This window comes from Cibotium barometz, chromosome 11, assembly GCF_041138505.1.
Source record: "Cibotium barometz isolate CiBa-2024 chromosome 11, ASM4113850v1, whole genome shotgun sequence".
Lineage (NCBI taxonomy): Eukaryota > Viridiplantae > Streptophyta > Polypodiopsida > Cyatheales > Cibotiaceae > Cibotium > Cibotium barometz.
This window is the reverse complement of record NC_141056.1, coordinates 60,546,247-60,618,335: the sequence shown is the minus strand read 5'-3', so window position 1 is coordinate 60,618,335 and position 72,089 is coordinate 60,546,247. Positions and strand designations below refer to the sequence as shown.

Sequence of the window (72,089 nt, the reverse complement as noted above, 5' to 3'; positions counted from 1 at the left end):
TTATCCATTTAGGTTTTCATGAATGCCCTTACGAAGAGGGTTCATCAATACAAAAAAAACAATGTGTGGAGGAGAAGATTGCAATGTGTGTACAATTGTAGCAACTCCTAAATAATTAGGGAGGAGAAGATTGCAATGTGTGTACAATTGTAGCAACTCCTAAATAATTAGGGAGGAGAAGATTGCAATGTTTTATCCATTTAGGTTTTCATGAATGCCCTTACGAAGAGGGTTCATCAATACAAAAAAAACAATGTGTGGAGGAGAAGATTGCAATGTGTGTACAATTGTAGCAACTCCTAAATAATTAGGGGTTGTTGTGGCCTAGGACATTGTTATGAAAATGTTGTTAGGTAATGGGTGACAAATAATGTAGAGTTTGGAGATAGATACCTTAAAGATCTCTTGGATGTAGTGATTCCACTTTTTGGTAAGAGAAGGATTCAAAAGTGTGTAGAGGATGCAAAGAGGGTAAGTTCGATTTTTTGTGCAAAGGGATTAGATGCAGTGTTGGATGTAAATAATAGACGTAGATATCCATTTATTCACAGCATTCTATTCCCTAATCAACTAGACACCAAACAACAATCGCATGTATTCGAATTGTCCACTATTGAACCAGGGATTGGCTTGGACTTTGTGAATTGAATATGCCCTTCTGGCAATCTGCACAAGAGATGTGGATTCACTTTGACCATGTGCATCGAGTTTAGGGCTGGTCTACAATGGGTGCCCATGTGTGTGTGACCCTTTCATTTGTGAGTTGCTGACAATAGCCACATGTGAGTTAAACGCGGAGGATAGGTATGCCCATAGCTTTTTGGGATGTGGGGGGGTATTTTTGGAGGTTTGTCTTAGGCTTTTAGCTAAGATACAAACTTTTTGGGCTAAAGTTTAGTCAAAATAATTTGAATGAACATAAAAATATTTACAATCCTTTGAACAATTAGAATAAGCGCTTGGAAGATGGGTAGATATAGGAAATCAAGATCATGGGGGAAATGGTGATGCTAGATGGCTAATAATAGAATCAAAACATAGAACCAATGGAGGGACACACAGCAGATCAAGATCATGGGGAAATGGTGATGCTAGATGCCCAATACTAGAGGCAAAACATAGAATCTATGCCTTCCTTCACATTTAGATATATCATCAAAAGATAACTAGATATATCTATCTACATGCATCCTATATATAACTAATTAACTAGATAGCTGCATGCAGAATGTACCGTTAGTATGCTAGGTTTTCAAGAATAAAGAATATGTCTTAGTCAAAGTAGGACTCTATGTAAATGCATGGGATCTAGCTTTGGAAGTTTTTTAAGATGGCCTAAGTATCACCACAGTAGCTACACTTACACACCGCCTTGGCCACTGTAAATATTTACTTCACTATAAGTAGGTCACCCGTGTGTTGCTATGGCATGAAGTTTTTTCTTGTATGCATATGTGCATAAATATGTATGTGCACACGTATGAAAGTGTGCGACCACATGTGTGTGTATGCATCTATGCATTTGTATATGTGTGAAATCGTGTGTGTGTGTGTGTGTGTGTGTGTGTGTGTGTGTGTGTGTGTACACCTATGTGTATTTGTGTGTGTGTGTGTATGCATGTGTCTATGTGTGACTCTCTCACATAGACACATATATGTATGTGTCTCTCTCACATGCATTCTCTCTATGTCTCTATCACGTGCACATACACAACCCTCTCACACACACATACATGTGCACATGCACTGTCTCTCTTCTCACACCTATCTTGCATACACTCTCTCACACATATAGAAACTCTCTCTCTCTCTCTCATACACACACACACACACACACACACACACACACACATGTGACTATGTGAACACGTACTTGTATGTGTGTGAATGTGTTTATATATAATATTATTTATATATTGTATTAATAGTATTAACATGTTATATTATATTACTATATATTTACTATATCTATTTTTAATTTCCTTATGTTATATATTTTTATCTATTACTTATCTATTTATATTATATTATTATGTATATTTATTTGTATATATTATATTATATTATTTATAATATATTATATATATATGTGTGTGTCTTTAATTTTTTATTTTTGCTTCTATATATATGTATATACACATACATACATACATACATACATACATACATACATACATACATACATATATATATATATATATATATATATATATATATATATGTGTGTATGTATGTATGTATGTATGTATATGTATATGTATATGTGTATTATATATATGTAACATTGTATTATAATATAATAGTATGGATTTAATATATATATATATATTTATTTAATATCCTTACTTATTATATATTTATATATTGTTATTATATATATTTATATTCTATACTTATTTATTATATATCTTTATTTAAATTTTCTTCTCTTAACATACCCCTACACTCCTCTCTCTCTCTCTCTCTCTCTCTCTCTCTCTCTCTCTCTCTCTCTCTCTCTCTCTCTCTCTCTCTCAATAAATGGCCTCTACTTTTCCCCTTCCTCCCTCTTTGTCTCTCCTTTCTCTACCCCAACACGTGGCTCTTTGTCTCTCCTTTCTCTAGTCCAACACGTGGCTCCTCCCCTCCCTCATCGCCCCCTTCTCTCAGCCCTCTTCCAATTGCCATGTGTCCCTTCCCCTCCCAAAAAACTTGTGTATAATAAATAGTATAGATAGATATATTACACACACGCACACATATATAACATATATATTGGTATTTAAAAATGTAAATAAAAACACACACACATGCATGTATATATTTTATTTATATTTATATTTTATTAAAATTTACTTCTCTCTCTCTCTCTCTCTCTCTCTCTCTCTCTCTCTCTCTCTCTCTCTCTCTCTCTCTCTCTCTCTCTCTCACACACACACACACACACATATACACACATGCAAATATGTATTATGTATAATATTTTATTTGATTATATTTAAACACATATACCTATACATACATATGTATGTATATTTATAAATATAAATAAATTTATATACACACACACACATATAATTTTAATTAATTAAATTTTAATGAGTGAGGATATGTGGTGAGGTGTGATCACTCTTAAATAAATGCATCTTACATGTAGTCTCTCTCTCTCTCTCTCTCTCTCTCTCTCTCTCTCTCTCTCTCTCTCTCTCTCTCTCTCTCAAACACACACACACACACACGCACACACACACACACAAACACATGCATGCACGTTGTTTACCACAGTGGTTAACATTACTCCCACCATTTTTTATCAAAGAGTGGTTACACTTCATGTAATTTATTTTTGTGTAAAATCGCACTAAGCGCTTCATGTAAAAAGATATAGAGGGATGACCAAGCTTATGATATGTGTAATGTGTAATGCCGTCCATGAGCTACAAAGCCTAGGTGTACATAGAGCTAGAGAACCAATTTTGGCCCCCCAATGGTCAATTGTCAGCTGGCCATCGTAAAAAAGGAGCTCATGTATATAAGTAACTTAATGGAATATGAAAAGGATACAATCCCATTACCACAATTGAGTCTTCTTCTTCTTCCCTCTTGCTCTCTTGTGGCTATGGTGGTAATCCTTGTGTGTGGATGCATGCTTGCTTGCTTAATTATAAGTGTGTGCTTGTTGTAGGTGATGCTCTCTATCTTCTCTCCATCTTCTTCTTCTCCCTTATCTCTCTCTCCCCCCTTTTGTGCACACATGAAGGCATTGAGATATGAGTTGAGATTTACATAGCTCCTTCTCTCATTTCTCTACACCTAGCTCAAGGAAATAACCACTTGGGTGACAAGTGGTGGTGGAATGAGCCCCTAGTGGCTTCACATTGAAGACTTAACCCTCTTAGGGTTGGTAAGTGCATGTTCCTAAACCGACCCTTTCATCTTCTCTGTTCTCTTCTCTTCTTCCTCCCTCATGTAATGAGAATGCTCATTTAGGTGATCATCTTTGGTGCCGCTGCCATGGAAAGCACTTAGCTTACGGCCCTTCACAATATCTTCCTAAGCTAGAGACTTATCTTTCCTGGATGGAATGAAAATCCACCGGTTGTAGGAGTTTGGTATGAGTTTCTTGTTTAATTTGTGTTATTTTTATTTTTCTTAGAACAATGGAGTTTTAATGAAGCATTAGGAGCAATAGGAACTTTGAAGGCTACATCAAAGGTGGAAGCTCAAGTAAGCCCTAAGTTTTTCCATTAATTCCATTGATTTTTGGTTTTTCCTTCAAGTAGATAGACAATCTGCATGTTAGCTTAATTACACCATTAATCCTAGGATATTAGGTTAAACTAGGCATTCCTTGTATCATTAGGTAGCCTAGGACTAGCTTAAGCTATGCATAAAAGAAACACCTCAAAAAATCATCACTTAGAGGAGAAAATCAAGGAAGAACCAGAAGAAAATTGGGCACAACTCACTCTTGGGTCACATTTCTAATAAGAAGTGAATGCCAGTTCACTTCACAGAAGTACGGCCGTACCTTCTTTAGCCATGCATGTTCACTTATAATCGGAGAATCTCTCCAAATCTATTTCATAAATGAGAGTAATGGGTATTAAAAGAGCATATATGTTTTGCATCCGACTTTGTCACAAGAATATTTAGAGATGACTATCAGAGATATGGCATTTTGGTGTAGTTAAGACACCTTCCTGCCAGCCTATAAGTGAAAATCCATACTATCAGAGATGACTATCAGAGATATGGCATTTTGGTGTAGTTAAGACACCTTCCTGCCAGCCTATAAGTGAAAATCCATACCTTCACATACAAACATCTGTTTCTCGATGAGTGAATGTTTGTACCTTAACAAGCCCATGACCATTCCCCCACGAGTGAACATCCTTTCCCCAACACCCATTCTTCTATCAATCCACATCTGCATCCTTCTTGAAGTACGAACGCCCATTCCTATTTCCACTCCATGATCGTACCTAAGACGATGAACGGTCACAGCTCAAGTTAAGCCACACCCGTACTTACAACAAACCAACGTCCATTCCTCTGAGAGAATGAACTTCCATTCCTAACTTCCAAAGGGCAAAAATCTCCCTATTCCAAAATGTGATTCTACACCTTCACTCAACACATTCATGCACCTATGCTCAGGGAAATTGGTGCAAAATAACCCTTATTTGACGATATTGAACCCTCGTACATATAATCACTTGCTAGATCTGACCCTTCTATCAACACCGTGTGGAGTCAAATAGTATTTGTCTTTGATAGCACCAGTGGAAGTGAAAAGCACCCAAGTAAACCACCCTTGACTTGGAGGCAAGAGGATTGGCTACCAAGTGTATGGATAGATCATTTTGTCTCAAGAGAAATCCCCAAGATCCCCTGCGCATTCACAGAGGAGTCTTGCCTCGAGACTAAGAAACTTTATCCTAGGAAACATACAATCAAAAAACTCATCCCAGAGAAACTACAAGGTTCCTCCTCAGCCCTAAAAGATGCATAAGCTCTCCTCTCAGTTCCCTGTAATCATCCCCTATTTCAAAATGCAAGAAAACATTGTTTTCCTTGTTTTTTGGTCTAGAGAGAGGTAATACAGTTTTGAGATATAAAGTTATCCCTTTTATTTAAGAAGAATTCCCCTAAAACAAAAATTCAAAAAGAATTTTTCAATGTGCATTAGAAATTAATTGAATATGTATATATTAGAGACCTTAGCCTAAGGGTCCACATTTTCAGAAATTTTTGATTAAGGTCCAAAGAGTGTTCAAAAGGGTCAATAGGATTAATCCAAGTGTTTCAATAAGAAAAATACAAAGAATAAAAGAAAATCCCCCAAAAATGAGTAAATTCTTACATAAGATGAAGAGTTGACTAAGTATTGGGTTTATTAGTTTAAAAAATAAGGCTTATTAGCTTAAAAAATGAATTTTTGACACCTCAATAAGAAAGGAGGGGGCTCATCAAGGAGGCACCTATTTCACATCATTACTCCATATTTTTAATTTAAAAAATTGAGATATTTATCTCTCCTCTTTCAAACTGGATCAAAAAGTGAGCCAAACTGGTCCAACACTTGTCCAAAATGGATCAGACTAAAGCTGGAAGCCTCTAGATCCCAGTTGGACTTGGTTGGTGGCCTCCCTCACTTTTAAATAGACCCTCATTCCTTTGTATTTTCATCTTTTTGTATTCACATGCCAATATAATCTTCAAATTAGTGTAAATTTATTATCCCTCTATTTTGCCTCTTCTTGGAAAGCTTTGGAGCTTCATTAATCTTCATCCTCTCTTGGAGATTAGCCTCTACATCTTGGTGGCCAAGCTTTCTCATGGGGGCTTCACTTCTCTCTAAAGAATCAAGCCCAAACCCAAGGGTAAGCCTAAATCAATGGTTTTTTTCTATCTTTCTCAATGGTAATCTTCTTCCCAACCTCTCTAATGCTTGGGAAGCATTTTAATCAATGGTTTTTTCTTAAAACCAAGCTTCTAGTGATTCATATTATTTAAATGATTTAATGCTGATCTTTTATGCTTAAATATAATATTTTTTATTAGTAAATCTCTCTTTTATTCATATTGTTTAAATGGTTTAATGCTGATCTTTTATGCTTAAATATAATATTTTTTATTAGTAAATCTCTCTTTTAGAAAGATTACTCATCTTTATGGTTGAATCCTTCTTGGAAGGATGGATCTTAGTGTTAATCTCATTTTCTTAAACAAAACTCTAGGCTTGACAAGCTAGAGAAGAAGATTAAGCATATTTATGATTTTTAATCCAGTTAAAAAAGAGGATTAATTTCTTTAAGCTTGTTTATGATTAAAAAATTTCATATTAATTCATTTTAAGTTGAAAGAGAGTTATGCTAACATTTTGGTAAGTATTTTCATATAGGAATGATAAATTGATATTTTTAAGAATAATAAAGAGGTTTAAATGTAATTATGCTTAGGTATGCATAATAAATTTTTAGTTTAAAAAGAGTAAGTATCACCATATTTCATAATTATGAATAAATATTTAGAAGTAGAATTTTGAGAATTCTCTAAAAATGTAGCGAAGCTATGGTTTTAAAAAAAATGAATTTGATTCTATGCATAAATTTGATAAAAAGAGAAATTCTCATCATATTCTCTGCATCAGCATTTCAATGCTAAAAGAAGGATTTTGTTACATTTTTTGAAAATACTTATATAGTATTTATGCATAAATGTTTAAATGGAGAAAAGAAAATTTTTTGCTATATTTATTTTTATATGTGCATGCATAAAAATCTAGATACAAAAAGAAGAATTTTCACGATATTCTATGTACAAACATTTTAAATATCAAAAGAGAAATAATTATCATATTTCAAACTAAGTATATTCATGGTATGTATATACATGGGTATTTTTATTTATTTATAAAAAAGATGATTTTTTATCGTACTTTTAATTAAGAAAATGCATAAATTAAAATTGGTAACAAAAGAGAAGGTTTCACCATATTTTACGTAGATAATTTAGGGCATGTCAATGCCGAGGTTCAAATAGAGAAAAGAAAATTTTAGTATAATTCTATGTGAACATTTTAAATAAATGATGTATACATATTCACAAAAAGGATCATTGAAGAAAGAAATATTCTTGTTAAATTCTATTATTTATGAATAGAATTATTTATAATTCTATTATGTCCAAGAAAAAATATTTTTTCATAATTTTGGATTTTTACCATTACGATTAGAAATCACAGTTATTTTATCAGGTAAATAGGAGAAATATCTTTAGGAAACAAATCTAGGATTAAATCCGAGTAATTCATGATTAGACCATGACCGCGTGAGAAAGGTGGGTTAGTAGATGCCTGCCCATCTCTTGAATCAAAATTGAAACCAAGTCTTGTGACCATTCCCATTTCTTTAGTACGAAGAATGGATAACCGGCTGACTTAGAGAAGTTTTCCCTAAGACCCAAAATCGTCAAGAAATAGGTTAAAAATTCATTGTAATTGATGGATGGGTTGATGGATGGATCACCGAGATATGTGATTCGTGATTTTCATTGAGAAATCTTGGGTTGAAAATAAGGGAGTCTCGTGAAACCAAACTCAATGGGAAATTCTTACTTGCATAGAAACTCTGTTTTTTTTAGGACTATCTTACGCGCCAGAATGCTAGAGGAAGTATTTGGCTTATGGTTTAATCTAAGGAGAGTTACGTTGCAATAGCCGGGCAAGGAGTCATCGAAGGACGTCTCTCGCGGGCAAAGCCTGCTAAGGTCTTGACCAACCTTGGTATGGTTGAAAATGGTGCGCTTCCGGTACGATGGCCGAGGGCCGCCGACGAAGCGGTCCCTGAGTGAAGTACTAGGACACCTAAGGAGGATCCTACAGGGTTTTGACCAGGCGGCGATAAACGAGCTCGCGCGCTGCTAGGACACCCATGCGTATGTCGAGGAAGATATTCATGGATTGGCGAGAAATTATCTAAGTGAACCGGAAACTTGAAATTGGATCTTGCTGGTTGACTTGCTGGTCTTCAACGGAGAGTCCAGATGACAATTTGATTGTAAAATAATGGAATTAGAATTTTGAGGATTATGATGGAAACACTGTGGTTTCATTCCAATTATGTTTGAAGATAGCTGAATATGAGAAAAGATAATTTCATGTTGGGTGCATAAGTGGTGTGTCTATTTTGTATTTTGCATGAGTGCCGGCTAGGGGGCCTGGGAACTCTTTTCCCTGGTACCCGAGACAAAACGGGCTGGTTTGGATCGGTAGATTCCTACAACTAAGTTCAGTTAAGATTAAGTTACGGTAGTTAAAGTACATCCCAAGAAGATTCTTGTTCTATGGGAAAGAATCAACGGCTATGCCTTGCTTAAGGGGAAAAAAGCGATGATTTCTATGAACCAAGTGCAAGTTTCTCCTTGATTCGGCCATGTGATCCACGGGTTCGGTCGGAATACAAAGGATAGATAAGGCCCTTGACTACGTTAGAAGATTTTCCTGGAGGAATCACCTATGCTTTCTGGGCAAGGGAAGTTTTTTCCAAGTTCAGTTTTGGAAGAACCGCCGGATTAGTCTCTTGTTTGGACATTCGTGGGTGAGGCCCCGAGTGGGAAGCTCTGCCCTACACACAAGATTGCTACTTCCGCCACTAGCACTCCAGAATTCGATGCGTAGAAGAGGGAGCAGGGATCTCACAGCTGGTATCAGAGCTTTGTTGAAAGCTCAAGGAATCAAAGATGAATTTTGTCTAAATTTTATAATAAAATCCTAGAAAGATGCATTCACATTCTGTATTTTCATTCAAATTAAGCTTCATTGATGAAGACTTTTGATTGATGAATTGGATTTTATAGATGGACGCCTTGTATCTATCTGGTATCCTCGATCTTACTCAAACTCAGGATATGATTACTTTCACTTTTGAGCATATCCTCTCTTTCGCTTACTATACGACTCGAATGAGCAGGGCAAGGCTTACTAATCATTTTGAGGAGCTATATTTTCTAGACCCAGCTAAGAGATGATAGCATAAGTGGTTTATAGCACAATATATTCACACCTCTTGCAAACCAGCACGCCAGATGCTGACGACGCAAAACGTCTCATTAGCCATGGTCTTGTTAAGATTAAAGGTGGTTCGTGGTGTTATCCTTTATCACCCCACACCTTGAGATTTTAGGGTCTTATCAACTTTTCAAACTTCTTAGCCGTTTTATCTCGAGAACTAAGATTGTGGCACCAATAGAGTGGTAAGGGAGCAATTGTAGCGCGGCATGTCCATAGCCCAGTCACCATCTCATGCGTATACATTGAGGCATTGATTTTATGGATCCATGTTGCTCTATGTATATATTGCAAACCTTATGTAAATAAAGAATGTTTTGTGAAAAATTTCAAGTTGTGTAAGTGATTTTGACTATCAGATATCAAGTTTAAAGAAATAAGATCTGTTTTCTCGGACGTATGTCATAGATCTCTAGTAAGAACGATTACCTTGTTTGAAGTAATTAATTTTGAACTTCTTAGGTCTTAAGATCTCTAGTAAGAACGATTACCTTGTTTGAAGTAATTAATTTTGAACTTCTTAGGTCTTAAGATCTCGAGACGAAGTCAAATAGAAATTTAACAATGTATCGTTTTGGTAGAATCATGAGACGTGCGAATCGTGGCGGGCAGATAGCTAGATCCTCTCATGGATGAGGAAGAGCTTGACCCTGATGCTCGCAAAGCTCTTCACAGATCCCATCCAGGTCCCTTAAAAGGTGAAGGGAAACACTTAGGCAAGGCTGTGGAAAAGTGGATCGAAGCCCTGGAAGAATACTTCAATGTCACTGGATACAATGAAGCCTTTGTTGTCAAGGTCCCGCCAAAGCCAGCTCCCTCGTCCTATGCTATCACCCATCTTTCCCTCTTCTTACAGAACTCCGCAGTAGCCAAAACCTTCCATGGCTAGCAGGCAGTAAGCAAGTCGAGTTGAATCCCTGCAACGCCATCACTCTCCCTGAATCATTTGCATTTGCAAATAACTCTCTCACTCTTGTCTTGCCATCTCAAGCTCTCTCGCTGTCACCCATCTTTCCCTCTTCTTACAGAACTCCGCAACCAAAACCTTCCATGGCTAGCAGGCAGTAAGCAAGTGGAGTTAAATCCCTGCAATGCCATGATGGACCCCGTGTTTCAGCAAGAAGGCTGCAGAAGGTCACACTTCGGCTTCGCAACAAAAAACTAGCTAAGTCTGCAAGAAAACATTGAAGCCGAAGTGCAGCTAGTAGAGTTGTCCTAGGACTGTTAGTAAAAATGGAACGGTGTAAGGCTGTGCCTGTCACACGCCAGAAAACATAGCCAAAGCATTCAATCTTCCCATTGAAGGCATCACCCAATGCCAACTCCTATGATGTAGACATCGAGGAGAGGAGCTCTCCAAAGTTGGTAAGGAATACTCTGTCTCGCCATATGTTATGATCTAGACACAAACAAAAGCAATTCAGATTTTACCTAAACATGATCTGTCTGCTCACCAACAAGAACACCAACATAAGCAGAACCAACTACAGATTGTTGGCAGTGGCAAAACATGGCCAAAAGGTGAATTGGGCAGCAGTGGTGGCCAAAAACAGACAGCACAGCAAGCTCAGAAGCTTCGGCTATCAAGAGGTCACACAAAGATGGCAGGTCACTTAAAAGCCATGGCACAACTTGGGTAGTCGGAGAAGGATGACTCCGCTGCAAACCAGGAAGAAGAAGCGGCGAGGAAGAGACTAGAGGAGTAGTCTCAGAGGCCAAGGCTGGAAGAAGAAGCAGCCATGAAGAGACTAGAGGAGTCATCTCAGAGGCAAAGGTTGGGGAAGAAGCAGCAGCTAGGAAGAGACAAGTGGAGGAAGTCGATAGGCAAAAGCTGAAACAAAAATGCCTTGCAGCTAAATTTGCAACCATGCTGGTAGTAGAGGCAGAACAAAAACGCCTTGTAGCCAAATCTGAAACCAAGAACAGAGCAGCCAAAGCCTCAAAAGAAGAGACCTCCAAAGTAGAATCTCTCAAAAGGAAGTTTGAATGGTCTTAGCACATCACCACTCTCAAGCCAAAAAAGCAAAAGGAGGCCCAAGCAACAAAGGAGTAGCAAAAGCAGCACTAGAAGGCATCAGCAAGCATCTAGTGAAGAGTGGACTACCCCCCAGCAGTGAACAAGTAGCAGAAGAAGCTGCACAGGGAAAAATCCAAAAAGCACCAACCAAATTAAGTGACAGGCTGAGGCAGATAACTGACCCAACCACTCAGGGCATTCTCTCAGCACTAGAAAACATAGCAAATTGTATCATGGTGGACAAGCTGGAGAATGAAGAAAGACTTGCCAAAATAGATCAAGTGGAAGCACAGGTGCAACTGCTATCCACTCAAGACCAGCAACAGAATCAACAATCCGTTGCTCAGAACTTGCTCAGGCAAAAGCAGCAAGACACCATTACAAGACTGGAGGAGGAAGCAACAACACTGCAGAGGAGAGGGTGGAGCTCCGAACAACAAATCATGGCATCCAAAGCAAGCTGCAGCAAGCGAGGGAGGCAGCTTAGTCAGCATGCGAAAAAAGCAGCCCGCATTGTGGATCATGCCACTCAGATGATCCGCAATGTGGAGCTAGCAACAGGAAAAGATCGCAAGGAGCTACTCCTTGTGAAAGGGAAGTTGCGGATACTGGAGACCATGGAGGCTGAAGAAGAGCTCCCCATAGTCCAAATGCGTGTGGAACTAATGGAGTAGTGGGAAGAGGAATAGACAACGTCACAGAAAGCATGTTCGGAGGATAATCTGCAGCTACTTCTTAAAGAATATACGATACTGCCACCTCCCACATGCCACCTCCTACTAGCCCACCAATTCCACCACAGGACAAAGATAGAGCTGGAGGCAAAACTGGAGTCTCATCCTCTGTACAACCACAAGGAACCTCAGCTACAGCAGCAACCACCACCACCTCCATAGCCACCACCTTCAGAGGAAACACAATCAGATCAGTAGGTGAAAGAGCTCCGAAGTAGAATACACAGACTGACAGAGCAGCTAGAGGGAAAAAAAGAACTGGAGATCCAACTAGAGCTGCTCCAGAAACAAGTGTGAGCCAAAGGTGCCACAAGAGAAAGCTCCAAAGGTCAACAGCTGCTTGTAGACCAACAAAAGCCGATCGAAACGCTTAAAAAATAGCTAGAACACGAACAACAAAAACCAAAGCTGGTGCTAGCCAAGGGAAAAGAACTGATACAATAGCCAGAGAACACAAAGAAAGTAACAGTTGGCAGTATGCATGCCATTGACCAGATGACACCAACTCAGTTAAAAGAACAAATCGTCATCTTGGAGAAGCAGGTGTTTGTGCAACAAGATGAATACACAACCCAAGATGACAACACCGCCAAACCTTGATAGAACTGGAGAGGAATTCAAGAAAACAAACAAGACACTTGCTCAACCATATGCAAAGTTGAATAGGCAAAAGACAAAGCTCATATAGCTAGAAGAGCAGGTCATAGAGAAGAAAGGCTCCCCCAGAACAAGGCCCGGACAGAAGATTGATGCAACAACAAAGCAACAGGAGACCATCACTGCCAAAAAGTTACAACAGCTACGCAGTCTGCAAGAAGAAAACTCCAAGTTGACCTCCCAACTGCAAAAAACTCAACAGGAGTTGAAGCTGTCAAGGAAGAAGCCAACAAAACCGAAAGAGCTGACAGAGGTAGTAAAGAAACAACTGGTAGATCTGCACAGAGAAATCCAAATAAAGGACAATAGGTTGGACAAAGCTACCAAGGTGGCACTGGAGTTGCAAAAGGTCCGAACGTAGCTCATGCAAGAATAAAGCAAACACAGGAAGCTACACGAGAAGTTGTTGACAGCCAAGCAACAATTGAGACCAACAACTCCACCAGCTGCTACAAACAATCAAGTGAACATCCTCCATCAACAACAGCTGGTCAACTTTCAGGAGGCACATCAAGGCAAGCACAGGCAACAGAACAACTAAAAGCGAGAGCACAGAATCTCTAATATGTTGCCTACTTGCTCGCCAAATTCAAACAATATAAAGATGAAGATTGGGACCTGCCTCTCAACCCATACAAGCTGGATGAATTCCTCCACAAATACAAACTAGAGGAGAGGTCCACATCCCAAGACCTAAGATCTTTAACAACGGATCCCAAATGATGGTGCCTAGCTACTACAAGGCATGACAAAGAAGAACCAGATATATGTGATGAAGACAGAGAGGCCCTGTAGCAGTTGGACTCCAACCCACAAATACAAATATCTACTAAACTATTCTTTCATTCTTTAAACTACCAAGCAGTACATGCTGATGCAGAAAGAATTTTTGATATGATTCAACCCCAGGATAATAGGGGAGATTGAGGATGTGATCCACAAGAAGCGGACAAATATTGGTGACAAAATAAAGGGTCATCCCAATCAACCCAACATCAACCACCTCCACCCATTCATCAAACCTTCCAATCCACCTCAGGCAACTACTGATGCAGTGCCACCGAACGTGCCAAGTGTTGAGCGCCCGACAAGAGCTGATTGGTGGGACCTGAGGAACTGGCTAGAGGACACAAGGCAAAGATAAAAGGCCAGTACACTAAGAGTCGTGCACAAACGACAACACACATGCGCACCTGTTGTAATCATATGTACCTTATTGTAACTGTTTGATAACAAAATGAATCTTGTAATAGTAGGACGACGACTGGAAGGGACAAGAAGAAGGTCTGTCCTAGATAGCAAAGAAAGAAGTACTTAGCAGTTAGAAGATAGATATATAGAGGAATAGAAGAAAACAGTAGATATAGTCTAGAACAGAATAGCATTGTACAAGTTTAGCAGTAATATGAAGCTATCTGAGTGAGTGAGTGAGTGAGAGAGTAAGCTTTGTAGTTATGTGCATTCTCTGTTTAGGTTGATGACTCGTGAGTTCTAAAACCATTGGGTTTAGGCATTGACAAAATTACTTCTGACCAATGGTATTGTCTTGCCTGTCGGATTGACCACCAACAAGAGCTAGAGCCCATGCATGAACGTACCAAATTCAATGGATGTGACTTGGAGCAAGAGAATCCCCACCTACGGCTTTCCACACTTGACAGAGTTTTTTAAGTTATATTTTTCTTTGGAACAATCACAAAAGGACGAAGAAGGGGGATACGATTCAAGATTTTCAGCATGGTTTATAACATCCTTTTTTCCCTCTAGTGGCATAGTTGAAGCTTATTATATGTACGGGCATGTGCTTTTAATTTGATCCTCTGTTGGTAGAGCTATGGCTACCCAACTATTCCTTGTTATTTTAAGTGGATTTATCTATTTCTTGTGTATAATACCTTCCATTTCCCCTTAATTTCTATTTTTAGTCTTCTAATGAATCTGAGGATATTTTGCTCTTCTATGGAAGCTGAGTAAAACTCAACTCTATGATCTTGACATTCCTGGCGCCTCATCTAGCTACACTACAATCCAGTGGAACTTCACCCAAGAAACACAACAATCCAAAGACCATTGCATCCCAAACAGAAAGCTGGTCAGGAAAAAACAAAACAAAAACAGGATAAGAGAGGTTTGGCATTCGAGGAGTGAAATTAAAGAAGATAAGCGTTCAAGAAAAGTGAGAATCTAGACAACCTAGAAAATAATAATCTGTTTCTGAAACATGAAGTACTAGTTACTGTGAGGTTCTCTTAAAACAATTTCAAATATCTTTCCAATGTTTCCTCACATATAAGATGGAAAATGCAATAGCCTATATAAGAGGATGCATTGAAGATAAATGTTTGTTGGCATGCATAACTCAAATGTGTAACTCGCGTTCCTGCCAAGACAGGACGGCAAAAGCATATAACCGTACATATTCAGCGACACAACATCAAAGCATAGTGCATACGGGGAAAAAATTGTTTGGCACAATCACCAATATGATACAATGCCTATGTCAAAACAAAGCATGACTTCATAGACTGCCTATTTTTGTCTTGGAAAAAGGAAGAGAAGCTTGAAACTTCACCAAGTTGTCATAGCTTCATTGTAAAGCTCTTATGAATGCAAGAAGGGAAGAAACATCCCTCTGCTCAGAGGGATATTTTATCGGTTTTATGCAATTCTTGGAGAAGAACAGTATCGTAGGAAAGCTGCTCAACTGAAGTTCTGACTTAGCAAATGCTTTATTTTCTCCATCAGCATTGAACTTCCCAACCTGTTCAACCAAATTATATTATTAATCAATAGGTCAACTTCACGCAGTCCAAAACAGTAGTGAGGGAGAGAGAGAGAGAGAGAGAGAGAGAGAGAGAGAGAGAGAGAGTACCGAGACTTTTGTACCAGAAAGCTCTTCTGCAAGTGCATCGAATGATGCCTCCATAGCCTATCAATAATGGACTAGACATAAGTGCAAGCCTTCAACAAATAAGACACCATCTACTTAGTGAGCTCAATCAGCCAAATGCTAGTAAATCAAAGGCAGCGATGTTAGAAATATATACAACAGGCGCTCAGTGAGCCAATTTGTACCCTTCTGCAGCCCCAAACTGTCCAACAAGGCTAGTCAACCAACTCCAAGGGGCCATGGAACCATGACCAGCCAAACTACATACACAAGTGTGAAGTTGGGACCTATAAGAAAGATTCTGACCAATGTGGCCTTTTCCGACTTGCCAACCAAAGCTTTCCAAAGTTGTAGTTGACCGAGAAAGTTGGGATGGAAATCTCTCAACAGGTTTGGCTACAGCTCCTTCTAGGTAAAAACGTGAGAACCTTGTCGCCTGGACATGACTAATCTCCTGGATAATTCCTGATTTGGGAGCAAGTATAGGATAAGCTTAGAGTAAATAACAAGCTCTGGCAGGCACAGAAGAAGCCCCCAAGGTCAAACTACCAGTCAGCCAAGTCTTCTGTATCAGATAAGGTACAGTCAGAAGCATTAAATGAGTGGTGTTTGTCCTCTGCTGGCCAAGCAGTCGGGTGGCTGCAGGAGTAATCCCATGAGCCTATAAATAGCAAGTTAAGTCAGTCATTAGATTATCTGATCCTCCATATAGGGCAGGTCAATAATCAGTCCAGTAGGTTAGAAGTCAGTCCTTTTGGAAGGCCTAAGGCCACAGCAATTGTACAGCTAAAGACATCTTTTTGTATCATATCAATAAACTGAAAACCTCTCCTCTCTCTGTTGTCTAATCATTGCTTTTGCATTAGTTTTCTGAATCAGTAGACTTCGGGCTTGATCAAGTAAGTCAAGGTCCACATGTTACATTGGTATCAAAGCATCTAGGATCATCCTAGGTAGAGTTTTTGCATGTTGAATTAGGGTTTCTGAAGTTAGGGTTTGTGCTTATAGGATTTCAGCCCAAAAATAGGGTTTCAGTGTTTTCCCTAAAACCAGCCCCTACATCAGCGTTTTCAGCTCTATTTTCAGTTTGCATCAAACTTAGGGTTTTGCATTTTGCATGTAGAAGAGTGCGTGTGCGTGTGTCAAGTCTAGCTCTAGTAGGTAAAATCTGTGTTTTCTTCATGGCCGAGGAGCCACCCTACGAGACAGGCAATGCAAGAGATCGACTTACTCGCCAAGAAAAGAACGTGAAGCTTGCAATCTTCAAGAATGGAAAGAAAGTACGGCCAGATTTAAAGAAGAACATGAAGCTCAAAGGCGTCAAGAATACAACAACAGCAAGCTCGATGGCATCAACAAGTTAAGGAATGTCAAGCCTGCTTGGAAGCCAAAGGACCGAAAGTCGAGAATTCACCATAGGTTAAAGCTCAGCAGGAAGGAGTTTCAAAGGAACCACAGAGCTTCCAGGACCCGAAGTACATCAGGAGAAAATTTCCTCGAGGAGTGTAGACCAATGGAAGCTCCTAAGGAGGTACCAATGTCGGTGGTGGAAGAGTCAAAGCAGGAGTCGACGCAAGTAATGGATTTCATTTCAGATGATCAGTAGATTCCCAAGGAGGCAATAATACCTACTGAAACCGGCCTTCAGAAATCTGACGGGTGGTGAAACAAACACTCGCACACAAAACACTTCATCACCCATGGGGACCTCGAAAAGGAAACAAACAGGGGGAGCTAGAGTGCTCCTGCAAATAGTACAAGGACACCAATTGGCCCCAAAACGCAGTGGCACCCCTTGCGGTATTTCTTTACTTCATCAAAAATTTGAGTACAAAGTACAACTTGTCGAACCCTCTATTAGAAGTCATCTCCTGTCTTAATCAGACACCAGGGCCTCTGTTGTGGGTGTGCCCGCCCTGTATAGGTGTTTTTATCATTTTTCCTCACTCCCCGTATTTTTTCCCCATTTTTCCATGGTGAGGATGGATGCCACATGTTGGCAGGAGCCCATGGTGCTGGCCGACTGCACCTCGTGCTCCTGGTGGCTGGCCGACTGCCTATGCTGTAGTCGTGGAGGTGCTGATGCTGGCCGACCTGCTTCCTACAGTCGTGGAGACACTTACTGCTGGCCGACTGCTTTATGCAGTCGTGGAGAGCCTCTAGCGCTGGCCGACTACATCCATGGGGCATATAAATAGGCCCCATGCTCCTCACCATTCATACATTCAGTTTTGTACGGGATCTTGTGTATAGAGAAGAGTTTACACGCCTATCTCTCAGTGTCTCTTGTGCTGTCTATTTTCTGCACTCTACTTGCTCTTGTGGACCCAAGTTTGGTTATCATTTCCGCTGCATATTTTGGCATGGTATCAGAGCCCTAGGCTCTTGATAGATCTTGGGAGTTTTCTGAGCAAGAGGGGGATAGTTAGTTTGCTGATTGGTAGACTGTTTTGGACTGTTCGGGAAGAGAAGTTGCAAGAGGAAGGCGGGCATGGAGTCTGTGCTGCAGTCATATGACCTTGCTGATTTCATCGTCATCGGGGTTCCACGGCCGGAAGCAGAGGAAGGGGAGTTACTGTCGATGAAGAAGGACCGGGAGGCACAGGCACAGGCACAGATGTGGGATCGTGTCAACGCCAGGGTCCGGTTATTTATTTTCCTCAACTGCACACCACAAGTGTCAAATCCCCACCGATCTCCTCGTGATCGTACTTGGTACGAGACTTGAAACTTGCAAACAAACGAACAAACAAACAACAAGGGGGTGCAGGCCTGACTCACCTCCCAACCATGACAGCCGTGGGCAAGCCCACAGTCTTGGCTGTCCCCACTGAGCCACGAGCTGAGCTAACTAGGATGACGTACCGACCAATCTCCTCCTCGCGACGTCCCATACCGCCACGAAGCTGCCCTCGCGGGCCTCGAGATTGCTGTCGGCCTCGGCTGCATAAAGCAGGTGAACGTCTGCACTAGATCCAGGCTCCAAACCCATAGAGCTCTCACAAACTCGTGAGACTCTCTATATCCCAATAACATACCTTGGCCACCCTTTTATAGGCTCTTGGCCGATCAAAGAACTTTCTTTTATGCTTGTTCCCTTGCTCGGTAATGGGTTTCGACTTGGAAGAGACCATTGTATCATCATAGATACGAGCTGAATGAATGGCCTCGTCCAAAGTTTTACATTTGTTATTTTTAACCTATAATCGGTATGAGTCTGGTAAACCAGCTACGAAAAACCCCAAAAGAGTAGTGGGATCCATCTTTGTAGCTTTCATCTGCAAGTCTCGAAACTTCTGGAGGTAGACCTCATAAGTGAGGTGCTGCGAGGTCATGGTCAAAGCTGAAAACCGGACAACAACATCATAATTATCCTCTTTCTTGAGGAATTCTTTCTTGAAGACGTCTTCGAATTGTGCCCAAGTTATTGGCTTAGGGTTGAGTTCCTTCCACCAAAGCAAAGCTTTGCCGGACAGGAAACCTGCTGCTAATTGTATCTTCTTTCCGTCATCATATGGATGAAACTGAAAGTGAACTGCCACTTATGTAGCCAAGTGTCCACGATCTCCTTGGTGCGGCCACTTAAATGTGGATGCACTTCGGCGAGCTTTCCGAGACCAGATGGTGGTTGGCTTGCCAGATGTTGGCAGTAGGCAAGGGCGTTGCAGTTCTTGCATACGTGGTAAGCAGCACAAGGATCCTTTCCGAAGCAGGCTTCTAGGCAGGCTTCGAAACCATTGGAGTTGATTCACACTGACTTGTGTGGACCTCAGCAGACACCATCTTTGGGAGGATCTCTCTACTTTATGCTGCTGCTTGATGATTGTACCAGATTCACGTGGGTCTACTTTCTTTCCCAGAAGGACCAAGCTTTTGCACGGTTCAAGGATTGGCACGTGATGGTGGAGAAAGAGTCTCGATTTCAAGTAAAGACTCTCAGGGCTGACAAAGGAGGTGAATTCTCCTCGACTGTATTTCTCAGATTTTGTGCAGATCATGGCATCAAAAGGGAACTGGCCAATACAGGATCGCCTTCGGAGAATGGAGTTGTAGAACGTAAAAACAGGACTGTGGTGGAGATGGCGAGGACCATGCTGGAGCATCGTGATCTTCCTCGTCCACTTTGGAGAGAGGTTGTGGCAACGGCTGTCCATACCCTCGACTGATCTCCGACAACTTCAGTACCTAATATGACTCCATTTGAGGCATACTTTGGCAGGAAACCTGATGTCTCGCACTTCCGTGTTTTTGGGAGTGATGCGTATCTACATATTCCAAAGAAGCAGAGGGAGAAGCTTGACTCCAAGTCCCGCAAGCTTGTATTTGTGGGGTATAATTCTCTTTCCAAGGGATACAGATTGTACGATCCAGACAGGAACGAGATTGTTGTCAGCCGGGATGTGGTCTTTGACGAGCATGTTCCAGTATCCACTGTCGAGGAGCCACCACTTCTTGTAGATCCAGAGGAGTCTGATGATGATTCCCAGACCATTCTTCCAGTTAATCAACCTCAATCAGTACAGGAGGTTGAGCCCGCAGCTAGAGTAGAGCCCCGGTGAAGACCACAGGAGGCTCCACGATCCGTTCGAGTACCTAGGTGGTTGTTAGACACCCTTCCGGAGTCAGGTGTCACGGAGTTACCCTCCGAGTGGACCACAGAGGACGGCCCTCGAAGATCACACAGAGTCCGAGATAAAAGCAATACAGCGGAGCTTCTTCAGGTAAACTATGCTCTGATGTCTCGTATTATGCGGGACAGAGCCCACTTCCGTCAAGGAAGCTCTTTCACAGGATACTTGGAGGAAAGCCATACAGGTGGAACTTGATGCCATCGAGAAGAACAAAACATGGGAGTTGGTACCGAGGCCGTCGAAACGGTCAGTCATTGGTGTCAAATGGGTCTTTAAGACCAAATATGCGTCTGATGGGTCGGTGGACAAACACAAAGCCAGACTTGTGGCTAAAGGTTATGCTTAGTGGCCAGGCATCGACTACGAGGATACCTTTGCACCGACAGCACGGATGTCCACGATTCGGACCGTTCTTGCCCTTGCTTCTTCTCAGAGGTGGCCCGTGTATCAAATGGATGTAAAATCTGCGTTCCTTAATGGTGACCTGCAGGAGGAGGTATATGTTGAGCAGCCTCCAGGCTTTATTGTTCCAGGATCAGAAGGGATGGTTTACAGGTTACGTAAGGCCTTGTATGGTCTTAAGCAGGCTCCCAAGGCTTGGAATCAGAAGATTGATTCCTTCTTTGTTCGGACTCGATTTCAGAGATCGATTGCAGATCCAAACCTGTATCTCTTTCGGGAACGCGGCATGGTCACGATTATCATCCTTTATGTGGATGATCTCATTCTCACCGACGGTCATGTGGAGCACATTGGAGTGACGAAGGCTGCCTTGTCAAAGGAGTTTGAGATGACCGACTTAGGCTTACTCCACTTCCTTTTGGGATTGGAGATCTGGTAGACCCAGAGGGGGATTTTCGTCTCTCAGCAGCGGTATGTTCATGAGTTGCTTGAGGCCTTTGGGATGGAGAACTGCAAGCCTATTACTTCGCCGATGGACCCGAACACAAAGTTAACCGTTACTGATCCTTGTGAGCCAGTTGATGCCTCGCAATACCAAAAGTTAGTTGGTTCATTGATCTGGACACTGAACACCAGATTGGACTTGAGCTTCTCCGTGGGGCCGTTGAGCTCTTTTATGCAGACGCTGCATATTTTGACATCCTCTACCAATAGGATCCCTCGAAGCTTTCACCCAAGACATCCAAATAAGAACTCTCGTTATTACAGCAAAGCATTCCATAGAGAAGGCACACCTGTACAACACCTCCCTGCTTGAAAAGGTCTTCTCCATCTCTACCATGGATCTCTCAAACCTTTTCCCAAACAGCAGTAGGGCTGAACCAAACCATATGTCCTTCCCTATAGTCACAGCTTGCATGTAACCTCGAGAAAACTACAACCTGTTCACATGAATCCAGAGACATGCTTTACACATGAAACCAAAGACCTGTATCCGATAAACCAAAGACATGTATCCCATAAACCATAGACCTGTTTCCTCGATACCAAAGTCCTGTTTCCTCTCGAAAACCAATGTCCTGTTTCCATGACAGATAAGCCCACATATGCACCATCCAATCACGGTGCCAAAAACCTAGAGAGAGAAAGATAGAGGACGTGTCAAGCAATCCCTGAATACAAATAAGTCCAAGACGAAAAGCAACAACACATCTCTTCCAAGAACATCATCCTGTGCATCTTAACTTGATCCTCTGTATCCCAATCTCGTAAAACAAAGCCTGCAATCCATGAAGAGAGAGAGAGAGAGAAAAAGGTCTCTCGGCTGTGTATTTCCTGCAACCCCACCTGCTGGCGAAGAGAGAGAGAGAGAGAGAGAGAGAGAGAGAGAGAGAGAGAGAGAGAGAGAGAAAATGAAATGAAATGAAATGATATATTAACGTCTTCAAAAGGCCAAAATGACCTATGAGACCAAAAAGGTTACAACAATTGGTGGATCTGATACAATGTCTGTGTAAGAAAAGCTAAAAACAACTAACTGAAACTGAAATAACTGTGAGAAAAAGTACGGTACTAGGAGCTCCTAATGGATAACATCTGGGAGGAAAACTCCAGCAACAAAGGTAAGCATCATACACATCACTATCCAAAGATGTCTCTCATCGGTCGATGGCGGATATCCTCAATGTCCTCCATGGTGAGTACTCTAACTGGACGTCTCCCATGCCGTGCTAGTATGGTCCTGATCCTCTGATGTAGTCTCCGCCGGTGTTGAGATGGGCCTCTCATCTTGGGGCGCCTGGACCGCCCCAGCTCTATAGCCCGATCAATCAGTGTACCTCTAGTGCGGCTATACTCTGGGGCTAGCCGCAATGCCTGCTGGCCTGACTGCTCAATCTCTGGTCGAAAGAAGTCTGTAATCTGCCTCTGTAGGTGTCTCTCCCTCTCTGATCCCGTCCCTCTCAAGAGACCCTCTCTATGTCTACGAAGCTCCAGCAAGTATAATCCGAGGCATCTCTGATCCTGGTATCTCATGACTCTAGAAAGTGGTCCGAAACCCTCTCTAAACAGGCAGTGAAAACGGCCTCGTATCTCATAATATACTGGATAGTGACATATGTAATGTAACTCTGTCTCTGGCTCCATCTGGCACAGCTGACAAATCCTGGCCTCAGCTGGTACTCCTCTGAATCTACCAGTCTCAATCTCTAGCTGGTGTGAGGATGTGCACATCTGACCAATAGCACACCGTACCCCATGAGAAAGATGAGTATCCATGTAGCTGGGTCTAATCACAAACCCATCCTGCGTGAGCTGGAGAAGATGATCTCTATAGAAAGCCATCTTCGTACCAAGCTCCTGTGTCGGCTGTATCCATGTCCTCCTAGTGTCCAGCTGAATCAAGTCCTGCCTGATAAGTCTGGTAATCTCTGCCCGTGTCAGAGAGAGGGAGGGTGCATCCAGGGAGTACTGAAATGGAGGTAGCCTTTCCATACTAAAGCCATGCAACTGGAACCAAGCTGTCATCTGTGCATACCAACATGATCCGTCTCCCTGTGATGCCAACTGTCGTGAAGACTCCAGGGCTGAGCGAGCATATCTGTCTCTAGGGAGAGCCCAAGTGCTATGTATAAAGGAGACTGATCGAGTGAGTGCCTCTACCACCAATGGGGGGGCAGCCATCTCTGCACGGATAATATCATGTGGTACGGAGGCCTTGGCCCTAATCATCCGGGAAATCATAGAAACCAAGGGCCTCTCCATATGTCTCCATCCATCAGTGCTACCAGCTGGGCTGTGGTGATCCACTGAGGGTCCCCATATCTCCACTCCATACAGCATGGCTGAAGTGACCAAAGTGTCAAAGAGCCAGAGCTTTGTTCGAGGTTCCTGAAACTGAACCTGCGAACACATCCTCTCTAGTCTCCCCAATGCTGCATAAGCTCTGGTCAATCTGGTCTCCGCTGCTCTCCTCAAGGAAAATAGTGGGCCACTGAAAACCACACCAAGGTAAAGTATATGCATCTGTATACTCCACTGTCTCCTGACCATATGTAAAGGTGGGTACTGACCTCCTAACCCATTGTGCTGTGGTGTTAAACACCATCACCTTGGTTTTACCAAGGTTAACATACAATCCACTGTCCTGTGCAAATGTGTGCAATGCATCCAAATGACGCTGCATCCCCTCTGGAGAATCTGAGATCAGCACAATATCATCAGCATACAATAACAGCGGAATCCATGTCCCTGCTAGCTGTGCTCCTCTGTCACCCTCCCGCTCTACATAGTCTGAAACCTCATCCACGTACATCCCAAATAAGGTGGGAGAAAGGGGGCAGCCCTGTTTCACTCCAATAGTGGAGTGAACCATCTCAGATATACCGGGAGTAGTACGTACCTGTCCCACAACTGTCCTGTATAAAGCCATGATTCCCCAAATCAGCTCTGTGGGCACTCCCATCTCCTGTAGTCTGTGCATCAGTCTGGCTCTCGGTACTGTGTCAAAAGCTTTGCGGAAATCCACAAAGCAACAATAAATCCTCCTGCCATATAATCTGCCCTCCTCAATAATAGCTCTGAGTGTCAAGATATGGTCAAGAGTGGAGAAACCTCTCCTGAACCCTGCCTGCCCTGATGCACGTATGCCCTCTCTCTCTGCCCATTGCAAGCGCTTATGTGGTTGAAATGCTTCTTGAGGGACACTTTCATACTCTGCTGCTACATTTTCTATAGCAACAAGAGCATTGGAAACAGTTTCCTCAATTGTACGTTCTGTATCATAACCTTGGAATGCTAGCGCTTTGGTAAGATCATGGTCATCAAAATCAATCTGTACACCTGCAGTCTGTTGCTCAAGTGTGTCTTCTTTGCAAAAACCAGACCCAATTGCTAATATGGTTAGGGCCTCATCCTCCCTTAACCCCAAGGATTTACAAATGTCATCAAGGAAAAGAAATTCCTTGTTATCCATGATGATGGGATTCAAAGTGGTTACATCCAACTCAGGGATCTCTTCCACAAACCAAACCATCATGATCATATGCTCTCCCAGTCCTCATCCTGTCAATAGCTTTCCTTACCATCTCAGCAGTAAAGAAAGCACATGTCTCTGGGCATGGCTCCGATGGGTCTAGCAGGGGCGGCTGTCCTGCTGCTGTGTACAGGGATGCTGCATACTCACCCCAAATCTCTGTGGAGGTAATGGCTGGTGATGGTGAATGCTCATGGAATAATCTCCATGCCTCGCCTGAGTCCTGACTCATAAATAGCTGATACAAATCCCCCTCTAACTGAGCAAGATAAGCCCTCTTCTTCCGTCGCACTAGGTGCCGGAAGGTAATCCGTGACTGTCTGTGAGTGGTAACACCCATGAGCACCTCTCTCTATAATTTGATCCTCATCTCTTTGCACTCCTCATCATACCAACTGTTCTGGGGCATGTTCCCAGATCGTCTCCGTGTAGGCTGACTATGGGGATATGCCTCTGATGCTGCAGCATGAAGCGTATCTATCAATATCTGAGTGAGCTCATCTAATGGCCGTCCCGGCTCCTCGGCACATAAGCGTCTGTATATCTCATCCGTGTACACGGTGTCAGTCTCCCTCGTAAAGGTATAACGAGTGTGTGTGGAGACTTGTCCCAATGGAGCGGTGCTGAACTGAAATGTGAGAGTGAAGGACAAGATAGCATGATCCACTGCTATTCCAACCGGCCTAGTGCCTACCATAAAATCCTGAAAAGAGGGAATGAGACTGGGCTGAGCCATAACATAGTCCACTGTACTAGCACCATGCCTATGTGGAAAGCAAGTGAAACCGCCCGATGTCGGGAATCTCTGTAGGCCATTCAGGATGGCCAATCCATGTGCAGTCCCCATGTCTATCAAATACCGCCCATACACTGTATGTTCCTCATCCTGTGAGAGTCTAGATAGGCCCATATCCCTAACATCAAGCTCCCTCAACATCTCCTCTGAGGTATCATAAAATACTGTCTGGTTATGGGCGGTCCTGGCATTGAAGTCCCCCAAGAGAATGATGTCACCATCCCTGGAGAACTCCCAAATGTCATCATCCCAAAATAGAAAAGGGAGACTGCCCGCTAGGTGATGCATACACTAATGTACTAGGAGCAAAATAGCATATAGCAATGTAGAGATATCTGCCCGTCTCTGCCCTCAGTCTAACCCACATGTACCTAGCCTGCTCATCTCTGCGGACTATATGTATCAGTGGTTGTAGCTCCTCTCTAAACAATACTGCCACTCCTCCTGAGCCCCGTCCTCTATGCTCTGAACGAGTCTCCTGTCTACAAGCTGTCTCCCATCGGTATCCACTAACATGTGGCATGGACTGTCCAGGAGCCTGATGCGTCTCACAGTAGAAGATGATGTCCCTCCCAGTGAAACTATCCTCAAAAGCCCCTACATCAAGACGTAGAGATCCATTACAATTCCAAGTAGCAACTTTGAGTGTAGTCCCATAGGTCTCGCGCCGTCATGAAGAGCGCCTCTCCATAATCACCACTCTACCATCTCTATAGAAGGCCACTTTCCCTTTCTCTCGGGCTGCCCTTATCTCTGGCATAACTTCTTTCATGTGGGCAAGTTGCGAGAGCGTGAGGTCATCTCCAAGGAATATTCCCGTCTTCTTGAGTGTAGGACGTCTCTTCAAGAAGTCCTTCTTCGCTTCCACGGAGGGGAAACGAATGATAAGTGCTCTCTCCTTAGAAGATTCGCCACCACTACCTTCTCTCTTCTTTCCCACTCTCCATGCCTTTGTGTGCGTGGCTTCAATGCCCATCATAGAGAAGAGCTCCTTGGTTTCCCCTTCCGCATCATCACGGTCTTTTAGACCGGACACTCGTACATGTAAGGCCCGGGTCTTCCTCCTTTGCTCCTCTTCAAGGGTCATGTTGATGATGGTGGGAGTGGGGATGGGTGGCGATTCTTTACCTTTCCCTTTCTTGGCGACCTCGATCCATTTCTCCGCCTCGTCCATCTTCTTTTGTGTCTTTGTGATCACCTCCACCCATGAAGATGTCTTCTCTTTATGTTGCTCCTCCTCCTCTCGAATGATCCTCATTTGCTCCTTGATGGTATTCAGCTCTTCAAGAAAGGAGGGCTGAAATTTTCCATCCTCAAGATTGCTTTTTGAAGTGGCTGCCAACTCCTTTTTGAGGGCTGAGATTTCAGCCGCTTGACTCTTAGAGAGAGAGAGAGAGAAACCCCTTGGCTGTTAGCCCCTCGACGCCTCCTCCAGCTCGCCTCCTTCCAAGAGAGAGATAGAGGTGCTGTTCATCCCAACAGTCGCCTTGAGATGTCTCTGCTGGCTGCTTCCACACATGCAGCCCGCCTGGCTCCCGTTGATGGCTGCAGCCCATATGCGCACCCACCTGGTCTTCCACACGTGCAGCCTCCACCTGAAAGCCCGCCTGGCTGCCCGACTGGCAGCAGCCCTACGCACAGCCACTTGGTCGCCTTTGCTGGCTGTATCCCATGCGCAGCCGTCTGGCGCCCTCTGCTGGCTGCAGCCCGCCTGGCTGTAGCCCATGCGCAGCCTGCCTGTAGCCCATGCGCGCAACAGCCCTGCCTGTAGCCCATGCGCAGCAGCGCCCTGTAACCCATGTGTGCAGCAGCCGAACTACACTCCCTGTAGCCCACACGGCGACCTGCTCAAGGGGATGTGCCATGCTCCATGCGCCACCCTTCGCCCTTTTTAAAAAGAGGTGATTCGCTTTTCTCAAAAACGCCAAAAGCAACATAAAAACGCATGCTTAAAAATAATATTATTATTTTAAGCCTTCAAAGGTTTAAAAACCTTATAACCTTTAAAATCCTTTTTGTCCCCTTTCACACTTGGGCTGGCCACACTTATGAATTTCCTTTTTATATCCAAATTGATGCCTGTTCACACTGTCCATCCCGTGCCCGTGCCCACCTGCTTGTTGTCCAGAGAGAAAAACTCAGGGTCGTAACATACCCCCCTCTTGAAAAATAGCAAGCGTCCTCGATTGCACTCAATCACACAGTAAGCATCCAATGAAGAAAGATTCCCCATATGACCAAAGCAATGCCCCTCCAGTGCATCTGGGTGATGAAACAATCATCCTGAACAATAAGGCCATACCGTCACATCACAACTCTTGCTTGTTCCTTCAGAACCTGCAGCAAAAGTCTAAAACCAAGTGGAAACACGTTACCTGTGTTAGCCAAAAACAAAACCATGCATCATTCTACATATGACAAACATATGCATGACACGTATATGCATTCGCAAACAATATGCTCCTCAAGATGCTCTACCTACTCTAAAATAAGAGTCTCAAGGCTGCTCGCAAGCCTTATGCCCATGGGCATCCCATAGGACCCACTGAAGGTACAACATGAGCATATGAAAGCACTCAATGCATCTAAACTATACATCCACGAAGTACTTTCCACATATGTCCCTCTTGATGCTTTACCCACTCTGCTCATGGCCATCCCGCAGGAGCCACACTCAGTGATGCATCCATGAACATAATAAAGTACTTGATGTATCATACCAACATACATGCATCACACCACTCCCTCCAAAGTATTGCCCATGTATTCTCAAGGGTACCAGGATCCAACGGCACTAGAATCCAATAATACCTCAAAAAGTTGTCAAAAGGCGGAATACTCTTCTCTATACACAATATCTCGAAGAAAAAACTGAATGAATACATTGTGGGGCAATGGGGCCTATTTATATGGCCCCATCATGCAGTCGGCCAACACTAGCATGCGCTGCGAGCCCTCACGACTGGGCACATCCAGTCGGCCACCAGCAGCAAAAAACTCCACGACACCTTCTGATCAGGTCGGCCAGCTCCACGTGTACAAGAGTGCAGTCGGCCAGTATCAAAAGTCTCCTGCTAGCCTGCGGCGGCAGCCACCCACACCATGGAAAAATGGGGAAAAATGGAGAAAAAATACGGGAAGTGAGGAAAAATGATAAAACGCGTATACAGGGTGGGCACACCCACAACAGAGGACCCCGTGTCTGATAAAGACAGGAGATGACTTCTAACAAAAGTGTATGCACAAATAGAGTTGGATCCATATATCTATGACCCAAACCAACTCTAGGACTGCTCGCAAGACTTATGCCCTTCATAGAGTCTCGAAGTGTTAACTCAGGAGTCAGGTTGCTGCAAACTTTGAGCTAAACCAAACCATGTCAGAGTCTCGAGTCTTCCATGCCCCGACCAAGCACATAGAGATACAGTATCACTTTGTACGTGAGAAGATCTTGGCTGGTGACATCTTGCTACTTTATTGTTCGACGGAGGACAATGCGGCGGACCTCTTCACGAAGTCTCTACCTCAAGCTACGCTCAGGCGGCACTCCAGCTCCCTAGGGTTGATTTCAATGCCAGGAGCTGAGAGGGGATATTAGAAGTCATCTCCTATCTTTATCAGACACCAAGGCCTCTGTTGTGGGTGTGCCCGCCTTGTATAGGTGTTTTATCATTTTTCCTCACTCCCCGTATTTTTTCCCCATTTTTCCATGGTGTGGGTGGCTGCCACAGGCTGGCAGGAGACTTCTGATACTGGCCGACTACACTCTTGTACACGTGGTGCTGGCCGACTTGATCAGAACGTGTCGTGGAGTTTTTTGCTGCTGACCGACTGGATGTGCCCAATCGTGAGGGCCGGCGACGCATGCTAGCGCTGGCCAACTGCATGATGGGGCCATATAAATAGGCCCCATTGCCCCACATTGTATTCATTCACTTTTTTCCTCGGGATCTTGTGTATAGAGAAGAGTTATACGCCTATCTCTCTCCTTCTCTTGTGCTGTCTATTTTCTGCACTCTACTTGCTCTTGTGGTCTCAGATTTGGTTGTCATTTCCGCCGCGTATTTTGACAACTTTTTGAGGTATTATTGTATTCTGGTGCCATTGGATCCTGGTACCCTTGAGAATACATGGGTAATACTCTGGAGGGAGTGGTGTGATGCATGTATGTTGGTATGATACATCAAGTACTTTATTATGTTCATGGATGCATCACTGAGTGTGGCTCCTGCGGGATGGCCATGAGCAAAGTGGGTAAAGCATCAAGAGGGACATATGTGGAAAGTACTTCGTGGATGTATAGTTTAGATGCATTGAGTGCTTTCATATGCTCATGTTGTACCTTCAGTCGTGGAACCTGCGGGATGCCCATGGGCATAAGGCTTGCGAGCAACCCTCAGACTCTTATTTTAGAGTAGGTAGAGCATCTTGAGGAGCATATTGTTTGCGAATGCATATATGTGTCATGCATATTGTCATATGTAGAACGATGCATGGTTTTGTTTTTGGCTAGCACAGGTAACGTGTTTCCACTTGGTTTTAGACTTTTGCTGCAGGTTCCGAAGGAACAAGCAAGAGTTGCTTGTCACTTTGATGTGACGGTATGGCCTTATTGTTCAAGATGATTGTTTCATCACCCAGATGCACTAGAGGGACATTGCTTTGGTCATATGGGGGGAATCTTTCTTTATTAGATGCTTACTGTGTTATTAAGTGCAATCGAGGACGCTTGCTATTTTTCAAGAGGGCGGTATGTTACGACCCTGAGTTTTTCCCTCTGGACTACAAGTAGGTGAGCACGGGCACGGGATGGACAGTGCGAACATGCATCAGTTTGGATATAAAAAGGCAATTCATAAGTGTGGCCAGCCCAAGTGTGAAAGGGGACAAAAAGGATTTTAAAGGTTATAAGGTTTTTAAACCTTTGAAGGCTTAAAATAATATTATTATTTTTAAGCATGCATTTTTAATGTTGCTTTTGGCGTTTTTGAGAAAAGCGAATCACCTCTTTTTAAAAAGGGCGAAGGGTGGCGCATGGAGCATGGCACATCCCCTTGAGCAGGTCGTCGTGTGGGCTACAAGGAGTGTAGGGCGGCTGCTGCACACATGGGCTACAGGGCACTCCTGCGCATGGGCTACAGGCAGGGCTATTGCGCACATGGGCTACAGGCAGGGCTATTGCGCACATGGGCTACAGCCAGGCGGGCTGCAGCCAGCAGAGGGCGCCAGATGGTTGCGCCTAGGATACAGCCAGCAAAGGCAACCAGGTGGCTGTGCGTAGGGGCTGCTGCCAGTCGGGCAGCCAGGCGGGCTTCAGGTGGAGGCTGCACGTGTGGAAGACCAGGTGGCTGCGCATATGGGCTGCAGCCAGCAACAGGAGCCAGGCGGGCTGCATGTGTGGAAGTGTCATGTGCACAGTGTGTATCTACCGTGTGCTACACGCACACAAGACTAGCTTCGAGGTTTGGGGAAGTTTGGAGCTAGGCAGGCTGATTGGCGAGCTGAGTTAGGGATAGACTAACGGGCGGGCACCCAAGTATGGACGGACGGGCGCCCAAGTGTGCACGCCCGATGACGGGCCAAGAGCCTATAAAAGGGTGGCCAAAGTTAGTCATTGAGAGGAAGGAAAGCTCGTTGGGCTGAATTAATGCAAGATTTTGATTTTGAGATTCGTTATAGAAAAGGGTCCATGAATAGTGTTGCAAATGCGCTTAGTCGAATTAGAGAGGTGAATACTTTGTCGTTCACCGAGATTTCTACTGACTTATTTCAGTTATTGAGAGGGCTTTGCAGGACTGATAGTTATTTTGGTCCATTTTGGCAGAAGATCCAGGACGGGAGCTCATTGATTAACCAAGACTTGATGACTAAACAGCCTACCATTCAGGCTGCAGGAGGCCAGTGGATGATTCGGAATGGTTTACTATTCCGTAATGACAAAATTTGTGTACCACAGATCCCGGACATTAGGTCCAAGATTCTTAAGGAGTGTCACGACGCCCCTTCTGCTGGACATCCTGGGGTACACAGGACACTATCGTTAGTGAAACACACTTTTTATTGGCCAAGGATGAAAGGGTATGTAGAAGATTATGTTCTCAAGTGTCAAGTTTGTCAAGCTAATAAAGCTGAACGCTTTAGACAGGCTGGGTTGTTGCATCCTTTGCAAATCCCAGGTAATAAATGGGAAAGTATTTCCATGGATTCTATTACCAGATTGCCAAGAACACATCAAGGCCACGATTCTATTTGGGTTGTGGTAGATCGCTTGACAAAAATGGCTAGATTTTTACCGACCCCGAAGACCATTACAGCTATGCAATTAGCAAGACAGTTTATCGAACAATTGTTTAGACTCTACGGAATACCGCAGGACATTGTTAGTGATAGGAGTTTACGAGTGATTTTTGGAAACTTGTTTTTGAGAAGTTGGAAACAACTTTGAATTTGAGTTCCTTAGATCATCCTCAATCTGATGGCTAGACTGAAAGAGTGAATCAGATTTTGGAGGAAATGCTTCGGGCATATGTATCCAAAAGACAGAGTTCATGGGAGGATTATCTTCCTATGTTAGAATTTGCATATAACAGTACTAAGCATACGAGTACATGTTTTAGTCCTTTCATGCTTATGTATGGTTTTCAACCTAGATCACCTGTTACAGTGGGATTCTCAGGACTTCAGCATGATGCAGCACGTAATTTTTTGCAAGATATGCAAGAAATGTTACAAGTTACGAAGGAATCTATTAGAAGTGCCCAAGACTGAGACAGATTTTATTCTAATAGACATCGTTCACCCACAGAGTTCTCTGAAGGAACGATGGTGTATTTGCGAGTTCCAAAAGATTTTGAGACTTTACAGACATGTCGATCTCCGAAATTATCCCCTAGATACTGTGGACCATTTCGTATTACACGACGGATTGGTTCAGTTGCATATGAATTGGATTTGCCTTCTCATGTGAAAGTTCATCCTGTATTTCATGTCAGTAGACTTAAGGAAGTACTGGGTGCAACAGACCAGTTAGTTACTCCTCAAGAAATCATAGATGTCGAGGACATGACATTTGTTCCACACGAACCTGAAAAGATTCTTGGATTTCGTGAAAGAAGATTGCGTAATACACTTATCACGGAATGTTTTACATTTGTTATTTTTAACCTGTAATCGGTATGAGTCGGGTAAACCAGCTACGAAAAACCCCAACAGAGTAGTGGGATCCATCTTTGTAGCTTTCATCTGCAAGTCTCGAAACTTCTGGAAGTAGACCTCATAAGTGAGGTGCTGCGAGGTCATGGTCAAAGCTGAAAACCGGGTAACAACATCATAATCATCCTCTTTCTTTTTCTTGATGGATTGAGCATTGACTATGACCGAGTTCAGAAGGTTCTGGACTGGCCTATACCGCGAACAGTGAAACAACTTCGTTCTTTTCTTGGTTTTGTTGTTTTTCTTCGGAAATCTGTGCGGGAGTACTCTCAGCTCACACTACCGATGACCGACTTATTGAAAGGTCGTGGACGTGAGTCAAATCAGCCTATCACTTGGAATAACGATTTGGATATGGCCTTCAGACTTTTGAAAGATAAAGTCGAGGAAGCACCTATCTTAACATTACCTGATCCTAGTCGGCCTTATGTTCTTGAAACTGATGCGAATGACTATGCTATCGGGGTTGCTCTATTTCAAGATGGTAGACCGATTGCTTTTGAAAGTAAAAAGCTGGAAGACACTCAATCTCGTTGGCCAACCCTTGAGAAGGAGCTTTATGCTGTGATTCATGCTCTCAAGGTTTGGAGACATTATTTATATGGCTCCAAGTTTGTGGTATTGACTGATCATCAGTCAATCAAGTATGTGTGTGATGCGGATGATTTGAGAGGAAGGAAAGCTCGTTGGGCGGAATTAATGCAAGATTTTGATTTTGAGATCCGTTATCGGAAAGGGTCCATGAATAGTGTTGCAGATGCGCTTAGTCGAATTCGAGAGGTGAATACTTTGTCGTTCACCGAGATTTCTACCGACTTATTTCAGTCATTGAGAGGGCTTTGCAGGACTGATAGTTATTTTGGTCCATTTTGGCAGAAGATCCAGGACGGGAACTCATTGATTGACCAAGACTTGATGACTGGACACAGTATTGGGTCCCAATTACCCTCTGTAGGGCCCCCACCACGGATGGTATATTTGCTTTATTAGAATGATGTAAATCTGAAAACAAATACAGAATTCTTGACCTTTCTTGGCTGGGAAATCCCTGCCCTTGACCTTCAGAAGTCCACCCCTTTGCTTAGCAATCTCCTTGGCTTGTCTAGCCCTTGATTGGCTTGAGCTCTTGAGATGAATGATGGGCTTGTGGACCTCTCCTATTTATACTCCCCTACAGCAACAGTCGGCCAGCATAAGAGCAGGCGGCCAGCAGACAATTCCCACGACTGAGTAAAATCAGCATTAAATGCTCAAAAAAAAATCCTAATAAATGCTGCGTTTTTCCCCTAGCAAGCTGGGGAGGCAGGCGCTTGCTTCTAGAAGGCTGGGCAAAGCCTTTGCCCACAATCCATGGGCTGGGCAGCCTATATGGGCTGCCCCATACTTGCCCTACAGCCCTAGGAAGGCTGTAACCTCCTGAAAATAGCCTTATTCTTGCCTTAGGTCTGTCCTACAGCCCTTCCATTCCATGGCTGGTGGGTCCAGCCTGGGCCTTACTGGCCCACATGGGGATGGTTTCACACCATTCCCATGCCCACACTCAGATCCGGGATAGCCCTATGGGCTGGCCCCTTGTCCTAACCACTATCTACTCAGTGATCTGGCATCCGGTACCATACCAGATACACAGAACCACTGTCATCATTCTAGAGGGAGACTCACAACGCGGACTGGCACTGTTTCATGGGCAGGACAGTGCACATCTGACCTTGGACTCATGTGCAGGACAATACACACCTGACCTTGGACTCATGTGCAGGACAATACACACCTGACCTCGGACGACTGAGATGGATCCCTGGCTGACTCATCCCGGACTGGGCTCACATGGGACCAGTTCACCATCCCAGGTCCTACACCTTCTGTACAGAAATGTCTACGTGGCATCCAAGTCCGGGATGCACGTGACAGGTCCACTCGGAGGGTAACTCCGTGACTCCCGACTCCCAAAGGGTGTCCAACAACCACCTGGGTACTTGAACAGATCGAGGAGCCTCCGTGTCATGTGCACAGTGTGTATCTACCGTGTGCTACACGCACGCAAGACTAGTTTCGAGGCTTGGGGAAGCTTGGAGCTAGGCAGGCTGATTGGCGAGCTAAGTTAGGGATAGACTAACGGGCAGGCACCCAAGTATGGACGGGCGGGCGCCCAAGTGTGGACGCCCGATGACCGGCCAAGAGCCTATAAAAGGGTGGCTAAGGTTGTTATTGGGATATAGAGAGTCTCGCGAGTTTGTGAGAGCTCTATGATCTTGGAGCCCGGATCTAGTGCAGACGTGCACCTGCTTTATGCAGCCGAGGCTGACAGCAATCTCGAGGCCCGCGAGGGCAGTTTCGTGGCGGTATGGGACGTCGCAAGGAGGAGATTGGTCGGTACGTCATCCTAGTTAGCTCAGCTCTTGACTCGGTGGGGACAGCCAAGTCTGTGGGCTCGCCCACGGCTGTCATGGTTGGGAGGTGAGTCAGGCTCCCCCTTGTTTGTTTGTTTGTTTGTTTGTTTGTTTGTTTGCAGGATTTGAGTCTCGTATCAAGAACGATCACGAGGAGATCCGTGGGGATTTGACAGTGGTATCAGAGCATGCCTCGTGAACGAGCAAGTCGGTAGGTAGAGAAGATGAGGTCGAAGAAAGGTATGTGTTAAAAAGCTTGCTGTTTTTTCTGTGCATGCTGCTGTTTTCAAAAATAGTATGTGTTTTTCTTCATCAAAGAAACCCATGTTGATGGGGATGGTAGATGGTAGGGTCATTTGCTTGCAAAGAAGAGGCATGATTCATTTTTGCAGTCGCATGAACGTAGAGAGAAAACAGAAAAAAAAAAAGCATGGTTTGCTTTTAGTTGAACGATTGAGAGAGAGAGCATGCGTGTGAGAAGGTGAACATGCTGACGGTTTGCATACTGGTCGAACTGGGCAAGGTTGACAGCCGCCCAAGAGTATGAAAGAGGCCCTGCTGGCGGGCGCCCAAGGCCGTGTAGGCAGGTGCGTAGCCAGGCAGCCTAGGCCTCCATGACCAGGCGGCCTAAACCTGCATGACCAGGCGGCCAGGCCTGCGCAGCCAAGCGGCCAGGCCTGCGCAGCCAGGCGACCAGGCCACGCAAGGCAGGCGCCCAGGCCCACGTGGCCTTGTGGCCACGCCTACATGGGGCTGACGCACGCGCAGGTTGGTGAGAACGCGCAGGCTGGCGTGGCGCCGGCAGGAGAGCTAGCGAAAGCAGCTGCACAAGTGACGTCAGCAACAGCACACCGGCGGCTAATCCAAGAGGGGAAAAAAAAAACAAGGAAAGCACACGTTCTTTTTGGGCTTTCGTTTTTTTTTTTAGTTTAATTTTTTTTAAAACCCGTCCATACTTGGGTGCCCGCATCTCATCTCATCTCTCTCTCTCTCTCTCTCTCTCTCTCTCTCTCTCTCTCTCTCTCTCTCTCTCTCTCTCTCTCTCTAAACCGGCCTTCAGAAAGCAAAGGGCGGTGAAACAAACACTCGCACATAAAACAACACTTCAACACCATTGAAGACCTAGAAAAGGAAAACAAATAGGGGGAGCTAGAGTGCTCCTGCAAAAAGTACACGGACACCGATTAGCCCCAAATCGCAGTGGCGCCCCTTGCGGTATTTCTTTAATTGATTATAAGAGCTTTGATTACAATATAAGGCTGGGAACTCAGCCGTCACAGTAGAACCCTGGAAGCCTGCAAAGAACCTGCATCTGGCTTCTTGTCCACTCGGCATCCACAAACAAGTCCAGCCATTGTTCACATCGAAAGACTCTTCTCACATTGAGTCTGCACACAGAAGCTTTCTGCCATGATCAAGGCCGCCACAACCATCCATAGCCTCTCACACTATGAACAGCATCACACCCTGACACATCCAGTGCTCCTGCATCACAACACAGACTCCCAAACTGTCTCTCAAAAGAGTATCACAGCACAGCATACCATACAGTCGACACACCTGTACAAACCCTCTCTACCTTCCAAGGGTACTATCCATCTCTGTCATGGATTCCCTGTTCCCTGCCCAATCAGTAGCAAGGCTGTACCAAACATGTGTCCATTCCTGTACCCTCTGCCTGCATGTGACCTATCTCCTGGAGAAACCCAAAAACATGTTTCCTCGTCGAGAAACCTACGACCTGTTTCCACATGAAACCCTTAGGCCTGTTTCCCTTTGAAACTTCTGTCCTGTTTCCATAACATCTAGTTACCTGTTCCCTCATGAAACATCTGGCAACATAGAGATGCCCATAACTGTAGGTCCCACTGTTCCTTTCTAGCGGGAAGAAAACAATCTGCTCCATGAGCACGCAGCCATGCGAGCTTGCATCACTCCCATGCCAAGAAACATAACCAAGTGACCTGTACTTGAAGCCGGAAACCCAAGTACATAGCTGAATTTGCATCCAAGCAAAAACAGCCCATAAACTGTCCCAAAACAGTCCCGAATCCAAAGCAAAGAGAAGCTGAAAGTTCCATCAGTTGAACGCCATCGACATGATGTCTATGTTCATGGAAAACCAGCCTCTGTCCACCTTTGTGTCAAGAGAAACCAACCCTTGTCTACTCTTCAGCAGAGGGAGAGAGAGAGAGAGAGAGAAAGAGAGAGAAAACAATACTGGCTGTCCCCACATGTACGCCCCTATTTCTCCTACAATCCCCCTCTTTCCAAGAGAAACTCTCATGCCCTGTACAGTCCAGCACCTCTGCAGTCCATCCACGTGGAGTCCATGCAGACAGTCTCTTTGCGCCAGCTTTTCACCAGGAAAGGGAAGAGATCTACGCTCTATTCAGCCCCTGCCCAACTGTCTTCTCCTCCACGCAGCCCACCTGAACCTGCAGTCCAGCCCACAAGCAGTCTACCATACCAGCAGTCATACAGTATGGTACCTGCTGTCGTACTTGCCTGCGCTGTTTGTACCAGCAACCTGTACACGCCTGTACCTGCACAACCAGATCTGCCACGTGGACTGTACCTGCACAGCAGCCGTACACTGCCACGTGGACTGTACCTGCACAGCAGCCGTACACTGTACCTGCACAGTCCCTTTCATGCGCAGCCAACATGCATCTTCAGGCGACCAGCCCTCCTCAGCGAAAAAGCACACACTTCCTCTAGAGAGATAGGCGCCTCCTCCTTTTTCTGCCCAACAGCCCCTCTTTTACCAAAAAGCTCACACGTGGCCCCAAAAATAGCATAAGGGCCACGTTTCTTTAATGAAAGGCTTTATAAATGATTACAAAGGTTTTTAAACCTTTTAAGCTAAAATCTTTTTGCCCCCCTTCACACTTGGGGTTATCCACACATGGGCTCCCATCTTCACTCCCACCTGATGCCATTCACACTGTCCACCATGTCCCCGTGCACACCTGCATCTTGTCCAGAGAAAAACACAGGGTCATCACATAACCCCCTCTTGAAAAATGGCAAGCGTCCTCGATTGCACTCAATGGCACAGTAAAGCATCTCATGAGCAAAGACACCCCATATGGCAAAAACAATGGCCTTCTAATACATCTGGATGATAGAACAATCATCCTGCACAATAAGCCACACTGTCCTCTTGCTTGTTCCTTCAGAACCTACAGCAAAAGTCTAAAACCAAATGGAAACACGTTAACTGTGTTAGCCAAAAACAAAACCATGCATCATTCTACATATGACACACATATGCATTCGCAAACAATATGCTCCTCAAGATGCTCTACCTACTCCAAAGTAACAGTCTAAGGGCTGCTCGCAAGCCTTACGCCCATGGGCATCCCGCAGGACCCACGACTGAAGGTAAAACATGAGCATATGAAAGCACTCAATGCATCCAAACACTACATCCACTAAGTACTTTCCCACATATGTATCATGGCCATCCCGCAGGAGTTACACCCAATGGTGCATCCATGAACATAATAAAGCACTTGATGTATCATACCAACATACATGCAGCACTCAACACAATGCAGAGTATTTCCCAATGTATTCTCAATGGTACCAAGATCCAATGGCACCAGAAAAATACTTCTACCTCAAAAAGTGTATGCATACATGCACAAACAGAGTTTGATCCATATTTCCATGAACCAAACCAACTCTAGGACTGCTCGCAAGACTTATGTCCTCCATAGAGTTATCCATAGTTGCAGTTAGAGTTCCAGGTGCGCGCGACTGTGAACCATACCCAACTTTACCATCTCATGTGTCTAGAACACAAGATCATAGAAGTCCCATAAGCAGATGTACTGTCAGCCTCAGTACCTTCGGGTGAATACAAAGATGTCACCAAGCGACTCCTAGATAACAAATGAGCCTGTCTGTAACAACAAGGGAGCGGAGGTGCTACCCCCCTCTTGAGCATCAGGCAATGCTCCAGACCTATGCTCTGCTGAACCTGAACAAGCCGTAACAAGAGTCGACTCCAACTCATAGGCATCAAGATAAAGCTGCAACTCCTGAGGTGAATCTGCTAAGTCACCCTCCTCCATCCACTTCGCATCCATCAGTGAACCTCCTCCATCCACTTCGTATCCATCAGTGAACAGCTCTTGAACTTCACAGGATAGCGACGGGAAACCTTACCCTGTACCTTTCTTTCCTTATGTGCCAGTATATGCTCAGGAATAAGAACCTCGTCAAGTTCCTCCACTTCCTTCTGAGCCTCATCTGATACATCTTCAGGCACCCAAAACCTGTTTGCACTCCACCCAAGTGATAAGCACAAGTCCTCAATGAAGCATAGTAGATCACCACTGCTAAACATAGAAAGAAACTGTCTTCCGAACCCATGAAGCCTCTATGAAGATACCACCGGTGACAAACTGTCGAAAGCCATAGCCTTCAACACATCTCCTGCACCATAACACTTCAACTGCTTCTTGTTCCTGGCTGACTAATTCTTGTCCTTGGTGTCTTTTCTCCTGAGCTTCATCTTCAGCTCTTGCTCTTCACCTCATATAGGCAAAGACACAAAATCCTGAACTGTGTCCTGCACTTCCTTTTCATTTTCCTCATGTTGAAGCTTTTGGTGTGACTCTCATGAGACAACCACAAGCTCGCCCCCTTAGGAAAGTTGGCGATTGTCCCGACCAAAGCAACCACGGACTCGCCTCCTTGAGAAAGTCGACGATGTGTCCCCGGCAGCGGCACCTTGTAAACCGGCCTTCAAAAAGCAAAGGGCGGTGAAACAAACACTCGCACATAAAACAACACTTCAACACCATTGAAGACCTAGAAAAGGAAAACAAATAGGGGGAGCTAGAGTGCTCCTGCAAAAAGTACACGGACACTGATTGGCCCCAAATCGCAGTGGCGCCCCTTGCGGTATTTCTTTAATTGATTATAAGAGCTTTGATTACAATATAAGGCTGGGAACTCAGCCGTCACAGTAGAACCCTGGAAGCCTGCAAAGAACCTGCATCTGGCTTCTTGTCCACTCGGCATCCACAAACAAGTCCAACCATTGTTCACATCGAAAGACTCTTCTCACATTGAGTCTGCACACAGAAGCTTTCTCCCATGATCAAGGCCGCCACAACCATCCATAGCCTCTCACACTATGAACAGCATCACACCCTGACACATCCAGTGCTCCTGCATCACAACACAGACTCCCAAACTGTCTCTCAAAAGAGTATCACAGCACAGCATACCATACAGTCGACACACCTGTACAAACCCTCTCTACCTTCCAAGGGTACTATCCATCTCTGTCATGGATTCCCTGTTCCCTGCCCAATCAGTAGCAAGGCTGTACCAAACATGTGTCCATTCCTGTACCCTCTGCCTGCATGTGACCTATCTCCTGGAGAAACCCAAAAACATGTTTCCTCGTCGAGAAACCTACGACCTGTTTCCACATGAAACCCTTAGGCCTGTTTCCCTTTGAAACTTCTGTCCTGTTTCCATAACATCTAGTTACCTGTTCCCTCATGAAACATCTGGCAACATAGAGATGCCCATAACTGTAGGTCCCACTGTTCCTTTCTAGCGGGAAGAAAACAATCTGCTCCATGAGCACGCAGCCATGCGAGCTTGCATCACTCCCATGCCAAGAAACATAACCAAGTGACCTGTACTTGAAGCCGGAAACCCAAGTACATAGCTGAATTTGCATCCAAGCAAAAACAGCCCATAAACTGTCCCAAAACAGTCCCGAATCCAAAGCAAAGAGAAGCTGAAAGTTCCATCAGTTGAACGCCATCGACATGATGTCTATGTTCATGGAAAACCAGCCTCTGTCCACCTTTGTGTCAAGAGAAACCAACCCTTGTCTACTCTTCAGCAGAGGGAGAGAGAGAGAGAGAGAGAAAGAGAGAGAAAACAATACTGGCTGTCCCCACATGTACGCCCTTGTTTCTCCTGCAATCCCCCTCTTTCCAAGAGAAACTCTCATGCCCTGTACAGTCCAGCACCTCTGCAGTCCATCCACGTGGAGTCCATGCAGACAGTCTCTTTGCGCCAGCTTTTCACCAGGAAAGGGAAGAGATCTACGCTCTATTCAGCCCCTGCCCGACTGTCTTCTCCTCCACGCAGCCCACCTGAACCTGCAGTCCAGCCCACAAGCAGTCTACTGTACCAACAGTCATACAGTATGGTACCTGCTGTCGTACTTGCCTGCGCTGCCTGTACCAGCAACCTGTACACGCCTGTACCTGCACAACCAGATCTGCCACGTGGACTGTACCTGCACAGCAGCCGTACACTGCCACGTGGACTGTACCTGCACAGCAGCCGTACACTGTACCTGCACAGTCCCTTTCATGCGCAGCCAACATGCATCTTCAGGCGACCAGCCCTCCTCAGCGAAAAAGCACACACTTCCTCTAGAGAGATAGGCGCCTCCTCCTTTTTCTGCCCAACAGCCCCTCTTTTACCAAAAAGCTCACACGTGGCCCCAAAAATAGCATACAGGCCACGTTTCTTTAATGAAAGGCTTTATAAATGATTACAAAGGTTTTTAAACCTTTTAAGCTAAAATCTTTTTGCCCCCCTTCACACTTGGGGTTATCCACACATGGGCTCCCATCTTCACTCCCACCTGATGCCATTCACACTGTCCACCATGTCCCCGTGCACACCTACATCTTGTCCAGAGAAAAACACAGGGTCATGACACTCTCTCTCTCTCTCTCTCTCTCTCTCTCTCTCTCTCTCTCTCTCAGGATCCTCCTACGTCATTACAGAGGACATGCCACAGGAGGAGGAGATAGGAGCCTCGCCATACACTTGTCTGTCAGAGGAGATTATGCATTATTCTACACTAGGGGAAGTATTTCTTACGGGCGACTTCAATGCCCACACACAGAGCAGACAGTGTGAGGTGTATGACTATGATGACATGGAGATCCTCCACCCTGTGGATCCAGAGGAGATAGGGGCTAGTCGGGCATCAGAGGACACTGGACCAGACAGAGGGCATTATGGGGACCACTTACTAGAGTTGGGAGCCAGGCATCGTCTCGTTATTTATAACGGGATGCTACAGTGGCCGGGGTCAGGAGGGCTGACATGCTTCCCACATGGGGGTCATACACGGACCGGAGGCACGGTGGTAGACTACATTATGGGGTCTTTGGAGGCATCACAGCTTGTCACCTCATTCTCCATTCCACCTCGTCCTATTGGAGCAGATCATACATACTTGGCATTTTCACTAGCCGGATCACCAGTATCACCAGCCCCCCACATACCGACGCCACACACTACCATCTACTTCACACATGACATGGCAGACATATACACTGGCAGAGTAGAGGATGGACTCCTACTCATGGATCCCCTGGCATCTATGGATACCATTACAGCCCAGCTCGCATCACTCCTACACACGGCTGCATTACAGAGCTTCCCACATCGTGTACACTCAGGAGAGCCTGCGAGACCTGGGACTATGCCCCAGAACAGATGGTATGATGACGAGTGCAGAGCCCTATACTCACGACTCCGCATACAGAGAGCCTTGGGAGCCATCACAGAGCAGGAGTCGAGGAGAGAGATGAGGAGACTTACTCGCCGCAAAAGGCGGGCCTTCGCAGAGATACAGGAGCTAGAGATCTTTCATTTCTTCATGAGTAGAGATAGCCCTGTCTCATGGCGGCACTTCAGAGAGCCCCGGACCCCGACGCCTATTGCAGACCCACAGACATGGCACACATATGCAGAGGGTCTATACCATGCCCCACAGCAGCCACCTATACCTCAGCCACATGAGCCTCGACCTACCACAGCTAGCTTCTTTACCCACTCGATGGTACAGGAAGCTATCCGCCGCCTACAGCATGGACGGGCCGCCGACCATATGGGCCTGCAGGGTGAGCATCTCATATATGCAGTAGATTCTTTAGCTCCTTTTCTTGCACACCTGTTTAACAGGGCACTAGCAGAGGGTTTGCCTGCGGAGTGGACGATGCACACCATTGTGCCGATTCACAAAACAGGGGATATGCTCGATCCGAGCAACTACAGGACGGTTATGGTTGGCCACGTGCTAGCCAAACTCTATGGTGCAGTGCTGGAGCAGGAGCTTAGCTTATATGCTGAGCGAGCAGGCTTACGCTCATCAGGGCAGGCAGGCTTCAGGAGAGCTTTCTCTACCACTGACCATGTATTCACTTTGAGATGTATGATTGATCAGGCCAGAGTGAGGAAGAGAAAGCTCTATTGCTGCTTTGTGGATTTCCGCAAGGCATTTGACACAGTACCACGAGAGAGGCTCTTTCAGCGCCTGCAGTCTCTTGGCATACCAGCAGATATGACATGGGGCATCTATGCATTATATGAGCAGGTTTTTGGGCGAGTCAGATGTCCAGGAGGTATGTCCGAGACTATTGCTAGCACCATTGGTGTGAAGCAAGGATGCCCACTTTCCCCCACGCTATTTGGGTTATACATTGATGAGGTGGCTGACTTCATTACACGGGGAGGCGGAGATGGAGTGGATTTAGCAGGTACCTCAGTACATATTATGCTATATGCTGATGATATTGTATTAGTGTCTGAGTCCCCAGGTGGTCTACAGCAGCATCTACATGCACTCCATGATTTCTGCACGCAGAGGGGTCTTACTGTGAACCTTGGGAAAACCAAGGTTATGGTCTTTCATACATCGAGACAGGGCAGGAGTCAGCTGACATTCACTCTCGCAGGATGCCAGGTGGAGGTGGTGACATCATACGTGTACCTAGGGGTTACCTTCTCTGCAGCAGCCACACGCTTTACCATGGGTTCAGCAGCCAGAGCTAGATTGACACGGGGATATGCAGCATTGGCTATGCTAGAGAGACAGTGCCACCAGGCGCATTTTCAGGAGCCCCGGACGAAGGGGTGGCTATTTGACACATTAGTCACACCGGCATTGATGTATGGAGCAGCAGTATGGGCGCCAAGCCTTGCTACTCATTGGTGGACACAGATAGAGAGACCACAGGCCCTCATGATGGCACGCATGATACGCAGCAAACCGTCAGTACCTCATGACATTATCCGAGCAGAGTTTGCTGCGCCTCCTATGATGGTAGAGGCCATATTTCAGACTATATGCCTGCTAGACAGATTCAGAGAGATGCCACATGACAGATTATCATACAGAGCTTTTCAGGCATCTAGACAGTTGGCTGAGGCAGGAGACAGAGGATCATGGTATGCACAGGTCACACATTGGTTCTCACAGCATGGCCTAGACATGGATCATCTACCACCATTCCAGTATGACAGGGATGCACCACATATCCGTCTCTCTCATAGTGAGAGGAACAGAGTATTGAGACAGGATCTATGGCAGCTCTATACACGAGAGACATGGATATCGCCTACACAGCCTCTTCCACCGAAGATGCTATACTACAGAGACCACTTCATGAGTATCACTGATGATGGATTTATAGAGAGGCCTAGATACATGGAGGGCTTTTTACCACACGGCTCCCGAGTGGCTATTGGTCAGCTCAGAGTTTCATCACACCGATTGGAGATTGAGACTGGCAGAGCAGCACGGATTCCCCGAGAGGAGAGGGTATGCAGATTGTGCAGAGAGGAGGTGGAGAGTGAGGAGCATTATGTATGCAGATTGTGCAGAGAGGAGGTGGAGAGTGAGGAGCATTATGTATGCAGAGCATATACAGCCATCAGAGAGAGATATCCCATTTTATTCAGAGAGCCACATTCCCTACGCCAGATCTTTGAGACAGCAGACCAGCGCATACTAGGGAGATACATTCTAGACATACAGCGCCACAGAGAGACATTATTACAGGCTCAGACAGCTCCAGAGGGGGGGCGACAGACACAGATTACTACATTTTTCCAGAGATCCATACCCCTCCCAGCCCCTACACGGCAGGGGATTACTCTCCAGAGAGCAGAGACACTTAGAGCCCGCAGGAGACAGAGGACACCTGGCTTTCGGACACCACGCCTATACCAGAGAGAGATGACAGAGATCAGAGCTCAGTTTCACAGAGAGGGTGCGGAGCGACTGGCTCGCTTCAGAGCACACCCAGGCATGTTCTTCAGGGAGCTGTGGACACCCCCTTCACTGATGTATACCATTTTATACCCCCAGTATGGTACAGGATGGAGCTAGCTAGGTTGCATATCATGATTGTATACTCCATGCATATAGCTTTGCATTCTCCTAGTAATAGAGCTCCATCCCCTGCACACCCAGATTCAGCTTTTTTATTCAGTACTTTTTCATTTTGTTGGGATGACAGAGGATACCCCATACAGGTACTCCGATTTGTCTCATAGGCCGAGTTCGGTCTTTTGGAAGACGTTAATAAAATCTTTCTTTCTTTCTTTCTCTCTCTCTCTCTCTCTCTCTCTCTCTCTATTTTCTGCACTTCTCCTTTCAAGTGTTGTGCGTTAATTTCCGTCGCGAAAAGAGTGCTGAATTCTGAGTTTTGAAGTTACCGATTTTTCTTCGAAGCTTTCGCATATTACAGTGGTATCAGAGCCTACTTCAAGTACAAAGGTTCAGCAAAGAAAGCCAGAAAATTTTTCTCGCTTGTGTGATTGGTTTTTAGACGCCGGTGGACTACCCCTTTCGGAGTGACTCCTGTCCCTCGAAGGACGGTTGGTTTTTAGCCTCCGGAAGCCTCCGGAAGTCTCCCACACAGATAGTGGATGGTCAGATTGCGTTCCGGAAAGGAATTGCATTTTCCTGCTATGGCGAGCTTCGGCGACGAGAGAGACCTAGAACCATGGGACCAGAGTGCACCAGGCAACCCAGCTAGGGCACCCGGCTTGAGTGTCACAGACATGTTCCAGCAGATGATGAGAGCACTCGCAGAACAGACAGCCAAGTTCGATGAGCAGAAGGCGCGGATCTTGGCTCTGGAGGAGCGTACCCGCTCTCCAGCGTCGCGTTTTCCATCTGCTCCTCCCTCTCCTTCCGTATCCCAGATACCAGATCCTCGTCACAGCGACCCTCTCGCGGGGTCATAGCCGCAGCCAAGCTCCTTGCTTGAGTTGCAGATGCGTGCATTTGAGATCCGACAACGAGAAGACGACGCCATGTGACGCGTGGAACACAAGCGTTACCTCAGAGCTTTGGACGCCAGATTGACACCGGCGGCGCCCTCGAATCATTTTCTCGAGAAAATGAATTTCAGTAAGTATAATGATAAACTCGATCCCACAACTCTTTATTCATGGTTACATCAATTTGAAGCTTACTTTGCCTCAGTGAGGAAAACAGATACTGACAAAGTGATCTTATCCAGTTGGTACTTGGAAGGTGAGGCCATTCCTTGGTGGACTCAGTGGGCTCATGCCCACACCAGAGCAGGTATGGCAGCTTATGTGTGGGACGAGTTCGTCCGCGACCTTAAGCAGCGGTTTCTACCGCCCCACTACCTTGAGCGACTCGAAGACGAGTTCAGGGGAGCGCGTCAGAACGCGCAACCAGTCCTTCAGTTTGCCAATAAAATTTTGACCTTATGTCTGCAAGTAGGCTTATCTGATACGGACAAGAAAGGGCAGTTTTTGTATGGCCTGGACACGCAAATCCAATGGGAGGTGCGTATGTTTAGGCCAGCCACCTTTGAGGACGCACTCTCGCTTGCGCAGAGTGCAGAAATGAAACACAATGGTGGCAAGCCCAAGACTTCCCAGCCGGCTTCTCCCAGGGCTAACGCCTCGAGGGACAAAAGCCAGAACCAGACGGGGTCTTCCCCAGGACAGAGCCCGGGAGCCTCTGGCTCCAAGCACTCGAACAATGCGTCTAAGCTTACTCCAGACCAGAAAGCGGAGGCAGGCAAGACGGGTGGCAAGTTGAGTGCTGAGGAGCTTGCTCAGTACAACAAGGGCAATTATTAGTCGGGAGCTCGAAGATAAGCAGAAGGGCGCCCATGACAAAGAGTATGAGCGCAACGAATTGCTCAAGTCCTTTGGCTACATAGGTGGCCAGAGAGTCGTCGTCATGTTTGACAGCGGTAGCACAGAGGATGTGGTCACGGAACACGCCGCTAGGCGTGCTCGTTTCGAGCTGACTTCGGTGGACAAACAGGTTGAGGGTTTTAGCACAAGTATGACAACGAGCGTCAAGTATGAAGCTCTAGGTGCTAAGTTAGTGATTCAGGGCATAGAGTTTGTGCGTGACTTTATGGTTGCCCCTCTTATAGGAGCAGACATAATTTTGGGTATTCAGTGGTTTCACAAGTTTCTCCCGGATGTCAAGTGGGACAAGCACACGTTCCAGATCAATCGGAATGTGTCAAGACTCAAACGCCCTGGTGACCATTAAGTGTGAGCCAGTAATTCCGAACTTTCCGCTCATAAGCCACTTGCAGGAGGCTAAGCGAGCAGTTAGGAAAGGCGCACAGTGTGCAATGATTTACATCCAGACAGCCCAGACGGTGGCCAGTGCTTCCGATAAGTACTCGGTTCTCCATGAAAAGTTCCAGAAGATTTTTCTTCGGGACAGCCTCCCTCCCCAACTCCCCCCGTCCAGATCGGAGGATCATACGATTGACCTCCTCCCAGGCTCGGAACCCCCGAGCAAGTTTCCGTATCGCCTTTCTAAGGCAATGGAATCGGAGCTGGACCGCCAACTCCAAGAATTATTGCAAGCTGGCTTCATCCGCCCCAGCGTGTCGCCATTTGCAGCACCGATCTTGTTTGTCAAGAAGAAAGATGGGTCTTTCCGGTTGTGTGTCGATTATCGTGCACTCAACAAGCTAACTATCAAGAGAAGATTCTCGATGCCTCGAATTGACTATATTCTCGAGAGGCTGAATGGAGCAAAGGTGTTCTCAAAACTGGATTTAAAGAGTGGGTACCACCAGGTACGGATTGTAGAGGGGGACATCCCCAAGACAGCCTTCCGTACAGAACGGGCCCACTATGAATTTGTGGTCATGCCATTTGGTTTGACGAACGCCCCACCTACATTTAACCGCATGATGAAGCGTGTTTTTCGGGAGTTGATTAAAAAGTGTGTGTTCATATTTCTGGACGACATACTCATATTTTCAGCTACAGTTGAGCAGCATGACATTGATGTGGAGAAAGTCCTTAAGTTGGTGGAAAGCAACGAGCTCTACGTCAATGAAAAGAAGTCAGAATTTTATCTGTTCCAGGTGCATTACTTGGGATATATAATTAGTGCTAAAGGCATTCGACTTGATCCAGCTAAAGTGGCCGAGATTGTTAACTGGGAAGTACCTCAGACAGCTTATGACATTAGATCATTTGTGGGTATAGAGTGATCGACAACACCGCTAGAGTCAGATATTCCAGCAGTTCGGTGGTATGATTGAGTACCTTCCAGGAAAGGCCAATCCAGTGGCCGATGCTTTGAGCAGGAAGGGACAAAAGTGTCTACGATTCAGACCACTAGACTTGACCTTGTTGGTACAGGACTAGAGGACATGAAGCACACGTACGCGGATTCCGAGGAATTCGGTGCTCAGTGGGAACAGGCATTGGATGCCACAGGACCATGTCATTTTCTGATACGCGATGGTTGGCTTTTCTACAAAGGCCGACTATGTGTCATGAAGTCATTCCGGGCAGCTCTTCTCCATGATGCCCATGACGCCATTACAGGTGGTCACAGGGGCATGAATTCGACTCTGGAGAAATTAGAACGGCAATACTATTGGCCAAAGATGAGGCGTGATGTGTTTACATATGTACAACGCTGTGACATTTGTCAAAAGGTGAAAGCTCCTCGTGGAAAGAAGATAGGGTTGTTACAGCCCTGGCCAATGCCTGAGGGTCCTTTCCAGGACATTTCGATGGACTTTGTCACAAATCTGCCTCCCAGTCTGAGTAAGCGTAATACGTAGTGCTTAACTATTGTTGATAGGTTTAGCAAATTTGTTATGCTTATTCCTTGGAGGACCAATGTGACCGCCGAGGATGTTGCCCAATTATTCATTCGGCATTGATACCCGATTGGTGGGATTCCTAGAACCATAGTGTCAAATCGAGATGCCAAGTTTACCGGTCATTTTTGGAGGGCATTGTTTGATAATTTTGGTACCAAGCTGAATTTTTCCAGTGCATTCCACCCACAGACAGATGGCCAGACAGAGATATACAACCAGTTGGCCTTTGATGTGCTGAAGTGTTATGTCCACGATCAGCAAGGTAAGTGGGAATCGTTTTTGCCTTTAGTTCAAATGACTCTTTTTCTTCAGCTCTATTGGCAAGCGATGCCCAAAGTTGTCTTTCAGGAGCTTCGGACCATTTCCCATCCGGAAAAAGATTAATGAGGTGTCTATGCAGTTAAAGCTACCTCCGAGTTGGACTATGCACGATGTATTTCATGTCAATTGGTTAAAGCCATATGCAGGTCCACCCCCTTCAGAGGTCAAAGACAAAGCGGAACCAGACATTGTTGATGAAGCAGAAGTAATGGTTCCAGAACAGATCCTTCTGCACCGTTTCAAGCATGGCTCAAGCCGAAGACTACGACAGTTCCTCACGAAGTTTCAGGACCGAGGAACTCATGAAGCAGTATGGCTCGACAAAGAGTTCTTCGAAGACTATCCGGCGTTATTGACGGATTATTTGGAGGCTATGCCGCCTCCGTCAAGTTAAGCAGAAGGGGATGTCACGTGCATCCCGCACTTGGATGCCACGTAGATATTTCTGTACAGAAGGTGCAGGACCTGGGATGGTGAACTGGTCCCATGTGAGCCCAGTCCGGGACGAGTCAGCCAGGGATCGTCCGAGGTCAGGTGTGTATTGTCCTGCACATGAGTCCAAGGTCAGATGTGCACTGTCCTGCACATGAAACAGTGCCAGTCAACGCTGTGCGTCTCCCTCTAGAATGATGACAGTGGTTCTGTGTATCTGGTATGGTACCGGATGCCAGATCACTGAGTAGATAGTGGTTAGGACAAGGGGCCAGCCCATAGGGCTACCCCGGATCTGAGTGTGGGCATGGGAATGGTGTGAAACCATCCCCATGTGGGCCAGTAAGGCCCAGGCTAGACCCACCAACCATGGAAGGGCTGTAGGACAGTCCTAAGGCAAGAATAAGGCTATTTTCAAGAGGTTACAGCCTTCCTAGGGCTGTAGGACAAGTATGGGGCAGCCCATACAGGCTGCCCAGCCCATCGATTGTGGGCAAAGGCTATGCCCAGCCTTCTAGAAGCAAGCGCCTGCCTCCCCAGCGTGCTAGGGGAAAAACGCAGCATTTATTAGGATTTTTTTGAGCATTTAATGCTGATTTTACTCAATCGTGGGAATTGTCTGCTGGCCGCCTGCTCTTATGCTAGCCGACTGCTGCTGTAGGGGAGTATAAATAGGAGAGGTCCACAATCCCATCATTCATCTCAAGAGCTCAAGCCAATCAAGGGCTAGACAAGCCAAGGAGATTGCTAAGCAAAGGGGTGGACTTCTGAAGGTCAAGGGCAGGGATTTCCCAGCCAAGAAAGGTCAAGAATTCTGTATTTGTTTTCAAATTTACATCATTCTAATAAAGCAAATACACCATCCGTGGTGGGGGCCCTACAGAGGGTAATTGGGACCCAATATTGTGTCCTCTCCATCTCCATCTCTCTCTCACTCTATTTTCTGCACTTCTCCTTTCAAGTGCTGTGTGTTAATTTCAGTGCTGAATTCTGAGTTTTGAAGTTACCGATCTTTCTCCGAAGCTTCCGCATATTACAGGACCACAGAGGACGGCCCTCGAAGATCACACAGAATCCGAGACAAAAGCAATACAGCGGAGCTTCTTCAGGTAAACTATGCTCTGATGTCTCGTATTATGCGGGACAAGGAGCCCACTTCCGTAAAGGAAGCCCTTTCACAGGATACTTGGAGGAAAGCCATGCAGGTGTAACTTGATGCCATAGAGAAGAACAAAACATGGGAGTTGGTACCGAGGTCGTCGAAACGGTTAGTCATTGGTGTCAAATGGGTCTTTACGACTAAATATGCGTCAGATGGGTCGGTGGACAAACACAAAGCCAGACTTGTGGCTAAAGGTTATGCTCAGCGGCCAGGCATCGACTACGAGGATACCTTTGCATCGACACCACGGATGACCACGATTCGGACCGTTCTTGTCCTTGCTTCTTCTCAGAGGTGGCCCGTGTATCAAATGGATGTAAAATCTGCGTTCCTTAATGGTGACCTGCAGGAGGAGGTGTATGTTGAGCAGCCTCCGGGCTTTGTTGTTCCAGGATCAGAAGGGATGGTTTACAGGTTACGTAAGGCCTTGTAAGGTCTTAAGCAGGCTCCTAGGGCTTGGAATGAGAAGATTGATTCCTTCTTTGTTCGGACTGGATTTCAGAGATCGGTTGCAGATCCTAACCTGTATCTCTTTCGAAAACGCGGCATGGTTCCGATTATCATCCTTTGTGGATGATCTCATGGTCATGTGGAGCACATTGGCCTGACGAAGGCTACCTTATAACCTTTAAAATCCTTTTTGTCCCCTTTCACACTTGGGCTGGCCACACTTATGAATTTCCTTTTTATATCCAAACTGATGCATGTTTACAGTGTCCATCCCGTGCCCATGCCCACCTACTTGTTGTCTAGAGGGAAAAACTCAGGGTCGTAACATACCCCCCTCTTGAAAAATAGCAAGCGTCCTCGATTGCACTCAATAACACAGTAAGCATCCAATGAAGAAAGATTCCCCATATGACCAAAGCAATGCCCCTCCAGTGCATCTGGGTGATGAAACACTCATCCTGAACAATAAGGCCATACCGTCACATCAAAGTGACAAACAACTCTTGCTTGTTCCTTCAGAACTTGCAGCAAAAGTCTAAAACCAAGTGGAAACACGTTACCTGTGTTAGCCAAAAACAATACCATGCATCATTCTACATATGACAAACATATGCATGACACATATATGCATTCGCAAACAATAAGATGCTCTACCTACTTTAACATAAGAGTCTCAGGACTGCTCGCAAGCCTTATGACCATGGGCATCCCGCAGGACCCACGGTTGAAGGTACAACATGAGCATATGAAAGCACTCAATGCATCTAAACTATACCTCCACGAAGTACTTTCCACATATGTCCCTCTTGATGCTTTACCCACTCTGCTCATGGCCATCCCGCAAGAGCCACACTCAGTGATGCATCCATGAGCATAATAAAGTACTTGATGTATCATACCAACATACATGCATCACACCAGTCCCTCCAGAGTATTACCCATGTATTCTCAAGGGTACCAGGATCCAATGGCACCAGAATACAATAATACCTCAAAAAGTGTATGCACAAATAGAGTTGGATCCATATATCTATGAACCAAACCAACTCTAGGACTGCTCGCAAGATTTATGCCCTTCATAGAGTCTCGAAGTGTTAACTCAGGTTACTGCAGACTTTGAGCTAAACCAAACCATGCCATTCCAAAGAAGACCAACTCCAGAAATAGCATCATCTCATGTGACTAGAACACAATATCATAGAAGTCCCATAAGCAGATGTACTGTCAGCCTCAGTACCTCCGGTGAATACAAAGATGTCACCAAGCGAATCCTAGATGAAAAACTGAGCCTGTCACAAGGGAGCGGAGGTGCTACCCACCACTTGAGCATCATGCAATGCTCTAGACCCCAGCTCTGCTGAATCTGAATGAGCCGTAGCAAGAGTCGGCTCCAATTCAAAGGCATCAATACCTAAGGTGAATCTGCTAAGTCACCCTCCTCCATCCACTTTGCATCCATCGGTGAATAGTTCTTGAACTTCACAAGATAGCGACGGGAAACTTTACCTTGTACCTTTCTTTCCTTGTGTGCCAGTACCTGCTCGGGAATAAGAACCTCATCAAGTTCCTCCACTTCCGTCTGAGCCTTATCTAATACATCCTCAGGCACCCAAAACCTGCTTGCACTCCACCCAAGTGGTAAAGCACGAGTCCCCGATGAATCATAGCTGATCACCACAGCTAAACATAGAACGAAGCTGCCTTCCGAACCCATGAAACCTCCGTAAAGATACCACCGGTGACAAACTGTCGAAAGCCATAGCCTTCAACCCATGTTTTGCACCATAACACTTCAACTGCTTCTTGTTCCTAGCCGACTACTTCTTGTCCTTGATGTCTTTTCTCCTGAGCTTCATCCTCAGCTCTTACTCTTCACCTCATATAGGCAAAGACACACAATCCTGCACTTCCTTTTCACTTTCCACATGTTGAAGCCTTACGTGACTCTCATGAGACAACCACAAGCTCACCCCCTTGGGAAAGTTGGTGATTGTCCCGACCAGAGCAACCACGGGCTCGCCTCCTTGAGAAAGTCGATGGTGTTCCGGCAACGGAACCATGAAACCGGCCTTCAAAAATCTGACGGGCGGTGAAACAAACACTCGCACACAAAACACTTCATCACCCATGGGGACCTGGAAAAGGAAACAAACAAGGGGAGCTAGAGTGCTCCTACAAATGGTGCAGGCCTCACTCACCTCCCAACCTTGACAACCGTGGGCAAGCCCACAAGACTTGGTTGTCCCCACCGAGCCACGAGCTGAGCTAACTAGAGGGACGTACCGACCAATCTCTACCTCGTGACGTCCCATACCGCCACGAAGCTATCCTCACGGGCCTCGAGATTACTGCCGGCCTCGACTGCATGAAGCAGGTGCACGTCTGCACTAGATGCAGTCACGTGAGACTCTATATGACTATTGACTAACCTTGGCCACCCTTTTATAGGCTCTTGGCCGGTCATCGGGCGTCCACACTTGGACGCCCGCCCGTTCATACTTGGGTGCCCGCCCGTTAGTCTATCCCTAACTCAGCTCGCCAATCAGCCTGCCTAGCTCCAAACTTTCCCAAACCTCGAAGCTAGTCTTGTGTGCGTGTAGCACACGGTAGATACACACTGTGCACATGACATACTCCCCTTCTTCTAAGAGCTCACTCCTAAGCTCACTAAAAAGCCAGGGTAATCTCTCTGAAGAGTAGTCAATGTCTCCCATGTAGCGTCCTCCTCAACACGATCCTTCCACTTGATCTTGTATTGGACAAGGCCATTCATTCAGCTCGTATCTATGATGATACGATGGTCTCTTCCAAGTCGAAACCCGTTACCGAGCGGGGGAACAAGCATAAAAGAAAGTTCTCCGTACCTATGGCTAACATGACAGAAGGAAAGTCTTCGGACCAACCTTCGAAGAATTCAAGTTCGACACTAGCGAAGAAGAAACGACTCCTTAGGGCTTTAAAGCTCAAGAAGGAAGGACGTAGTTTTATCTACGAAAAAAAAAGGACACATGCGTAACGAGTGCCCAAAGCAAAAGGGTACCAAAACAAACGCAGGACCCAAGCCAAAGACAGCTAACCAGTTGTCTTTGACAGGTACGTCAATTACTGTACTTTCTCGCCCTAGTACTTGTTCTGATTGTCTATTCAATTCTAAGGTATTTGGCTTGCATGATCTTCTCCGAGTTTATGGAGAAGTGAATGGCCATAAGATTCACATTCTTTTAGACCCTGGCAGCTCACACAACTTTGTTAACTACAAACTTGTGCAGAAATTGAGTCTTGATACGACACCCAGCGATCATACCTATGAGGTACGCCTACCTGCGGGAAGGCAAGTTTGGGATCGAAAGGTGGAGATGCTTCCAATCCAAATTCAGGACTACAAAGATACTCTGGAATGCTATGCAATGCATCTAGAAAATGTAGACTTGTTATTAGGGATTGAGTGGTTTAAGACTCTTCAAGTCCAGATAGATTGGTCTAGTCATATTTTTTCTTTTCAGCATAGGGACACCTAGTATAGTATTTTAGGTGATTGTATTCATCCCTCTCAGGGACCTCTTGTAAATACAATTGATTTTGGAAATATAATGGATTCTTCTTTGTATACCGCTTTCCATTGTGTCTTGATTCCACTTTCTTCCTTTCTCATCCCTTCTTTGGATGTAAATGAATTAAGTGTGTTTGAAAGCAAAGAATTACAGAAGATACTTGATTCGTTTCAAGACGCATTTCCTAAGGAACTGCCATCGGGTTTACCACCTGAACGGGCAGTAGATCATCGTATTGACTTGATCCTTGGTGCTCATCCTGTCAGTATTCCACCTTACAGGATGAGCCAAGCTGAGGAAGATGAGTTGGCTAAACAACTCGAAGATTATTTGAGGATGGGCCAGATCCGTCCAAGTAAATTACCTTGGGGTGCACCTGTGTTGCTTAGGAGAAAGAAGGACAATACCTGGAGAATGTGTATAGATTACAAAAGATTGAACAAGCTGACCATTAAGAGCCGTTATCCTCTCCCTAGATCAGATGACCTGATTGACCGGTTAGCAGGAGCGAAATATTTCACGAAGATAGATTTACGTACTGGCTATCACCAGATACATATTCATGAAAGGCATGTCGAAAGAACCGCCTTTCGGACTAGGTATGGCCATTACGAGTTTCTCGTATTACCTTTTGGGTTAACCAATGCTCCAACCACTTTCCAGCAAATGATGAACGATCCTTTCGTGAACATTTGGGAAAATTTATGGTGGTGTTCCTGGATACTTGGGACACAAGATCACTAGAGATGGATTGAGCATTGACTACTGCGAACAGTGAAACAACTTCGTTCTTTTCTCGGTTTTGTTGTTTTTCTTCGGAAATCTGTATGGGAGAACTCTCAGCTCACACTACCGATGACCGACTTATTGAAAGGTCGTGGACGTGAGTCAAATCAGCCTATCACTTGGAATAACGATTTGGATATGGCCTTCAGACTTTTGAAAGATAAAGTCAAGGAAGCACCTATCTTAACATTGATCCTAGTCGGCCTTATGTTCTTGAAACTGATGCGAGTGACTATGCTATCAGGGCTGCTCTATTTCAAGATGGTAGATCGATTGCTTTTGAAAGTAAAAAGCTAGACGACCCTCAATCTCGTTGGCCAACCCTTGAGAAGGAGCTTTATGCTGTGATTCATGCTCTCGTTTGGAGACATTATTTATATGGCTCCAAGTTTGTGGTATTGACTGATCATCAGTCAATCAAGATGATCAGTCAATCAAGTATGTGTGTGATGCGGATGATTTGAGAGGAAGGAAAGCTCGTTGGGCGGAGTTAATGCAAGATTTTGATTTTGAGATCCGTTATCGGAAAGGGTCCATGAATAGTGTTGCAAATGCGCTTAGTCGAATTCGAGAGGTGAATACTTTGTCGTTCACCGAGATTTCTACTGACTTATTTCAGTCATTGAGAGGGCTTTGCAGGACTGATAGTTATTTTGGTCCATTTTGGCAGAAGATCCAGGACGGGAACTCATTGATTGACCAAGACTTGATGACTAAACAGCCTACCATTCAGGCTGCAGGAGGCCAGTGGATGATTCGGAATGGTTTACTATTCCGTAATGACAAAATTTGTGTACCACAGATCCCGGACATTAGGTCCAAGATTCTTAAGGAGTGTCACGACGCCCCTTCTGCTGGACACCCTGGGGTACACAAGACACTATCGTTAGTGAAACACACTTTTTATTGGCCAAAGATGAAAGGGTATGTAGAAGATTTTATGTTCTCAAGTGTCAAATTTATCAGGCAAATAAAGCTGAACACTTTAGACAGGCTGGGTTGTTGCACAAATCCCAGGTAATAAATGGGAAAGTATTTCCATGAATTTTATTACCGGATTGCCAAGAACACATCAAGGCCACGATTCTATTTGGGTTGTGGTAGATCGCTTGACAAAAATGGCTACATTTTTACCGACCCGAAAGACTATTACAGCTATGCAATTAGCACGGCAGTTTATCGAGCAATCGTTTAGACTGTACGGGTTACCGCAGGACATAGTCAGTGATTACGAGTAATTTTTGGAAACTTGTTTTTGAGAAGTTGGAAACAACTTTGAATTTGAGTTCCTCTGATCATCCTCAAAGGAATCTATTAGAAGTGCTCAAGACCGAGACAGGTTTTATTCTAATAGACATCGTTCACCCAGAGAGTTCTCTGAAGGAACGATGGTGTATTTGCGAGTTCCAAAAGATTCCAAGACTTTACGGACAGGTCGATCTCCGAAATTATCCCCTAGATACTGTGGACCATTTTGTATTACACGACGGATTGGTTCAGTTGCATATGAATTGGATTTGCCTTCTGATGTGAAAGTTCATCCTGTATTTCTTGTCAGTAGACTTAAGGAAGTACTGGGTGGAACAGATCAGTTAGTTACTCCTCAAGAAATTATAGATGTCGAGGACATGACATTTGTTCCGCACGAACCTGAAAAGATTCTTGGATTTCGTAAAAGAAGATTGCGTAATACGCTTATCACGGAATATAAGATCAAGTGAAAGGATCGTGTTGAGGAGGACGCTACATGGGAGACATTGACTACTCTTCAGAGAGATTACCTTGGCTTTATAGTGAGCTCAGGAGTGAGCTCTTAGAGGAAGGGGAGTATGTCATGTGCACAGTGTGTATCTACCGTGTGCTACACGCACGCAACACTAGTTTCCAGGCTTGGGGAAGCTTGGAGCTAGGCAAGCTTATTGGCGAGCTGAGTTAGGGGTAGACTAACGGACGGGCACCCAAGTATGGACGGGCAGGCGTCCAAGTGTGGACGCCCGATGACCGACCAAGAGCCTATAAAAGGGTGGCCAAGGTTAGTTATTGGGATATAGAGAGTCTCGCGAGTTTGTGAGAGCTCTATGGTCTTGGAGCCTGGATCTAGTGCAGACGTGCACCTGCTTTATGCAGCCGAGGCCAGCAGCAATCTCGAGGCCCGCGAGAGCGGCTTCGTGGCGGTATGGGACGTCGCGAGGAGGAGATTGGTCGGTACGTCATCCTAGTTAGCTCAGCTCGTGGCTCGGTGGGGACAGCCAAGTCTGTGGGCTCGCCCACGGCTGTCATGGTTGGGAGGTGAGTCAGGCCTGCACCCCCTTGTTTGTTTGTTTGTTTGCAGGATTTGAGTCTCGTATCATGAACGATCAGAGATCCATGGGGATTTGACACTCCGGCCGTTGCGGGGGCTCTACTCCTTAAACGGAGTCATATTAGATACTGAAGTCATTGGAGACCGGTTGAGGGTATGGACAACCGTTGCCACAGCCTCTCCCCAAAGCGGACGAGGAAGATCACGATGCTCCAGCATGGTCCTCGCCTCTCCACCACAGTCCTGTTTTTGTGTTCTACAACTCCATTCTCTGATCCTGTATTGGCCAGTTCCCTCTTGATGCCATGATCTGCTCAAAATCTGAGAAATACAGTCGAGGAGAATTCACCCCCTTTGTCAGCCCTGAGAGTCTTTACCTGCAATCCAGACTCTTTTTCCACCATCACGTGCCAATCCTTGAACCGTGCAAAAGCTTGGTCCTTCTGTGAAAGAAAGTAGACCCACGTGAATCTGATACAATCATCAACAAGCAGCATAAAATAGAGAGATCCTCCCAATGATGGTGTCTACTAAGGTCCACACAAGTCAGTGTGAATCAACTCCAACGATTTCGAAGCCCGCCTGGAAGCCTACTTCGGAAAGGATTCCCTGTGCTGCTTACCACATATGCAACAACTGCAATGTCCTTGCCTACTGCCAACATCTGGCAAGCCAACCACCATCTGGTCTCGGAAAGCTCGCCGCAGTGCATTCACATTTAAGTGGCCAAAACGAAAGTGCCACAGATCTCCGACCTGAGAACCTATCAACGAGGAGAGTGCAGAGAGCTTGTAGATACCATTCTCCACACCGCATTCCCAAATAACCTGGCCAGTCTCACGGTCCCGTAGAGCAACTGAATGCTCCTCAAATTCCACCCGAAAGCCAATCTTGCATACTTCATGCACTGACAGAAGATGAAAACCCAGAGCAGGGACGTAAAGAACACGGGAAGCATACAAGTCATGTGCCTGGAAGCACCACTGTCAAGAATCCATTCTCAGGTATCCTTCGCGGTGAAGCCAACTGCCTCCTCGCTCGAAGACGATGAAGCATCGGAGTCCATCATCTCTAAGTGCACAAATGCAGGAGTCTTTGCAGCTGAGGCTGAAGAATCAACACTCTTCCCAGTCCGCTTAGGACACTTCCTCCAATAGTGGCCTTTCTCGCCACAATCATTGCAGGACCGCTCGGCCTTCAGCTTCTCTCGTTCTGTGTCGGGCTTCTTCTCAGAAGACTTCTCCGGTGAAGCCTTCCCTTTGCCCTTGTTGTTACTCCGGCCTTTCGACCGTTGGCCAGTTAAAGCCTCTGAACCTCTGCTGTGAGGAGGGTTCGTGAAACGTTCCTCCTGGTCCAAGACCATGGGCACAAGCTCCTCCCAGGTAATGGTGCTGAGCCTGCCACTCATAATCAAAGAGGAGTAGAAAGCGGAATACTGAGCAGGCAAGTGGGACAGCAAAGTAATGGCCATGTCTTCAGATGATATCTCCTTCCCAGCCTGGAGGACTTCCTGCTGAAGGGCCTACAGCTTGTTAATGTGCTCCCGCATCGTGGACGACTTTGCAAGGTTCATAACCCGCATCTGCACTTCCAAGGAGATCCTCTTCATGGGTGATACCCTGTTATAAAGAGAAGCCAAGTGCTGCCATATACCTTTGGCCATCGTCATATGCTTTACGTGATTGATTACTTGTGGTGTGCAATTCAGGAAAATAAATGACCGGACCCTGGCGTTGACACGATCCCACATCTGTGCATCTGCCTCGCGGTCCTTCTTCATTGACAGTAACTCCCCTTCCTCTGCTTCCGGCCGTGGAACCCCGATAACAATGAAATCAGCAAGGTCGTATGACTCCAGCACAGACTCCATCATAACCTTCCAGATGCCGTAATTGTTCCCGTCTAACTGACGGTCCACTGGGAACGTGGGGAGAGTCGGGATCTTCACATGCTTCTCAGCCATCTCTAACAATTCTGCCATCGTAGGGATGTAACTGAAAGGGTGGGTGGGTAGGAAAAAAAAACTCTAAACCTGCAAGTGGCTGTCCAGCAACTTAGCCCGCCTTCCTCTTGCTACTTCTCTTCCCGAACAGTCCAAACAGTCCACCAATCAGCAACGTAACAATCCCCCTCTTGCTCAGAAAACTCCCAAGATCTTTCAAGAGCCTAGGGCTCTGATACCATGTCAAAATACGCAGCGGAAATGACAACCAAATCTGAGACCACAAGAGCAAGTAGAGTGTAGAAAATAGACAGCACAAGAGAAGGAGAGAGATAGGCGTATAACTCTTCTCTATACACAAGATCCCGAGGAAAAAACTGAATGAATACAATGTGGGGCGATGGGGCCTATTTATATGGCCCCATCATGGGGTCGGCCAACACTAGCATGCGCCGCGAGCCCTCACGACTGGGCACATCCAGTCGGCCAGCAGCAAAAAAACTCCACAACACCTTCTGATCAGGTCGGCCAGCTCCACGTGTACAAGAGTGCAGTCGGCCAGTATCAGAAGTCTCCTGCCATCTTGTGGCAGCCACCCACACCATGGAAAAATGGAAAAAAATGAAAAAAAATATATAGGGAGTAAGGAAAAATGATAAAACACCTATACAGGGCGGGCATACCCACAACAGAGGCCCTGGTGTCTGATAAAGACAGGAGATGACTTCTAACAAAAGTGTATGCACAAATAGAGTTGGATCCATATATCTATGAACCAAACCAACTCTAGGACTGCTCGCAAGACTTATGCCCTTCATAGAGTCTCGAAGTGTTAACTCAGGTTGCTGCAGACTTTGAGCTAAACCAAACCATGCCATTCCAAAGAAGACCAACTCCAGAAATAGCATCATCTCATGTGACTAGAACACAATATCATAGAAGTCCCATAAGCAGATGTACTGTCAGCCTCAATACCTCGGGTGAATACAAAGATGTCACCAAGCGACTCCTAGATGAAAAACTGAGCCTGTCTATAACAAGGGAGCGGAGGTGCTACCCCCCTCTTGAGCATCAGGCAATGCTCCAGACCCCAGCTCTGCTGGACCTGAATGAGCCGTAGCAAGAGTCGACTCCAATTCAAAGGCATCAAAATAAAGCTGCAATACCTAAGGTGAATCTGCTAAGTCACCCTCCTCCATCCACTTTGCATCCATCGGTGAATAGTTCTAGAACTTCACAAGATAGCGACGGGAAACTTTACCTTGTACCTTTCTTTCCTTGTGTGCCAGTATCTGCTCGGGAATAAGAACCTCATCAAGTTCCTCCACTTCCGTCTGAGCCTTATCTAATACATCCTCAGGACCCAAAACCTGCTTGCACTCCACCCAAGTGGTAAGCACAAGTCCCCGATGAAGCATAGTAGATCACCACTGCTAAACATAGAACCAAGCTGCCTTCCGAACCCATGAAGCCTCCATAAAGATACCACCGGTGACAAAATGTCGAAAGCCATAGCCTTCAACCCATGTTTTGCACCATAACACTTCAACTGCTTCTTGTTCCTAGCCGACTACTTCTTGTCCTTGAGGCTCGCCTCCTTGAGAAAGTCGACGATGTCCCGGTGAAACCGGCCTTCAGAAATCTGACGGGCGGTGAAACAAACACTCGCACACAAAACACTTCATCACCCATGGGGAGGGGGAGCTTGAGTGCTCCTCCAAATAGTACAAGGACACCGATTGGCCCCAAAACGCAGTGGCACCCCTTGCGGTATTTCTTTACTTCATCAAAAATTTGAGTACAAAGTACAACTTGTCGAATCCTCTACCAATAGGATCCCTCAAAGCTTTCACCCAGGACTTCCAAATCGTTATTACAGCAAAGCATTCCATAGAGAAGGCACACCTGTACAACACCTCCCTGCTTGAAAAGGTCTTCTCCATCTCTACCATGGATCTCTCAAACCTTTTCCCAAACAGCAGTAGGGCTGAACCAAACCATATGTCCTTCCCTATAGTCACAGCTTGCATGTAACCTCGAGAAAACTACGACCTGTTCACATGAATCCAAAGACATGCTTTACACATGAAACCAAAGACCTGTATCCGATAAACCAAAGTCATGTATCCCATAAACCATAGGCCTGTTTCCTCGATACCAAAGTCATGTTTCCTCTCGAAAACCAATGTTCTATTTCCATGACAAATAAACCCACATATGCACCATCCAATCACGGTGCCAAAAACCTAAAGAGAGAAAGATAGAGGACGTGTCAAGCAATCCCTGAATACAAATAAGTCCAAGACGAAGAGCAACAACACGTCTCTTCCAAGAACATCATCCTGTGCATCTTAACTTGATCCTTTGTATCCCAATCTCGTAAAACAAAGCCTGCAATCCATGAAGAGAGAGAGAGAGAGAGAGAGAGAGAGAGAGAGAGAGAGGTCTCTCGGCTGTGTATTTCCTGCAACCCCACCTGCTCGCGAAGAGAGAGAGAGAGAGAGAGAGAGAGAGAGAGAAACCCCTTGGCTGTTAGCCACTCGGCGCCTCCTCCAGCTCACCTCCTTCCAAGAGAGAGATAGAGTCGTGCTGTTCATCCCAACAGTCGCCTTGAGATGTCTCTACTGGCTGCTTCCACACATGCAACCCGCCTGGCTCCCATTGCTGGGAGCAGCCCATATGCGCAGCCACCTGGTCTTCCACACGTGCAGCCTCCACCTGAAGCCCGCCTGGCTGCCCGACTGCTGGCAGCAGCCCCTACGCACAGGCACCTGGTCGCCTTTGCTGGCTGTATCCCATGCGCAGCCGTCTGGCGCCCTCTGCTGGCTGTAGCCCGCCTGGCTGTAGCCCATGCGCAGCCTGCCTGTAGCCCATGTGCACAACAGCCCTGCTTGTAGCCCATGCGCAGCAGCACCCTGTAGCCCATGCGCAGCAACACCCTGTAGCCCATGTGTGCAGCAGCCGCCCTACACTCCCCGTAGCCCACACGGTGACCTGCTCAAGGGGATGTGCCATGCTCCATGCGCCACCCTTCGCCCTTTTTAAAAAGAGGTGATTTGCTTCTCTCAAAAACGCCAAAAGCAACATTAAAAACGCATGCTTAAAAATAATATTATTATTTTAAGCCTTCAAAGGTTTAAAAACCTTATAACCTTTAAAATCCTTTTTGTCCCCTTTCACACTTGGGCTGGCCACACTTATGAATTTCCTTTTTATATCGAAACTGATGCCTGTTCACACTGTCCATCCCGTGCCCGTGCCCACCTGCTTGTTGTCCAGAGGGAAAAACTCAGGGTCGTAACACCTACAATTCAAATGTCTCTCGGAGGATGAGAACAGCGCCACAACAGTTTCCAAGGGGAAAGAAGAGTCTTTCATGTCCAAAGAGCATCCATTTACAAAGGATGCCAGAAGAAGAGCTGGCAGTTCTAGTACAGGTTCCAATGGAGGTAGCAATGGCAAAGGACCCAAAAAGTTGGGAGGTAAGCCTACGGAAAGACCAAGTTAAAGTTAGCAAGAGGGAATGTCACCTGCACACCTTCTGATGGTGCCTTGTAGACATAATTATTTCTTGCAGCCGCCTAAAGGGCAAAGTTAAGGCCATATATGGAGAATTTGGGGAAATTTTGGGAGCCTGAATGGTGCCCGGAGGCGCCCACAACAAGCCCAATAGTTAGCAGCCTACCCCCAATACAGGCTGCCCACCTCCATGAACAGATCTGGAGGTGACGTATAATTCAACACTTAGAAACCTACCCATACTGGCTAACTGTGGCACTGCGTAAGAAACCCATCCTGTATAACTCTGGAAAGAAATGACTAAGATTTCTTACATTGTAAGGGAATAAATAGAATGGTTGTTGATGAAAATGAAATGGGCTTCAACATTTTCAAAACCATAAACTAAGTGCTTTGACACTTACTTGGCAAAAAGGACACCAGGGTGCATACAAAACTACGATCCACGAAGTCTCTCTTTGTGCTGACTTAGCAAGTTTTTCGATCTCTTCCCGGCTGAAATTTACAACTTCCTTGCTCAAAAACAAGTCTGAGATAGCACCACCTGTCTGCACCGTGGTGTCATTACTGCCATCTTGGGCATTTTCAATATTTCCCTGACCAAAGAGAACAGCAAATGTGAGGATAAAAAGAAAAGAGAGACATTTTACCATGTTAACACACACAACAGTGGCCAAACCTTGTGCAAACCACATTCCTTTGCTTTGGCATCTTCCCACCACCACCGCCCCTCTCGTTCGTGCTGGCCAGGTAGAACGGCTCGTGTGCACGGTTCACAACCAATAGAAACATAACCCTGACAACATACAAAAATCTCCCCACTTTTGATCATGAATTATAAATCTAAGCTCATACCCAACCTCGCCAAGGTTAAAACAACACAACCATTAGATCGAGGTAACATACTCGTAAATGAAGAGAATTGATAGGTACACTCATGGTGCGCAAGAAACTCCATACATCACTCCCTGTCACATTGGCAAGGGGATTCCACTTTACAAGGCTGCCAGACCCTCCATCAAGACCTTCAAAAGATGGATCAATCTGTACACAATGCGCATTTTTATTAGGCATGTCACCAGCCTTTTCCTATGATAAAAGTCATACAGCCCCAAGCCAACTTGCCAACAAACAATAGTATGGCACCATGGGAATGCATCGTGGTCAACGCCATTGGCCGATTTTACCCTTTGACCATCAGGGCAGGTGTCCACGCATAGTGCGGCATGCGAAATATCTTGCTTGTGCGTTTAGTTACACTAGGACAAGGCCTAAGGTGGTCCACACGGCCTGCTTGCTCAATGGCATTAGCCAGGGACATAGATTATATGAACAGACCTTGCCAGAACTAGAGATTGGTAAATGTCCAAATTAATGCATACATGGACTCATCACAAATGCATAAACACATGCACAAAGAAAGCAAGGGAGACTTGGAGAAGTGGAACATTGCATCATGGTCAACGCCATTCATTTGACCGTCAGGGCAGGGGCATGCTAAATATCTTGCTTGTGGGTTTAGTGACACTAGGACAAGGCCTAAGGTGGTCCACACAGCCTACTTGGTCAATGGCATTAGCTAAAGAAATAGATTATATGAACAGACCTTGCCAAAACTAGAGATTGGTAAATGTCCAAATTAACGCATACATGAACTCATCACAAAATACATATACACATGCACAAAGAAAGCAAGGGAGACTTGGAGAAGTGGAACATTGCATCGTGGTCAACACCATTGGCCGATTTTACCCGTTTGACCATCAGGGCAGGTGTCCGCGCATGGTTTGGCATGCTAAATATCTTGCTTGTGGGTTTAGTGACACTAGGACAAGGCCTAAGGTGGTCCACACGGCCTACTTGGTCAATGGCATTAGCCAGGGACATAGATTATATGACAGACCTTGCCAGAACTAGAGATTGGTAAATGTCCAAATTAACGCATACATGAACTCATCACATATGCATATACACATGCACAAAGAAAGCAAGGGAGACTTGGAGAAGTGGAACATCACAATGTAAGAATGAAGTAGAGGCCCGAAACCTGAACAATAGGAATGTTTGCCCTAGTACCAGGAGACTGATCACGCCGCTGCCCCGTAATCCAGGCCTTCAAACCCTTGAGAGCCCGTCTCAGAGGTCTTACCTTCCGAATTTGGCAGCATTCCTGGTGACCATCTTCATAAAAAGAAAATAACCCTTTTGATCTGACCAGAGCTTCCACCTCTGATGCATCCGGGAACATGTATTCGATTCTGATACCATAATGCTTCTCCACTTCTGCAAAAAATCTGTAAGTCTCAGGGTTGAGCCGACCAGTTTCAAGGCTAAATACTCGGAATGGCCTGCCTGTAAGTTTGGCATATTCTATCAGCGCAACATCCTCTGCACCACTGCTCAACAAGCGGCAACGTAGCAAATCACCAAAAAGTAGATAACAATATCGTCTTCATTACTGAATCGTGACGGTAACCCTGTGGCTCTACCTAAACAAAACATAATGATGGTGCATGGAAGCCAGACTGCACCTGAAAGCAATGGCGATGTCAGACTTGAACATGGCAAGTGCCCGATCCATGATTTCTAAAGGAGATGCATCCACCAACTGCCTCGAGAGCTCCTCATAATCGACTTCCTCTTGCACAAGCTCTGATACTGTCAGAAAAAATCCAAAATTTAGGACTCCTGCGGAAGCTTGCCCCCAACACAACGAAAATTGCAGAGTGTTAGCAATCAAGAAAGCTTCCATGCGTTTCTTTACAATCCCGCAATTTACAAGACATGCAATTTCCTTTGTTTGTGCGCAGACCTGGCGTGGCAATGGTTGCAGAGACCAAAAGTCCACAGTTGCGTTTTGGTTGGGATATGGAGGATGTGCCAAGTTTGCAAATTCGGAGCTGTCGGAGGCCAACATGCACGCCTAGACCCCCGCCCCCCCCCCCCCCAAAAAAAAAAAAACGCAGACAGAAAAACTTCACAACTTGAACATGAGCAAGTTTAAAGAAAGATGAGCAAGAAGGTCGCCAAAAACAGAGAAATACCTCTGCTAGAAGAAGAAGAATCAGAGTAGCCGAGAGCGGCATAGCCTTGCAGAAATGAGAGGGCTCCATTCATGCAGCTGGTGGCCATCTCTGTGTGAAGAAACTCTATTTAGGGTCCTTGAACTATGGGTGCCAGTGGGATAGAAGAGTGTGTCGACTCTTTTGTATTAAACCTCCTCTTCCTCTAATAATAAGTTTGCTGGCCCTTCAACGCAACCCCGATTCCATGAATTTGGTCACAGCTTGTTATTCATTATTTTTTAAGAATATTAAAATGCACCTTGTTATGCATTAAAAAAAGAATATTAAAATGTGCACTTTCTTTGGAGCTTGTGAAAATTATGGTGGCTCTCAAGGGCAACTGTTCTTCCTAAGTAAAGTTTTGTGGTTCCCTCTGGCCTATATCACTAGATGCTCCTTTGCTAGGCCTATGGGACATGCAGGGTTGCACAGCCCTACCATTCAAAATTGACCAAACTCCCAAACACCCTTGGCTCAACTCATTTTCGCCTCCAGTAGTGTATTTTTTGACGGGCTTCTCAATTTTATTTTTATTTTTATTTTGGGGGGCGGTGGAGTTGTGTGTGTGTGTGTGTGTGTGTGTGTGTGTGTGTGTGTGTGTGTGTGAGAGAGAGAGAGAGAGAGAAAGAGGCAAGCCTCGTCTTTATCTCTCAAACTAAAATGGACAGTGTGTGTATCGGTGAGAGACTCTAAAGCAGGTACTTGTGAAAGGCCTTAACTCACTAGGCCTTTCAAGTCCTTCATTTAGAACCAAGGTGAATATCACAAATCTAAAAAAGGTTCATAAATTTGAAGTTCAAATGAGTATGAAGATTTCGAATGAAAATTAGAGGCATCCTTCATATTTGAGTTGGCTCGGTGAGTCCCCCACTACTTTAGGAAATCTTCACTCAAAAAGATTTCTAGAGCTGTTGAACACATTTGCTTTTTCACAATTAGAAAAGGTGCTAGAAATAAGTTTCTTGATTGAGACAACCATAAATCATGTTAGATAAAATCTTAAACTAATACAGGAAATTGAGTTGTGTTGAAACTCAAACTACTTTTGGCTCATGAATATTCCCAATATATTTTGTTGGGTCAAAAATTAAAAAGCAATGGGTTGCACTTCCATATTTATTGTTTTGCAAAGCACATTTTAATTTGCCATATTTGTAAAGTGCATACAACAATCAATTTGGTATTAGTTTTTTCTATGAAAAAACTTCTCTCAAGCTTCATCTGTACCTTTCTTGTAAACATCATGTACTATTTGGTAGTGTGTAAAAACTAGTGAGATCTAAACCAAGAAGAAAACAATCCCTTTCTTGTGAACATCATGGGATATTTGGTATTTGTGTGATGGGTTGCACTTCCATTTTTATTGTTTTGCAAAGCACTTTTTTATTTGCCATATTTATAAAGTGCATACAATAATTGATTTGGTATAAGATTTTGCTATAAAAAAAACTTCTCTCAAGCTTCATGTGTCCCTTTCTTGTAAACATCATGTACTCTTTGGTAGTTTGTAAAAACTAATGAGATCTAAACCAAGAAAAAAACAATCCCTTTCTTGTGAACATCATGGGATATTTGGTATTGCGTAAAGTGAGATCTAAACCAAGAAGAAAACATTATGTGCCATCTTTTTCTTAAAAAGGTCAGAACTTTAAATGTGAAGACTTTAAGTAGCTAGAGCCCTTGGCGCTTCACATACCTTAAGAAAAGGTCTTAAGTTTTTCATGAAGTTTCACTTTTACAAGTTACTTGTCCAAAATACATGTCACCTTTGTGAACAATTGTGTCGCCTCCTTTTCTTTTCTATTTGCGAGGAAATTATTTATATATATATATTACAACAGAAAAAAGGTATACATTTGCATAGATCTAGTCTATGGAATTCAACAGCTTATAATAATATAGTGACTAAAGCTAAAATTTCCTCGTCCTTCAACATAAAAGAGCATGTGAAGAACCCAAACTTGGCTTTAACTATAAGTCCATCCACCTTATCAATTGCACTAATGATTCTCCCAAAGACCAACCCATTGCATAATTCTTAGATAATTGTGATGGTTGCTACTCTAATCCACATAGCTTTAATCTTCGTTCTGTCACCCAATAATGTGTTCTTCTAGTGGAACATGTCTAAGGTGCCATCCTATCGCGTAGCCAGCAAGCAACCGCTCCAAAGTCTATGATAGCTAGCGGTAGGTGGTTTCCTTTTCCTTTTTCCATATAGGGAAAAGAGATGTCTTTCCATAATGTGTTCTTCTAGTGGAACATGTCTAAGGTGCCATCCTAGCAAGTAGCCAGCAAGTTACCGCTCCAAAGTCTATGATAGCTAGTGGAGGTGGTTTCCTTTTCCTTTTTCCATATAGGGAAAAGAGGGGAGAGATGACCATAGTTTGTCACATCAGTAAGGAGCTTTTGAAATATCACCCTCTATAGGAGGAGGTTGAGTGCAGGGGCCTTGGTGGCTTTCCAAATGTCTTTAGCTCTTCGAGTCCAAGCTTTGAGAGGGTCCCAAAAGTATTCCATTTGGTAGCATCCTTCTCAATCTAGTGGGGGTTGCTCTGTTAGTAACTAGTTCACAGGGTTTAGGCTTCACTAGAGGCAAAAGCCTTTCCTAATGACCCAATTATGGAACCAATTGGAGAGATTCAGCATTGGGGACATGGGCCACGCCACCAATCCAAGGTAATCTCTAGTATGTGTTCTATATAAGCAGCTTCCTTGGCATTCAGTATACCAGGTTGGGCATCACTACTTTCTTCTTCCATTGAGCACTCTTGTTGTCCTAGAGGCCAGACCACCTAACGAGCCCTTTATTGTGGAGTGTCTTAGCTAAGTTAGGATTATATCTTACAAGGGGAACTTCCAAGTCACTTGCCAGAGAAGTGCCCCTAATGAGTTATCTTTGGCCCACCCAATAAACCTCCTTGAAGACTTCTTTCCCAGAAGTCAACAAGTCCTTGGTTAAATAAGGAGCCGTAGACACAACTATTGGAAGGTTGTGGCTGGCCGCCTACATCCCATATGCATAGAGTCCCAAGGAATGGGATCATCTATAAAGTAATAGAAGACTAGGGCCATTCTCATCCCTCCTCCACCAATTTTCGTGGCTTGAAAGGGATTAGAGTGGTGGAGGTTAAGTGCACATTGGCGTGAACACTATTTGGATCGATGACCTCCTCTCGGGAAGTGGTCCCCAATTTCCAACATGGTATGAGAGCCAGGGAGGGATGTTGTTAGTGGAGCTAGTCAACTTGCCGAACGAAGGCCGAATGCATGTACGACTAAAAAGGCTGTGTCGTACTAGTATGCCCAGAGTAATCACTAGCAGGCGAGCATATGCTGGAATAGCCAAGTGACAGCAGGCAACCTCTGATCCAAGTGTCATTAGAGCCTCTGTGTACGCTACGTCCTGGCCATTAAGGGAGGGTGTCGGAAGGTTGTGGCCTAGCCGCCTACATCCCACATACAAGGAGGGCATGTTGGGATGTTGTTAGCAAAGCTGGTCGACTTTCCGATTCCTCTTGGTGGAGCTAAACGAAGGCTAAATGCATGTATGACTAAGAAGGCTACGTCGTGCTTGTATACTGAGAGTAATCACTAGCAGGCGGGCACATGTTGGAATAGCCACGTGACATCTCTATGAGAGCAGGCAGACCTTTGAGCCAAGTGTCGTTATAGCCTCCGGGTACCCCGTGTCCTAGCTATCAAGGGAGGGTGTTGGAAGGTCGTGGCCTGGCCGCCTACAACCCACATGCATAGAGTCCCAAGTAATGGGATCATATACAATAAGTAATAGAAGACTAGGGCCGTTCTCATCCCTCCTCACAACAACAATAGAGAGGGGATGTAAGAGGATTATGCCATGTTAGACATCTCAGCAATCCCTCAACCCGAGAGATGAGATTCCAAGGCTAGTCCTCATTTATATAAACTATAAGCTTAGCGGCTAAGTCCTTGGCTTTGAGAGAGAGGGGTTGGATTCCGAGTCCTCCATAGGACTTTGGTGCACATACCTGAGCCCAAGGGAGAGTGTGCCAACTCTTATGCTAAGGAGAGGACCATAGAACTTGAGTAGTTTGTCCACTTTGTCCCAAGTAGATTTGATGAATACGCATAAAAATATGCATATAGAAGTAGCAATGACCATAAATGCAACAATGCTTGATGATTGTAAGTTTGCATGTCAAAGATAGCTGTGTTGAGTCCCAATAAATCACTTTGGTCTACATCTTATAGAAAACCAGTTATATTTGCTTAACCATGAGTTCTAGTCCAATGGGGTATCCAAGTAATCACAAATAGCATATCCACGGTTAACCCATTTGAACCTATGCTTGGTTAACCATTACTCAGGTTAGTAGGGGAGAGTAGCATGGCTTCATCTTTGGCGAGGTTATTGGTAGAGCTAAACAAGTTGCAAAACTCATTCAAAAATCTACAAGGAAGCATCAACATTGTTCTTAGTATATTCAAGAACATACCTATTATCATTAGCAAAAAATTGAGTAAACATTTGTTTTGAGTTGCCTGGTATCTTGAGTTCTTTGATGAGCCCCCTTTCTTGGTAGTATTGCACATTGGCTAGAAGGGGTTTAGTTACCATGGAAAAGAGTAGCATGGCAAGGGGGCACCCCTATCTAATTGATTCTATGTAGTTTAAAAGATCATGCTTCATGTCCATTTACCAATACATGAGTGTCTATATCATCTTGCAAAATCTGGTCCCAAATCCCAATCTTTGACTAACATGAAGTCCCATCTCACCTTGTTATATTCTTTACTATCATGATCAAGATTCAGGAGCATGTCTTGTGTGAGAGCATGGTCAATACCACACTGCACTTTGAGGATGGCTTCATGGATTTTCATGTTGTGCATAATCCCAAACTGTCAAGATGTACTCAATTATGAGGGCCATAGCTTTAGCATAGATTTTGTACAAGGACGTTTAGCATCGTGAGGGGGTTCCAATCTCTTGGGTGGTTCCAATCTCTTGGGTGGATTCTATTCAGGAGCATGTCTTGTGTGAGAGCATGGTCAATACCACATTGCACTTTGAGGATGGCTTCATGGATTTTCATGTTGTGCACAATCCCAAACTGTCAAGTGTTTAGCATTGTGAGGGGGTTTCAATCTCTTGGGTGGATTCTATTAGTCCTCTCTGAAAGGATAAGCTTTTTGGCCCCTCTATTCATATGTGTTGAGAGCCCCCAAGTCATGTTTGATGAGCTCCCAAAAGTGCCTATAGAATTCAATTGGCAATCCATCCCCACTAGTCCCTGTGACTTTACTTTACCCATCTTACTAGCTGCGTATTTC

General features: G+C 45.3%; 1 protein-coding gene across 2 annotated transcripts; it reads right to left on the bottom strand.

Annotated features, from left to right (window-relative positions):
- Positions 1 to 15,380: 15,380 nt before the first annotated feature.
- On the bottom strand, positions 15,381 to 66,953 carry LOC147634408 (5'-adenylylsulfate reductase 3, chloroplastic-like). Of its 2 annotated transcripts, none has more exons than XM_086805568.1 (9): positions 66,753 to 66,953; positions 66,521 to 66,631; positions 66,240 to 66,366; positions 65,756 to 66,104; positions 64,615 to 64,752; positions 64,388 to 64,504; positions 64,113 to 64,304; positions 15,834 to 15,890; positions 15,381 to 15,722 (listed from the first exon to the last, which is right to left on the bottom strand). In XM_086805568.1, the coding sequence occupies exons 1-9, from the start codon at positions 66,838 to 66,840 to the stop codon at positions 15,549 to 15,551; spliced, it is 1,353 nt and encodes a 450-aa protein (XP_086661694.1). In that variant the 5' UTR covers positions 66,841 to 66,953; the 3' UTR covers positions 15,381 to 15,548. The 2 variants fall into 2 exon arrangements, with proteins under 2 accessions (XP_086661694.1, XP_086661695.1); XM_086805569.1 differs by having other exon boundaries at positions 66,240 to 66,360; positions 66,753 to 66,937.
- Positions 66,954 to 72,089: the final 5,136 nt, after the last annotated feature.

Bases quoted from the DNA above. Each gene is read 5' to 3' on its own strand.
- LOC147634408 (XM_086805568.1), bottom strand. From the start codon at position 66,840: ATGGCCACCAGCTGCATGAATGGAGCCCTCTCATTTCTGCAAGGCTAT. The intron at 66,632-66,752 runs GTATTTCTCTGT...GCGGGGGTCTAG, and splicing joins TTCTTCTTCTTCTAGCAGAG to GCGTGCATGTTGGCCTCCGA. The intron at 66,367-66,520 runs GTCTGCGCACAA...TTTTTCTGACAG, and splicing joins TGCAACCATTGCCACGCCAG to TATCAGAGCTTGTGCAAGAG.